A 72,089-nucleotide genomic window follows, 5' to 3' on the forward strand; every position below is an offset into this window, starting at 1 on the left:
TGCAATTTCCGTCTCTGATGTAACGTAAGGGACTAAAACGATACGCATTTTCCAGGATAGGGACTAAAATCGGTGGGAAAAAAAAGTTAGGGACCAAAGTGGGAATCATGTGAAAATGCAGGGACGAAGGGACGAAGGGTTTTATCCCTAAATATTTATGATAGATTTTGGGTATTAATTCCCATGGGCTTTAAATAACAACTTGTTTAGTTTCTCATACTTTTTACTATGGATTACTTTGTAAATGATATTTTCTTTTTGGTTTTTTAAAAAAATAACCTCCAATATTGTTCTTGAAAATAATATTTATCATGGGTTTTAAATAAATATGGTAACAACCACTATAATGGAATAATGTGATGTTCTCACGAGTTTCTCTATAGATAATCATAATGGACATGTAGGATGAATAATTACCATGAGTTTCGGTAATAAATATTATGAAGGTTGTGATGTAAGATAGATAGTGAACATGAGTTTATAATATGAAATAAATAAATGTCATGGGTCTAATAATCATAACTTTCCATGGGTTTTTATAAGATAATTGCTATGGGTTTTGAGAATAGATAATTCATAAATTTCATGAGCTTGTAATATTACAATAATATGTTTAAGAATCTAAAGTATTGTTCATTATTGGACTTTTAAGTGAAATAACTATGATATAGTATTTTGCCAAATATTAATAGCCTTGGACTTTTGATAAGATAGTGCCAAGTAGTTAGCTTGGGTTTTTAATAGTGCCAACATAAGTTAGACTTTTGATATTGCCAATGAGAATTGGGTTTTGATATTGCCAATGGGAATTGGGTTTTAAATATTACCAGCGAAAACTGGGCTTTGATATTGCCAATGAGAATTGGGCTTAGATGCTACCAATGAAAATTGGGTTTTAAATATTGTCAGCGAGAACTGGGCTTTTATATTGCCAATGAGAATTGGGTTTTGATGTTGCCAATGAAAATTGAGTTTTAAATATTGCCAGCGAGAACTGGGTTTTGATATTACCAATGAGAATTGAGCTTTGATGTTGCCAATGAAAATTGGGCTTTTCAAATATTGCCAAGCATAAGTATTCTTGGACTTTGATATTGTCAATGAGAATTGAGTTTTGGATAAATAAATTGCCATGAGTTTAAACCATAGGCTTTGATTATGGATTTGTGATAAAATTGTTTTGCCATAGATTTGAATCATGAGCTTTTCAAATATTGTCAAACATAAGTATTCTTGGGCTATAAATAGAATAGGATGTGTGTATTGGGTTCATAGGGCCAGTTTTGGGCTTAGCTAAATAATGATAATAGAATTGGATAAAATATGAGTTTTGGGCTTTTTGTGATAGTTTATATCATGACCCAATTTAGATAATGAAATATAAAAATATTTGTGATTGATATAATAATAGAGCAAAAAAATTTTTTTTTTCCAAAACCTAATAACTTATTAGTGGTATTTGAAAATAAATAGGTGGTACTCAAATAAATTTAAGTGTAAAAAAAAAGTACCCTAACAAATATAAATATATTAAAAAAACCTAAAAATTAGTATCAATGTAACTCCTTAAAGGCAAACAATGCTAATGACTAAACAACAATAGTAATTTACTGGGGTTTGTGTGAATTAATTGGCTTTATATAGGATAGGAAGAGCTGGTTATTTAAAAAAAATTATTAATTAATTATATGATATATATTAAATATATGGGTGGGTGGGGTCGGGTTTTGCGGGTTTGGAATTTTATGACCCAAACCCAACCCGACCCATTATCAAAAAAAATTTGGTAACCCAACCCAACCCACCAAGCCCTAAAAACCGACCTAACCCGGCAGGTTGGGTGGGGTTGGGTTGTCGGTTTTGGCGGGTTGGCAGGTTGGTTGCACACCCCTATTTGTTGTCATGATTAATGCAAGATAACAGACATAATAACCTGCACTATTTTACAAATAAAGAATTACTACGTTCACAATATTTTCACTACATTTTCACAACAAATCACAAATAGTAAATTGTTATTGTTTCTAATTTGAAAATATCACTGATATTAATTTTTTGTCCACTAATAACAATTTGTAATAACTTGTCATTTAAGATTTGTTATAAAAGTATTGTGACAATGTCGTGAACATAACATTTCTCTTCTAGGAATATGATTAATATATAAGTTGAATCGTATTTGGGTAAGCCCAAATGAGATCTTCCTCACTCCTTCTGAACTTTCTTGAGATAAGTTGTCTTGGATAGGCTAGAGACTTGAGTAGTTGCCATGAAGATAAGGTATGGCCAAACTGAGTAGGCGTTTGCTAAATTTGTGTTAGTTGTTATAAAGTTAAAAGACATTAAGATTAAATTTGTCTTTTTAAAAATATTAGTTGAATTTTATTAAATAATATTAATGTGTAAAATGGGAACAAGAAAAAACAGACACCAATTGTTTTGACCAGACAAATGCCTCTATCTTTGGCAAGACTTGTAACTTTTAACTTGTAAGAGCATCAGCAGTGGGCCTGCCAAATGTCAAATGTAAGGTACATTTGGCATTCAGGCCCAAAACATGCTCAGTAACTGGAAGGCCAAAACTGGGAAATGTCAAATTTTTTTAGCATAGTGCTACAATACCATTTTAAATGTGCGATGATACTGTAACGCTATGCCAAAATAGAATAGTATATTTTAATCATTTTATTTTTTCTCTCTCCTCTATGTCAGAATTTCTTTCTCAGCATCTCTCAGTATTTCATCTCCCTCTCTCTCTCTCTCTCTCTCTCTCTCTCTCTGTGACTTCTCTCGTCTCTCTTTCTTTATGCGGGTGCTTGAGGTAGAAGACCTTGGAGTTGCTGGCGGCGGCGGAGGGGATGAGTCTGGTGTCAAGGAGCTTGAGGATTTCGTCGCAGATGTTGGATAGCTCCGACTCGATCCGAGTCAAAAAGCGCCACCGAAGTGGGTTGCGATCTAGGTTGCGCTGCCGAAGTGGAGAGTTTGGTGTCAAAAAGCGCTGTTGAAGTGGGTTGCGATCCGATTCTTCTGGGTTGCAATTTGGGTTTTGTGTGTGTTTTTTTTTATTTTTTATGTTGTGACCAATGGCTAAAGGAAGAGGTGGGTATGGCTGAATTGGGTATGGGTTTGATATGGATGGTAGTTGAATTTTATCTCTGCTCTTTCTTTCTTTGTGAGTATGGCTGAATTGACAATGAAGAGAAAAAAAAAAATCAAGGCTTTTTTCAAGTTGCAGGCGTGTATTGGTGGGTGGTTGTTCTGGGTTTGGGTTGGTGGTGGGTGGATGAGAGAGGGAAAATAGAGAGACGAAGAACATAGATGAAGAGAGAAGAGAGAGAGATTTTTTATATTATTTTAATATGTAGTATGAAAAAATAAAATATGGGTTGTTACGTGTATTGTAAAATGGTATGGTATAATTGATAAAGTAGCTTTTTGAAATGGTAAAATAAGATGGGATGACATTTCCGATTGTGGATGTTCTAAGCGTTTGAACAAACATGAATTCAAGAAAGGAAATTTAAACCAAATTTGTGCTTTTAATGGGTTAAAGCCTGGAAAGAAATTTAACATTTTTTTTCAACTAATCACCCAAAAAGTAAATAAAAGAAATTTTTTTCTTCAGTACTTAAACTTTAAAATTGTTGTCAAGCTGGTCATTTTGTTAAGGGGCCAACAAAAAATGGGACTCACTGAACGAATGCAATGCCTCCGACCAAACTTGACATCCATATACAAATTATATATATAATATATAAATATGAAATATAAAAATATATGGAGTTGGGTTTAAGTTACACCTGGTGTAACTTTAAACAATATTACATACCTAATAACTTGTTATAAAATTCATATTTTGAAAATCTCACCGTTGAATTACATATTTTATATGTTCTTAACAATCATGCCAATTTTCATGTTAATTGAATATTATTTATCATTTGATGCATAAACTCATCTTTTATGTATTATTTTAAACTACAAAAACTTGAATTTAAAAAATTGATTGATGACATGGCTATTATCTTCGATCATCTTGAAATTTTGCAAGCAGGAAGAATATACGAAGATAATGTTATCTAATGGTAGATTTGTCAAAATTTGCATCCAATTAAAAAATATTGAGTAGTTACCGCTTTTCTGTCCAAAATATATATATATATATATATATATTGAATGGTGTAACATTGTTTGGAGTTACACTAAGTGCTACTTGAACCTAACCCAAATATATAATATATTATCCAATATATATTTATAGTACATTTGGGCTGGCCCAAATTAGCCCAAAACCAATAAAGAAAAGCCCAACCCGACATTGATTTAACTGACCCAACAACATCGTTAAAACCACATCAAACCAACTTGATCGTGGACCCTGTTAAGTGCAATGCAGTGAGGGAGATTTTAGAAAGTAGAAACCGCACATTGTGCATTTCGGTAGAAAAATAGGCCCAAAACAGCACCTGCACTGTACTGCAACTGTGTGCACCGGCAAAAATGGCCCATTACTATCAATTTTGGAAATAATTTGCTCAGAAACACTGTTTCCGAACTATATAGCAATTTACCACTTTTTCGGGCCTATAGCGGCGTTTTCCTGAAAAATTTTTTTATAAGTCCCATAACAGGTTTAAGGGGCCCTATAGTGGCGTTTTTAAGCCCTATAGTGACGTTTTTGGGCCTTATAGCGGCGTTTTCCTGCAAAATTTTTTTGTAAGTCCCATAACAGTTTCAAGGGGCCCTATAGTGGCGTTTTTAAGCCCTATAGTGACGTTTTTGGACCCTATAGCGGCGTTTTCCTGCAAAATTTTTTTTATAAGTCCCCATAACAGGTTCAAGGGGCCCTATAGTGGCATTTTTTTAAGCCCTATAGTGACGTTTTCGGGCCCTATAGCGGCGTTTTCGAAAAAAGTGGTATTTCCCTAATTATTTCCGAAACAGTGTTCTGTTGCTAAATATTTCAAAAATTAATGCTAATGGGCCATTTTTGCCGTGTGCACCCCCTAATTATGTCCATAACCATTTGAAATTTGCCACTCTTGACATATATGATATGATATCTTTTTACTAGATTAAACGGTAATTTTATAAACAATGATGGGCAAAATGACCAATATAAAAGATTTTTTTTTTTTTTTTTTTTTGGAGAAGGAATATAATAGAAAATTTATTAACATTTTCGATATTTAGTTAGCTACAAGCTAATTTTTTGCCGAAGATATCATATTGTTAATAACACCATAATTTAACTTTTACTCCTACAACTATATTTAAATTTTTTTATAAAAAAAATTTAAGAAAAATTCCGTTTAAGGACTCAATTATTAATTTTTTTTTTAATTATTCGTACCACTTAGATATCCTATTGAAGAACACAGGGTTAATTTGTTTAGCTCAGTACATGTCTAGCACTACCTAATGTTTCCTGATCAGATTCAACCCAACCTATCCTAGTGCTTAAGAATGGTTCCCCCAGAGTAGTCATTATGAGGATACCACATGAGAGGCTAGTACTTTTAGTCACATTGTTTTAATCAGCACTAATATTATTAGTTATCATCCTCAATCATGATCACCACCATCTTTTAAATCACATGACTGTGTTTTTGCCTTTTTAATAATAATTGAAACTTAACATTTCTGCACTCTTGGTTCTTGATCCTCAAAACTGAGTTATATATATATATAATTATATATATATGCTTCATCGGTTTTCCAACTTTGGCAAATAGTACATTTAGATACCAGAAATTTCTGGAACCTGAAGAAGACATTTCAGTCAAAACTTGTTGTAGCTCTTCCTGCCTTGTTAAAAGACATTTTGAATAAACATCACATATTTTCCGGATTAAGCGGGAAATTTGAGATTAAATTAAAAGCAACTTCTTTGGTTCATATAGAGAAAAAAGCAAAGACAAAATGCTTTACTTTAGTTCATCTAGGTGTCCCTGTCTGTCGGCTCTTTGGTTTACTCTTTTCTTTTTCTTCGTATTTTCATTCTCTCTTTTTTCCTATTCTTGATTAATTTATTGTAAGTTGTAGTTTTGCACATCTATGCTTTTGAGTCTACATCTTTTGGACTAAACCAAATAAAAGAGTCTTAAATCTTTAGGGTCTTGGTTGTCAGTTTATGCGTCGCACGTGTTTTGGACTTGTGTTTGTGCTTGACATACATTAAAAAAAAAAATCCAAATGATATGAGAATTCATTATCTCATACTAAAAAAGTAGCTGTTTTGCAACTCAATGTGTTTCCTGGACAGAAAGCTAGGTCGATCTCTTGCATTGCTGGGGTTTGTGAGGGATGTTTGATGCTAAAAGTTCATAATAATAAAGTGTGTGAATGTGCAATTCTTTCTTTATTAAATGAGGCTCTTGGCAAAGGGTATATGATTGAATCCAAAATTATTTGCATTGCTGATAGTACTTTGGACCACTAGGCTGATAAAAGCATCATAGTTTGAAACGTTTGCCTGTTTGTATTTTCAACTTTCATCAATGCACTATGCATCTTGCTCTCTGGAACCCTCTGGCTCTACAGTACCATAGATTCCCATCCCATGTATGATGTATCATTTCATGTTGTACATTGTGGTTACTTCAAATATTTTTTTTATAAATCTCTGAAATTATAAGCTGTATTTGTAATTTTATCATAAATCGAGTTGTATAAAAATCCAATCCAGTTTGATTAAACTCAATCTCATCAACAACCACATGCCTGTGTTGTGCCTACTTTTTAGTACATTACTACGAAATGAAAAATTATCCCCAATTTTTTACCCCTTAAGTCAAGTAAAAATAGTGATCGTTCTTGCAACAAATTAGTTGAAACTATGCAAAAGATGCAAACTTACATAAATGAATCCCATTTTAAGGCCTGACTGGGACTTCATTTTTATTGTTGAAGATATTAGATATTTTCTTTGTAATTTTATAGTAGTATTTTTTTTTTCTCCTTTACCCCGGGGCACTTAATTGCCTTGCGCATAATTTAGCTTATTGTGCTTCTTTTTGTATGTTTTAGGGATTCCAAGTCGTCAGTTGTATCCTTCTCTGAGCTTTTGTTGAAGCTGATGAGCCAGTTCCCCCAAATCCTCCATTTGCTAATTGCTAGTAGTCTTCAATAAAACTTACTATTACTTACCAAGAAAAAAAAATTAATGTGGAGTTCAATCATACATGCCTTTAGGGAGGCCATTAACAAGGCATGGTTACAATTAGTTAGCAAATTTTCTTTTATTTTCTAAACGTCCTTTTTTGATGTACTTTTTTGAGTTTTGTCATTGAATTTAGACAAGACAAGCATGTATTGTAAGATAGCTTCTACTCATTTGTAATTGCTACTTAGTTTCAATGAAATCCCTTATTTACGAAGGATCCCACTTTAGAAATAACGACACATTTCTTCCCAAAAGGTAAAGGCTTCACGTAGGAATTTTGTTGAAAGAACAAAGAAAAGAAAATAAAATGCAATGCAAAACAGTCAAAAAGTAAACAACATAGGCCATAGTCGTCATCATAAAGTTCATTCCCTCGTTTCTTTCTTTTTCTACTTTTCATCAACTCCACAAAGCCCCCCCCCCCTGTTCCTGATCATCTATACAAGAATATAACTCCATTCTTAAATCTTTCTTTTATCTTTTCCTCAAAAAAAAATTGTTATCGGTGTGAAAAGCATATATACGGCAGCTAATTTTGACCCTTTGCATTGCATTTATTTTAAAACACACGTTTAGGGAAGCTAATTTTATGAGCTCTGTGGGAGAACTTTCGTCTCGGCCTCCAATTAGGTATTGTCCTCTTTGGAAATAGCGTTGAGGCTTAGTCCTCAAGGATTTGTTCAATCCCACAATCGGGGAGAGACGCCTCCCACTCATGCATTATAAGCCTTTGGCCTAAGGATGAGTGTACCACTACTACACATGCGAAGTAGAGCAAGTCTCAAAAACTACCATATGCCTGTATGTAGTGCACTCGGGTGGCATTGGCCTCAAAGGTCTAGTCCCAGGGAAGGTGGGGGTTTCCCCTTAAACCCCAAAAGGCGCCTTTTTGTGGGAGGCGTCTCTCCTTAATGTGGGATTGAACAAATCCTTGAGAACTAAGACTCAATGTCATTTCCAAAGTGGACAATACCTAATTGGGGGTCGAGACGACAATCCTCCTATAAGCTCCATCTCCTTTATCCCTAATCTTCACTCTTTGATTAGAGATGGTCTTAGTTCCCGCAATTGTAGTTACTTGGGGGGGGGGGGGGGTTCTAATTTTTGGTATCAAAATTACTCCAAATAATCTAAGTGAGTAATAGCATAGAGATATTTGCTCATTTCCGAAACCTATTTGGGGGATATTGCTCAATTCCAAAGATTAAGAGGGAATTGTGAACTACCCCAAATATAGATAAGGAAAATCTTTTTTTTCCCTTAGTTATTTTATCTATGTTTTCTTTTTTCTCAGTGATAGTTTTTATTCTTTTTTCTTAAAAAAAAAAAATTGTCATGTGAAGGGCATTTGAACTCAGAATGTTGAAACATTATTGAGCTATTAAAGTATTCGCATCAGCTCGTGCAATTTTCTTTTGTCTATTTTAGCATAAATATCTATTTTTTCTATTTTTCATACTTACTTTTCAAAACACCATATATTAAATTATCTATTCTATTCTATATTCATTCAAATATAAAATTTTCTTCATTTTCTAAATTGTTTTTATTTCTTCACACACAACAACCACTATCTACTCTCTTCCTTTATTAAAAAGATATGTAAAGAAAGAATAAAAAATTAAATACAAAATAAATAGTGTCCGTTTAGACTTACATTGTTATTTTTACTATGTATTCTTATACAACTTTGCATGAACTGATGTGAGTGAATTTTAGATTTGGTTGGCTAAAATGTGGTAACTTTTCTAATATTCAAGTACTGATGTGAAAGCCTATTTTTTCTATTTTACACAACTACTTTTAAAAAACACTTACATCGGATTATCTATTTTATACTACATTTTATTAAAATATTATTTATTTATCTATTTTTATTACTCTCTCAATTCATCTATATCTCTCTTGTTGTGGATATGAATAAAGAAATATTAAAAAAATGGAATTACATGTGAATAGTAATGGTGTATATTTACATGGTTATTATGGCAACAATGTAAATCTACACACTTTTAAATTAATTAATGTGGGTAATTTTTAGAGTTTTATTTATTTATTTATTTATTTTATTTTTAGAGTTAAATGTGCAAAATTAAGACCTTATGCAATTTTACCCAAGAGTGCTCTTAGTAATGAAAAACAGGAACCAGATCAGTATGGCCCCTTCACTTTTGCGGTGGCTCAATGATCAGGGTTGGATCCCAGTAACTTCATCAAATAAAAGAAGTAGTGATAAAAAGAAAAGAAATAAAATAATTGAAGCATTCATATGATATGGAACTAAAATATATGCGCATCTAAATTTTATGCTTTGGATGGTAAAAGTGATGTGGGGTATGTGGCTGAAGTGAGACATTTGTAATTTTATGTCCATGGTACTATATGGAATCATAGAGATGCTATCTAAATCCAACTCCCTTCCCGAGTCACAAAATATTTCTTTTAACTTTACATTAACAATCGAATCCTGCCTTTTCAAACCCTAATTGGTGCTCAACAATTTTCAGCTGCGAAACTTAATTTGTACGAAAAGTCAGAAGTTTCACTGATTTTTCTTTTTTAGATTTCTCTAGTAATTCGAAAAATTAAAGAATGGGTGCCTATCATTCTGTTGCTTCAAATTAGTGATTGCTGATTACTTTTCCATTCAAATTTAACATGATTGTATGTACGAGCCAATTGATTTCGTCTCATACACAATTATCATTTGTTTGAAGAACCTTATATAAGTAATACTAGTAGTAGTTTTTTTTTAAGGGTTTGACGAGGTAATATGTTATTATTAATTTTCACATTAATCCACTACTAGCATTTAGGATTAAAATTTTCTCTTTCATTGAAAGTATTGAATTTCTCAAAAAAAAAAAAAAAAATTCACTAACATTAATTTATTATTTTCCATAGACAATCATATCCTTGATTTAACTTGTAATTTTCGCTTTATATTAAGGTCATATTCCTTTTTATGAATACTTTTTAAATTTAAATTTTATCTCCTATTGGGAATTGTTTTGGTTGTTAAGAAAAATATAATTTTAATTGAAAAAGTTTTTTAATAATGTTAGGTTTTTTTTTTTTTTTGGTTTTCCATGGGGTGTTCGGGTAAGCTTATGCGCATCTTGACTAATCCTCGCTCGCAATGGGAGTCTGCCGTTGGTCACAGGATGTTGCAACTATTGAGACTCAAACTGGAGAGTAAATCTAATCGAACTCCAGAGTCTTACCTAGTGGTGGACAAGCCACTGGGCCACACTTGGTGGTTTTTTATTATGTTAGGTTATTACTTTAAGAGATTGGATTTAATAGATTATTTTTTCTTGTCTATTTATTTGTAAAATAACTCATTTTTTTAGTTAGTAACAATATGCTATTAAGCTTGAACCTTGTCACCCTTAAACTTCTAAACACTTTTTACATAAAAAGATATCAATTGAGTTACAAAATTCTTGACATTTGTTAAAAAAACACATAAAAGTGATAAATAATACCCTTCATATCTATAATTTATAATTTATAATCTATAAAAAAACCAAAAACGTTTAACTTTTGGTTGATTTCGTGATAAAAGAGAAAAAAAAAATTTTATTGAAGTTTCCCATGCATTATAAATATTGCTAATAAACCCCAATTCCTATAAAAAAATAAAAATAAACCCCAATTAATTGTATTTATAAACCTAGACATACTTTGAAAAGAATTAATAATTCATTTAAAATAAACCAAATGCAAGAATTTCACATCTCCAGAAATCTGCACATACTTGCTGCAATCACAGATATCTTAAGTTTCAAACATGACCATTTTATTTTTTATAAATACAATAAAATTTTAGTTTTTGACATCTATTTTATTATAATAACATATATTTAGACGTTGCCATAAAAAAACATTGTAAATTTCATACGTGAAATTTTAAAATGATTCAAAGGTTAAAAAGTAAAAAAGAAATAAATTGTAATAAAAGAAATAAATTTTTGTGGTCTATGGGCCACCTGAAGAAGTACGTGGGACAAGCATCTAGCAGAACTCAGTTTTGCAGGTCCATTATGGAAGTTTCTTAATATTTTAATTAATTTTAATTTATGGGTTTTAATATTTAATTTTCATTTTAGATAAGATTCGTTGGCATTCTTTTTTTCTTTCTAAAAATTAATATAGGAGTAATTATAAAATTTTATTTTATTTTTTTAGTTTTTAATGCGACTGAGCGAGTGTCCTCATCGTCTCATGTCTGAGAAAAAATTGGAGGGAAATTTCAGAATGGGTCCCACTCCAGGAGTGCCTAGTAAGCGTGACAGAAGCATTTCTCAGATTAATTCACTTCGTCCACGCGCTTTCAAATGCGCGTGACACAAAAGCCCACTCTCTCAGGTCTCAGCTAATAAGCTTCTTACTATTTCAGTTCACGCGCCAGAAGGCGCGGTGGTGAGGATTGGTCTTCCCTTGTTTCTCATCGCCCTCCAAAAGGTAACCACTGCCAGAGAGACTCGATGAGCCTGTCTCTTTGATACCCGTTTCAAGCAACCTGAACGACACCGTTCCGAGTGGATTTCTTTTTACCAAGTAGTCAAATATTTATTTATTTATTCTATCTTTCCTCTAAAAAAAAAGGTTTTTATTTATTTACAAGAAAAGTTAATGGATGTTAACATGGATTTAAGAGATATTTTTGAAAGTTTTTTTTTTTTTTTTATAGGAAAAGAAAAAATAATTGATTTTATTTTACAATTTTATATATTTTCTATGAAAATAATATTAAAATATTTATAAAATGACTCGTTACAAATGTCGACACCCATTAACATTACTCTTTCTTTATTTATACAAGGAAGTGTTGTGTGGCATGATAGTCCATTTCTTATGCATGAGACATCAAAAAAATTCAATAGATTATGATAGACTTAACTTGTGAGTTGAGACTTTCAAGTAAGTTTATAACAATTACTTCAAGTTTATTGAGTTCATTAAATCTAAAAAAAGACTATTTTTAAGCAATATTGATCAATCTGATTACATACAGCCTATAATTTCACAACTTACTAACTTAAGCAATTGTGAGTAATCATAAAAAATGGTGATCCATATAATCAGTAATGGATAGATTGTGTCTATCACTTACTCTTCGCATCAGTTAACAAATTGTGAAATTAGATTTGTGCTTAGATTTTATACATGTCTCTATAATTATTCTTACTCATAATAATTAGAAAAAGAAAGCTAAAAAAGTTTTTTAAAAAAAAAAAAAAAAATTAAAAAAAGAAAAAGAAGTGGGGGTGAAGAAGATACAGAAAAAGGCACTCTGTGTTTTCACTTTTATCTGTGTCCGTGCCTGTCTATCTCTCTCTCTCTCTCTCTCTCTCTCTCATACACTCGCACAAACACATGGTTTCGACATTTTCAGGTTTTAATGGAAATTTCCTAATCTATTCAATTCCCAAGACTTTTTTTCACTCATAAACACTTCCTCTAATGTGTTAAGTTCCGCTAATCCAAACAAACCTCACGTTTTCTTGGCTTGCTCTTCCTAGGGTTTCCTATTTTGCTCATTCATTCCTTTTTTGCCTACTCTTCTTCTAGGGTTTTGGAAACCTAAATATATTAAACTTTAAAAAGAAAAAAAAATAATTTTGGAGCTCCCAATACTTTTTTTTTTTTTTTTTTTTCCTTACTGCAAGTGGTGTGGAATTGATGAAAATCGAGTTTACATAGATTTGGGAGCTGATTTTTTTTTCTTTAAATATTTGTTCCTTTGGGAGTGAAATGCGAGATCTCGTTCGGATTTCACGGTTCGTGTTGATTGTTATGAGATTTGATTAAACTTCAGCTTTTGCGAAGATCGAGCTGCTTCGAGTATGTTTAATTAATAATTTCTGAAAATAAGAGCAAGAATCGCGGTCTCAGAAAAAATGCATTTCGCAAAGCTCGACGACTCTCCTATGTTTCGCAAGCAGGTAATCTCTATGCATGTTCAGCTTAATCGTCTTGAACTGTATAGTTGATAAAGAGAAAAATTTCAATGCTCTGTTTGGTTGCTGGGGAAATTTAGGGAAAGAAACTAAACTTTAGGAGATTTTTAAAAAAAAAAAACTTAATTGACGGTTGGTTGAGCTGGCATCTTTTATTTTTCTCAGTGATTTTTTAGTTAATTAGTTATTTATATTTTGTGTTAGCCTTAAAAGTTTAGATTTAAGGAAAGTTTATTTAGCGAGCAGATATGAGTGTATGAGAATTATTGTCACTGTCTATTATATTTTCTAACTTGTTGGACAGTTTATGAAAAATTAGATTTTCACTTTTTTTTTTTTTTTTTTTTTCAGTTAATAAATACTTTAATGCTAACTTGTTTGTTTAGGATGACACTGGTACTTGTTTGAAGCTAAGAGTCTGTTTGAGTCATACAAATCGATTGGGATTTGGGACTGACTTATGTGTTAAGTGGGTCTTAGAAACCTCGGTGCCATCTTTAGGGGTTTGTATTGTTGCACACTAGAAGTCTGCTCATGAGCATGAGCATAAACTACTTAGCCCAACAAGGGTGAATGCCCCTGAATTACCGGGAAATTGGTTCTGGCGGGTGGGGTCAGTTGCTGTAGGTTTTACTTGCTAGAAGCGAGTCCAATGGGCTACTTTTATTAAAAAAAAAAAAAAAAAGAAAAACAAAATTGTTGCACACTAGAAGTTCATTGCTAAGGCGCCAAATTGGTAATTAAATGTCCCTGTTGAAATGATATCTGCCTATGGATAACATATGTATCTGCTGATTTGCTTTTTTCTGTGGTTGAAAGTTGGTGTGTTTCAATGCTATTGTACTCATGTTTGATAAGCTGCTTTGAATTATTGTGGCTTATTGATGAGTTCTTGGTAAACAGATACAAAGCTTGGAGGAAAGTGCTGAATCATTAAGGGAGAGAAGTCTGAGGTTTTACAAAGGATGTCGGAAATACACGTATGTCTACGCTCATGCGTTTCTAAGTTATTCCTTGACTATTAAATTCAAGATCTAATTCCACTCTGTGGAAAGTTCTGAGTATATAATTTGTAGCTATTACTGGTGTTTTTAATTACATTGTTGACAATGTAAATTAGAATTAAAACATTGATTTCATTTGGCACCACGAAAAAGAAGTAAAGCCATTTTTCCAATGACCACTCCTGGTGTTTATTGCTGCACAAAGTTGGTCTTTGTGGGGGATTCTAATTGCATGCGTTTTTCCTCTCACAGTGAAGGACTTGGCGAGGGGTATGATGGAGACATAGCATTTGCAAGTGCACTAGAAACTTTTGGTGGAGGACATAATGATCCCATTAGCGTGGCTTTTGGAGGTATGTCAATTGTTATGCTGGAAGTTATTTTATCTATGCTTCTTTGTGTCATTGGAGATTTTTAAGCATCTATTATCTCCTTTTTATTGTTCTACTGTTAATTACCTAGTATTATGTTTGTCAAACATAACTTTCTGGGGTGTCCTAATTACTTATTTATTCCCATTTACAAGGTTTGGATTTTAAACTTTATGACTGGGATATTCCTGGTATTAATGGCTTTCAAAATGCAGATAGTTTTCACTGAAATTTTTTTTATTGAGTTTCTACCTACTTCTACAGGCCCTGTTATGACCAAATTTACCATTGCCTTGAGAGAAATTGGAACATACAAGGAAGTTCTTCGGTCCCAGGTGAAAAATTTTGATTTATTATTTTCAGAACTTGTAATTCTTTGTTTTTTTTGGTTGCTTTATCCTAATGGTTTCTTCTTAAATCAAGCTAGTCTTGCTATGACTGCCATTGTGAGATTATGAATTGAATACTTTTTCTTTAAGAAACTTTAATACTAGCTCCTGCACGTGCTTCTTGATTATATTTCCAACTGGTCTGGCTCGCAGTGAACTAAATTTTAATCCTATCTCCTCAATAAATTTGAGCAATCTGGGAGAACTATTCCCCCCCCCAAAAAAATTTCATCTTATTTTTTGTTTCTCCTTCAATAGATTATTTGTTGCATATTCTTTTGGTTAGTGACAGGCTGTAATCTTGTTCACTTATTTTGTTTATTTCCCCCCCCCCCCCCCCCCCCTCAGGTTGAGCATATGCTAAACGACAGATTACTGCAGTTTGTCAATATTGATTTGCATGAGGTTAAGGTACTGTGAATTGCTTCATTTTTATTGCATATTATAAATAACCCTTTATGAACTATCGATTGGATATGGTTTTAGGTACAACAACAGAAGCTTTGGTGTTTAAAACTTTAAATGCAATCTTATTTTACTAATTGATTAATTCTTATTATAAGGGGCCTTGATCTATCCATTGCCTCCATCACTTATGGCATGAGTATTAGTGTTGTCACATCTACATGATTGTTGGCCACTTGGATAGCATTTTTCTCTCCATTCTAGGAGGTGGGAGGTATATTGTCTCCCACTGGCGAGGATGAAGAGATTTTTTCTTCCTTACATTTTTCTTCCATAAAGTAGTGGACATCACTAAAGTTGACTTGAAAATTTAGAGTTAATTCTATTCATTTATGAATAATCTTGAATGCAAGGGAAGCTGTTTAGTTATGCTGCGCACTTTATAGATACACGTGCACATATCCACACTTGAAAATCTATGGGTCTTACTTCACTTGGGAAGCCTGTCGTCCATGCTATCTTTGCATTGCTTTTGATATTTACTGTTACAAAACAGTTTTAAGGGATCTTCTCTTAGTGCAGGAAGCACGGAAGCGTTTTGACAAGGCTAGTATTACTTATGACCAGGTGCGTCCCTTGTTTGAAATTCTTAGTAATTTTGTTGCTTCTACCTGATGCCATTTGCATGCATCTCAGGAAAAGCTTGTCATGTTATCCATTCCTTTAATAGAATTATATATTTTCATGTAGCATAAGGTTGGCTAAAAGTGATTCCTAATTATTATCTGCTACAACCCTTGCAGCATTGCTTTTTCATTATCTATTTGTCTTCTAAAGAATGAAACTTATAAGTTGTGGTTTGCAATTATCTTTTTTCAATTTCATTCTTGTATCTCGGATTTGCAGCAGCTTGCCTAAAGTTCCTATATACTGATGAATGAATCTGGATTGTGTGTATTGATTCAGCAACAAAAGCCTAAAACAGCTGTCTTCTTTCAATTATCTGACCATGGTTTTGGATATTTTATGGCTGTTTTGAGATGAATAACCTATGTAGAACTGATATGGAAGTAATGTTTACTGTCTTATAATGCTTGTAATGCTACAGGCTCGTGAAAAGTTTCTGTCATTGAGAAAAGGCACAAAGAGTGATGTCGCAATTCTTTTGGAGGAGGTATCATGCAGTATTAATTCTTAGTTTTCTAATCTGCATATTCGTATCTGTAGAATTGTCATAGTACTGGAAAGCTTCTATTCTTTAAATTCTAATATGGTTTGGAGGAATTCCAGGAGCTTCATAATGCAAGGTCTACATTTGAGCAAGCTCGTTTCAATTTGGTAAGTAAATTTGATGGTCATCTTGTTCTACCAAAAAATGAATCTTTCCATGACCTTTAAAATTCAACTACTTGCTGATGTGATAGTGACACCTAGGTTTTTTTAATTTTGGTTTCTGTATCCAGGTAACTGCTCTTTCTACTGTTGAAGCGAAAAAGAGGTTTGAATTTTTGGAAGCAGTCAGTGGGACCATGGATGCACATCTTCGTTACTTCAAACAGGTAGATCATGGATCACATAGCAGGGAATTTCTGCGCTTTTCATATGCGATGACAGATCTGTGCTTATCTTTAATTTTTTCTTTTGTGGCTACATGTAGGGGTATGAGTTGTTGCACCAAATGGAGCCATACATTAATCAGGTTTGTTATTTGCTTTTGGAAGCAAATGTGTTAATATCAGTCTTGTTGTCTATTACAATATTCTGATTTGGTTATTTTTTCTAAGTTGTGCTTTAATAACTTATTTTTCTTGGATTTGAAAGTACATCTTTAATATATAGCTACTGCTGTATTAGCAAAATGGAATAAACATTTTTAGGAATTGCCTGTCAAAAATAAAAGAAAACTTATGTTGTTGAAGTGGAGATTGTTGACGTACCAGGCCTGTGTGAATATGGCTCTAGGAGGTGCAGAATGGGTAGGAAAATTTTATGTGGCCAACCCAAAATAGTGGGGAATGGACTGGGGTTGAATTTGAGAGAATTCTTACATTTCTCATCTTAAATATTGTCTAGTTGTAGTTTATTATTGAAATTCCTGATTAAATGTTGTTTTGCAGGTCTTGACTTATGCGCAACAGTCAAGAGAAAGGTCTAACTATGAGCAGGCAGCTCTTAATGAAAAGATGCAAGAGTACAAGAGACAGGTGGATCGCGAGAGTAAGTGGTCTTCCAATGGTACAAATGGATCTCCTAATGGAGATGGTATACAAGCCATTGGTAGAAGTTCACACAAGATGATTGAGGCAGTTATGCAGTCTGCTGCAAAGGGAAAGGTTTATATTTATTCATATATCAAGAAACTCTTATCTATTAGACTTTTTTTTTTTTTTTTTTTTTTTTCAAATTACATTTTTGCATCTTTGTAGTTTTCTCTTTTTACATGTAATCCTATAAGAAATATCTTAGGTTCAAACCATTCGACAAGGTTATCTCTCAAAGCGGTCCTCAAACTTAAGGGGTGACTGGAAAAGAAGATTTTTTGTTCTTGATAGCCGGGGAATGCTGTATTACTATCGCAAGCAGTGCAGCAAATCATCTGTAAGTATTTTGTTTATAATATAATTTGGGCTGCATAGGGGTTGAAGTCAGTGCTTGACACCAACTTTTACCTTCCATGATATCTTCAAGGGCTCTGGCAGTCAACTTTCTGGTCAGAGGAATAGTTCTGAGCTGGGTTCTGGACTGCTGAGTCGGTGGCTTTCTAATCATTATCATGGTGGAGTACACGATGAGAAATCTGTTGCTCATCACACAGTGAACCTGCTTACATCGACAATCAAAGTTGATGCTGACCAGTCAGATCTGAGGTTTTGCTTCAGGATTATTTCACCAACAAAGAACTACACTTTGCAGGTTTGAGTTGAGGGGTAGCATGTCCTTGTGGCTTTTTTAGGTTTTCTTTTATAGACTTTATAATCTCAGAAACAAACTTTTTGCTGGATGATTCTGCCAAAAGGATGAACTGTTGACGGTTTATGTTTGGTAAAAGATCCTCAATAACAATTATTTGTGCTTGTCAGTGCAGGCAGAGAGTGCACTGGATCAAATGGATTGGATTGAAAAGATCACTGGGGTTATAGCATCATTACTTAGTTCTCAAGCTCCTGAGAGGGTAATTTTTGATAATTTTTTTTTTTTAATGATTGAGGCTAATTATGTTTATCATTGTTTTGATGATGGAAGTCCCACTACATTTCAGTGTCTGCCAGCTAGTCCCATGGGAAGCAGTCATCATCGGTCTGCGAGTGAGAGTAGTTCATTTGAAAGTTCTGATTTTGATCACGCTGCAGCTGAAGACTACACATCTGAGAGGAGCCTTACTACCGCACATCTTGAACGCCAAATAAGACACATGCAACCACAACGTTCCTGTGTAAAAAGTGAGAAGCCAATTGAGGTATTGCGAAGAGTATGTGGAAATGATAAATGTGCTGATTGTGGTGCTCCTGAACCAGACTGGGCATCATTAAATCTTGGTGTTCTTGTTTGTATTGAATGTTCTGGTGTTCACAGAAATCTTGGGGTACACATATCAAAGGTAAATTGTATGAGCTTGACTACATGTCCTTTTTATGTGTTCTCTCTATCGGCCATGTTTGCGTTGTTGGACAAGCATTGTTCTGCTGGCCAAAATTGTTCTCTTTGTAAACTGTGTATAAGGGTGCTCAATGATAAACATACCCGTAAAAATATAAATGAATTAAAAGTTCTTTCAGATATCATTAAATTTTTATAGATAAATTTCTATGCAAGAGTTATAGTGAACAGAATTGGATGATCCTAAAAATAAATTTGTGGCATGCTGGTTCATCTATTTTTTATTTATTTATGCCAACTAAAGTATGTTATAAGGAGCTTTGATGAAGTGGACAGCCTATTGCATGTGGAAATCCAGGACTTTATAGTATTGTTTTATTGCAGAAATTGCATGTAGGATTGGGGCTCACGCAGAATACTAATGTGCTTGCCCAAAACTAATAGTCTGGCTTCTTTTGTCATATTATTCTCAAAAGTTATGGAGCATTATAAAATTTAGATACAGGGCCCATAGAATTACAGTTTCTGAACTTGGTTTATCATGCTTCCATGATATATATCAAGCCTTGATTGCAACTACTTGGGCCATAATTTATATTGCCTGTCACTAGAGAACAGGCTTGCTCTATTCATTACCTCCCTATCAGTTTTTCTCCAACCATCTCCTTCCCTCCTTCAGCCCCTCCAAACGTTGTGTTAGTTTTCTTAGTTTTCTACATTTCTTGTTTTTTTTACTTTGCATTGATGGGCTCAAGATTCCTAGGAGTTATATCTTAGGATTTTGTCTGGCTTCATGTTGTATTTTATTCTAATGATATTAGTAAGGAGAATTAATATTATAAAATTAACTTTTGAATTATTGTGGGAAGTATGAACTGTTCAATAGAAGAATAATTCTTCTTCCAACTGGAAAACTTTCTGGCCTTCAAATCTGCAGTTGTAGAAATCTGTATTAATGCGATAACACAGGCATGCATTATCCCACATTTGGGTAAATGGAGCATTAAAGAGAAAATTGAGTATGTCATTTGGCAGGAATTCTATAGTCTTATTTATTTATTTATTTGAATGGTTTTCATGATTAATATCTTTTGTTTACAGTTGGGTAAGTTTTCATTTGGGTTGTGATGCTTGTTCAGTATGCTCATTTGGAGCACCTTTTGTTCTTGTGTTGACTGCTATTGCAGGTGAGGTCTCTTACACTGGATGTCAAAGTGTGGGATCCTTCTGTTATAAGTTTGTTTCAGTCCCTGGGTAATACCTTTGCCAACTCAGTCTGGGAGGAACTATTGCAATCTAGAAATGCCTTTCAGGTTGATCTCGTCTCCACAGGGTAAAAAATCTCCATAATGATTGAAACATGATTTTCTTCAACCTCACAGAAGTGTGTTAATGTTTTTTTACTAGTTGTGGCTAACATTCACATTATTTCTGTTGGTGAAGTTTGTACAAATCCGATAAACCGCAGCTGTTTTTTCTCAGTAAACCTAGTCATGCTGATTCTATATCAGTGAAAGAAAAGTTCATCCATGCAAAGGTGTGACAATGTATCCTATTATGGACTTTTTGTTTAAAGTCATTCTCTTCCACCCAAAGATAGTTGCATGTGGTTGTGGCTTAATGTATATGAAATATGTGCAATAATGGTGAATTATTTTCCCATGAAAGTCAAATAATTACGTCTTAAGCGTATGTTGTTACTGATAATATTTGCATAGACTGTGTGCATGCCTAGATGTAAGTTGTTTTATCTATCATGGAATTCTTTATAGGGAAAATTACATTTTAAACTCTACGGTTTAGAGGGTGTAACAAATTAAACTTTTTAGTTTCAAAAGTAACAAATTAAACCTTGGGCCATTAAGTGGAATGGCATTCTGTTTGGGGTTCAGTATCAGCTGTGGGTTTGATTTATTACTTTTTGAAACGTCAGGGTTTAATTTGTTTCTTTTGAAACTACACTTTGATTTGTTACACCCCTAAATTATAGGGGTTAAAATAAAATTTTATTTATGTTTAGATTTAAAAGGATTACTGGTTAGTTTTTAAGCCATCAGCTCCAACCAATTGTTAATCTCATAGAACTGGAAAGATAAGAAAATAGTCAGATGTTTGATTCACTTTTAAGATGTTAATAAGAGTAGTATAACACTATGGTTCAGCTTGTATTTTTGGTTTCTACTTGATGATTTGTTTGAGATGAAATCATCCAAAATAAGTGCTGTAGATGTTTCAGAATTGCATAAATAATTCTGTCTCTTGATTCCATATAATCCAGGTGAGGTTCATCTGAGTTATTTAGTAGTTCAATGAATCAAGGACCTGACTACTTGTGACTTCTGTTTGTGGGTGGGTGGGGTGAGAGAGAGAGTTGAGCAACAACAGGGATTCGATTAGACTATTTGGGTTCTGTGCTGATGCCTTTGAAGGTTATTGATGTTTTTCTATTGGAAGGGTTTGTTTGGACAGGCATAGTAATGGACCAGTGTGGGATTCTTTTCCATGTATAATGTGGACTATTTGGAGGGAAAGGAACAATAGGACCTTAATTGTGTTGAGTCACACTTCAGCTTTGATCTTTTTCTTGAGATCATTGTATGAGTGATGCTTGCTTTGGTCTTCATCCAGTTTTATTTTTTCTTTTTAAATATATATATATATATATATATATTTACAGATTTTATACCCAAGATTAATTTTAAATGTATCCTTTTGGTGAACCTTTTATATACATTCTATGTACTTAAGGCATCTCCTCTTTTTTAAACATTTTTTTTTATTTACTTGTAAAAAGGGGGGAGTGGATTAGATTTTTCTCACTCTCTAGACAAAGTATAGAGTATAGATAATCAACTAGAGCAATCCTAAATAGGGCCAAAACAGGGGGGGGAGGGAGGGGGGGGGGGGTGGGGGGTTGGGACACCTCAGCCTGAGAAGTGATAACCCAGACAAAAGAAATTCAAAATACATATTGCATGCTGTTCTTTTATCTGAAAATCTCCCATCAGTCTCCAAGATGCAATATTGATATTGAAAATTCTCAAACGTATCCATTTGTTTGGATTACTAATCTCAGTTTCCATATGCTACTTGCTAAGTGTTTTTTATTTTTTTTATTTTTTTTTATTTTATAAAATAATAATAATAATTATTATTTTAATGTAAACAATGGCGTTACTTGCCAAGTTTTTCAGACTGCTGTGGAAATGTTGAAGTGACATGTTTTCTTTTGATCACAGTATGCAGAAAAGCTTTTTGTTCGGAGGCCAAAAGACAACCAATATCCTCATTTAGTGGCACAACAAATATGGGAGGGTGTGCGTGCTAATGACAAGAAAGCTGTATACCGTCACATTGTTAATTCTGAAGCAGATGTGAATGCTGTATATGAGCAAACATCTTGTGGATCTTCCTTAACCCTTGCCAAAGTAATGCTATTGCATGAGCAGGCAGGCCTTGATCACAGCTCTAGCTGCTTAATGGGGGATTCATTGGAAAGGTCCTCTACTAGTTCTACAAACCTGGCTGGTACGTGTGAAGGCCATACCTTGGAGGATCTGGATGGGTGCACACTGCTTCACCTCGCTTGTGAAACTGCAGACATAGGCATGATAGAACTCCTCCTACAGTATGGTGCAAATATAAATGCAACTGATTCAAGAAGTCAAACGCCACTCCACCGTTGCATTCTCAGAGGTAGAAATGCATATGTGAAATTGCTTCTAACAAGGTAACTTTATGATATTTGCTTTTAGGTCTTTTTTTTTTTGGGTGTGGGGGTGGGGTGTGATGTTGGTGGCTTAATAATCCATGCTACATCTTGGTTATAGTTGCAGTTTACTTTTTACAGGTTTTCTTAGATTCCCAATCTTTCTAAATTTGAATTTATGAATGGATGTTATTCATTTAGCTCATATGGATCTGATTCCATTTAGGGATTTTTCATTTCATTTTATTGTTTTAACTATTTTTCCACTATTAATAAAATGAAACTGAAGGGTTTCCAATGCATTTGTAGGGGAGCAGATCCACGAGCTATAAATGTGGAAGGTAAAAACCCTTATGAGGTAGCATTAGAGTCAAACTTTGACGATAATGAGATCCTTACTTTATTAGCAGACTCAAATGGATAAAATTCTCAAACAAGAAATACTGAAGGCCAAAAATACATTGAAGCTGGGTAGTCTAAGAGAAATATATGGTGGTATTGCATTTTGTATAATAATATTTCATAAATTTGATAGCTGGTTATCCATTGAAGAAAATGTCACTTGTGTTTTTTGAGGATTTAGAGGAGTGGTAGGTTGGTGTGCCTGCCCCATGGGCATATGTTTAAAATCAGTCCCCGGGTTTGTAATTTAAGATGGCGCCTTTGGTCTGAGTCAAGTCGAGCACCAGTAGCCCTCAGCCAAGGGCTTTGTAATGTCATGTTTTTGTTTATTAAGTTTGTTTGCTTCCTTTTTGGTGAAGCTGTGTTGATTTGACTTACCAAAAAAGAAGCTATGATGATTTAGTTTAGTGCATTGTGTATTTGTACATTGGTTTCGATTAGTGAAAGCTTTGTTATGGCTGTAACTCTTGGATCCAAATATTTTACTTTGTGCATAGGTCTTCGAAGTTGGTCAGCCTCTACACAAACGGTGTGTTGTATTAATGTAGACAATAGCAAAGTTCATTTTTATTGTCATGTTATGAACGAACTATGGGGATGTTTGGTTTGCTGTAACGTAATGAACATTACATCCATATTACCGTAATGTAAATATTATGGCGTTTGGTTCATTTATTTGCATGCTTCATTACGGTAATGTAAGATTACCAAAAATTTTCATTGCCATAAATTATGGTAATGTCATTACTTTATTAAATGGTGGTAATCTCATGTTACCTATTGATTGGAATGTAATAATTTATTCAATTGGAAAAATTGTCTATTCTAATCAATTTTAATTACAAAAATGTCCTAACTTGAAATTTCAAACCCTAAATTGCCCCTCTGTTCCTCTTGCCAAATTCAAACCCTTTCTCTCTAAGCAAATTCAATCCTAGTTTGGTGCTCAACTAGGCCCCCGTCGTCAACGTCAACTCTGACTAAATATTGGCGTGATCTTTGTATGGCTTTGACAAATGCTACTCCTTTACTTGGCTGGTCAAGAGCGCATTGAATCCAGTAGGAGATCTTGCCCTTCATCAAGTTGGGGCTTGTGCTTGTGTTTCTTCCCTTTGCACTCATCGTCATCATTGTTGTCATCGTCATAAATCTAGTCAGAGTGGGGGTTCTAGCGAGTGGAGTGATGGCTAGGGTTAGAGCTTAAATTGAAAGAATTAAGGTTTTGCTAGGGATAGAGCTTAAATTGAAAGAATTAGGGTTTATTTGTTGTTGTTGTGGTGGTTTGAGAGATCAGTTTTGGAGATCTAAGTGAGAAAGGTGTCCCTTTTTCTTCGTCTTGTTTTGTTGCTGCATCATCATTGTCGAAGACCAAAGTTCACTTAGGATATCTTTTAAGTTTACAGGCGACCACTTTCTCTCGACGGAAGACATCTCTATTGATACTCGGAGAAGCCCTTAGCGTAGGGGCAACTAGCGGGAACAATCCCACCCAAACACAAGGGTGAACACTACTGGTGGACATGAAACTACCTAAGGGAGGACTACAACAATGGACTAATACAAAATAACACAACTTAATGAAAGGTAAACCAAAAGGGGACCCTGTAGGATCTAGCATAACCAAACAATGAAAGGTAAGGATATTTGAAGGAAGAGGGACTCGCTAGAGTACTTCACTAGAGAAAGAAAGGTCATTGGAAAGGTGTGGGGAAGATTAACGACAAGATCTCTGAGATTTTGATAAAGGCTGCAATTTTGGTGAAGGTTGATAAGAAAGAATGAAGTTTCAAATCAAAATCCCACTAAAAAATCACTTGAAGGAGATCAACATTCACATTGTTTCACAAGCCCAATAAGAAAACTACACAACACCAAATATATGCTAAAACATCTCTTCACATGAATGGAATGGTTAAAAACATGAGGCAGCGTGTAATTACAAAAACATCTTTGATGATTGGCATTTCGTAGCCTAACATATAAAGAAAAGAAAATTTTAATGAATGCCTTAAGGAAATATTTTTAAAAACTTTTTATGAGAAAAAAAAAAAAATTTACTATCTTGGAGCACACGGGCTTGTTCACAACTAAGAGTACGCCACATCTAAGTTTATGCCACTGATTGGTACACGTTCCTGAAATCTCCACACATCTCTTTGATCGGACATGTTCTAATGTCCTTAATTATGTGATATGGTTAAAATCACGGGACACATTGTAAGTGCCCTATATATATGTTCACCCTTATGCATAACATGTTACAAGAAAACAAAACACATATATTGAAAAGCATTACCGCAATGAGAGCAGAATTAAACATTAAAGTATCATTAGCTGACACCCCATTGATGTCAATTTTAAGCAATCTTGTGTTCTTTTTGTTTTTGTAGGTATTTCAAAGCCTGAATGAGATGCGCGGTCACTAATTTTGTTAATACACCCTTTTATCTATTTGTAGCCAACTTCCGTTTGTGGCTATGGTGAATTGGTGCTGAATAAACTTTGTACCTATTTTGTAGCTTAATAATTTTTAGTTAAAAAAAAAAAAAAAAAAAAACCAGAAGTAGAGGAATGGGAATAATGAATGAGATAAGAGCAGGGAAGTTTGTAAAGCTCATTATGAGATGGGTCGTTCATGGGTGTGGAAGTGGGACCCCTCACGTAATGTGTGAAAACTGTGGAGAAGGTTAGGCAAGACAACCATGCCACGTGAGCCTCAAGGAAGATCCGTAGAGGTATAAAGGAAAACAGTAACACTGTAAAAAGCTCTACATTAACAATTTAACATTCCCTGGCTCAAATCAAAAGCCTCCACAAGTGCACAAGTGTTGGCCTTTCACTTGTACCAAACCAAACACTAGAGTCTAGACTAGACCAGACTAACCCAGTGTTTGGTCCAAACACGACACGACGACGCGCACAAAAAACATAAAAAAAAGAAAAAGAAAAAAGAGACTACTACTACAAAAATTCTTTCAAATAGTTTTTATTTTTTAATAATTTTATTTATTTTTAGCAATGAAGGGGAAAAAGGAAAAGCCATTATTCGATGGAAAAAGAGAAAAACTTTACTAATCCCTGCGATAAGACAGTGGCATTTCTATAATCACAAAAAGCCACATAGCACAAATTCCCGTGGTTCCAAACCAACGCTCCAGATCATTTTCCAAAGCGAAGCAACGGCTAGGATTAACCACATATTCCTTGTTGCACACAGTTCGATGTGCTTCTTTCGGCCTCGTGATAGAGACGCGAGGAATGCCTCCGCCAATGTGGCACATAGGACCCCACTTTGTACGAGTTCCTCTGAAAGGCGGGAACCCAGTTTTGTCCATTGAGAGAGAGAGAGAAAGAGAGAGACTCACTCACTCTCACTGGTCACAAGCGGAGAGTGTGTGTGACACTGTGTGCCTCTGTGCCATGTCTTCTCAGACTGAGATAAAAATAGAGAGAGAGAGAGAGAGAGAGTGAGGTCTGGTCAAGTTTGATTGGGAATTTTGTTTGTTTGTACTTCGAAATTTCAAGGACAATCATGGTGGTAGGTGGTGTTTGTGAAGATAAGAAGTCGCCTTGTTTGGTTTTTTTTTTTACCGACTAACTAATGTCTGACTGAGACTATCCGCAATCTCAGCTCTTCATTATTTTAACTTTGAAAAATAGAAAGCAAGAAATTTCTGGGTCTTCTTGTAGATAGTTTAAGAGTGCAATTTCATGGGGTACTGTAGATTTTTGCAGACTCACGTTGGGGGTCAGATTCGTTGAAAATAAATAAAATTTTTTAGAAGAAGGTGGAATCAGTGACGAAATGATTCTTCACGTCTTTCTTGTGAAGATTTTTGGGTCAAAATTCGATTAGCACTTTGAAGCTTCTCTGATGGGTTTCCAAGAAAAAAAACAGAAATAGAACTGAAGAGTTTGAAGGTGGGATTTTTCTGTTCTTTTAATTTCACGCAAGTTTTATTCTTTTTGAGCCTCATGTAAAAAAATGAGAGAGAGAGAGAGAGAAAACTTATGCTTGTTTGAGATTTTTAAAGCTTCTAGGAAGCTTCAAATAGCTTTTCTTCACTTTGAACATGTTGTTTGTTTCCAATTTATGTGAGGCATATATAGCTTAAAAGCTCTCTCTTTCTCTTGGTTCTGAGAGTTTTGTTTGTGGGTTGTTTAGTAGTACAGCTAAAATGGCGTACTACTTTTGCAACAAGAAAATCTTTACCTTTGTTTTGCTGTTCATAAAACTCTGCTTTCACTTCACCACTGTGTACTGCCAAGAGAGAAAAGTTTCAAGGCCACCTGAATTCCAAAACGGGCTTAGAAGAATCTTTCTCAGCATTGCTTTAGGAGTACTAACCGGTTTGATTGGTTCACTTCTCTTCGCTCTCGTAGTCCGAAGCTTTGTCAGATACCTTAACCGAACACCAATTCTCAAAGGCCCTGTGTTGTTCTCCCCAGAAATTGCTCCTAAGACACTTCAATCTGCTCTCTCCAATGAAAATCGCTTACTGGGTTCAAGCCCAAGTGGGAAATACTACCGAACTGTGCTCGATAATGGGCTTGCAATCGCGGTCAAGAGGCTAGAACCGTTTCAAACTGGTTCACCAGAGAGAAAGTCTCTCAAGAGAAAGATACAGAAGGAGCTAGAAACACTTGCTAGTCTGAGACATAGGAACTTGATGAGTTTGAGGGCTTATGTTAGGGAACCAGGTGGGTTTTCTTTGGTTTATGATTATGTCCCAACTGGGAGTCTTGAGGATGCTATGAATAGAGTGAGAGATAATCAGTTGCAGCTGAGTTGGGAAGTGCGGCTTCGGATTGCGGTTGGGGTTGTTAAGGGGCTTCAGTATCTTCACTTTGAGCGTGACCCTTCTATTCTGCACTATAATTTGAAGCCTACTAATGTGATGTTGGGTGCTGAGTTTGAACCCAGGTTGGCGGATTGTGGATTGGCTAAGCTCATGCCTAATTTGGATAGGACCACCTCAGGTTATAGTGCTCCTGAGTGCTTCCAAAATCGCAGGTAATGAATACACTTTCATAGTTCATGCATTTCAAATAAAATTTTATTTTATTTTCTTGGGTGTATCAGCAAATCTTTATGTTATTGTTGTGACAAGCAGTTCAAATAATTAGCCCCAGTTTTGATGTTAGTCCTTTCTCTATTAATAAGGTTAATTTTGCTATTGGGTTTTTAAAATTTTGTTTCTTTAAACTCTCTACACCTCGATTAGTACCTGCTTTGATGTTTACCATTGAAATTACCAATTTAGATTCTGATAAGTGATAACTACACTGAATTTGAACTTGTATTGAGATTTTTATGATTTGTCTTGGGAGTTTCAAATTTTCACTAAAATTTAGTTTATCTAGTGGAATTTTGGAGGCATTATTGGTATGTATGCTTAGTTGATGCTATGAGGTATTTAGAGTGAGAACCTGTAATAAGCCATTACCCTATATTTTGGTTGCAATTGAGAATTAGTACAAGTTAGTTTGTTTTATATCAAACACATAACATCACATTGATGGTGGATATATATTGATTTCAAACAGGTATACCGATAAGAGCGACGTTTTCAGTTTTGGTATGATATTGGGTGTTTTATTAACTGGAAGAGACCCTACTGATCCATTCTTTGGAGAACCGGCTAGTGGGGGCAGTTTGGGACAGTGGCTTAGGCATTTGCAGCAGGCAGGGGAGGCAAGGGAAGCACTAGATAAGAGTATTCTAGGGGAAGAAGGAGAGGAAGATGAGATGTTAATGGCAGTGAGAATAGCTGTTGTATGCCTATCAGATATGCCTGCAGACAGGCCTTCTAGTGATGAGCTTGTTCACCTGCTAACCCAGCTGCACAGTTTTTGAAGGAAATGTAAGTAAAGCCTATTGAATCTTCAGTCTCTGTAGATTTTGAAAATTGGAATATTGGGAATTTTTACTTTCAGGGATCTAGTCTGCAATCCATGTGGAGTAACCTCTTTTACAAACTGTAAAGTGATAATGGTGTTGTAGGTGTGATTGCTGCATTTTGTATTGTTTAGCTTCTTGGCCTTTTTTTTTCCTCCAAAACCGTATGATTTTCATATGGTAGTTTGGTAGTATACGGTGGTCTGTACATAACTGATATTGTTAGTGAAGAAGCAGATATTCAAGAAAATGTCTGAGCCAAGAGGATCACTGTTTGATCAGATAATAATGCTGGGACATTTGCATTATCATGCTTTTTCATTTTTAATGATGGTGGGGTGTAGTTGGCTCAGCTGTCTTTATTGGACACAACTTTTTTGGAATCACGGGTCCTTTTAACTTAAAATTGGGCAATTCTCTCTTTATTTGCTGCCTTTTACTTTATTGCACTGAATTAGGAATTTTGGACCAGCTTAAAGATGGAATATGCTTAGGCCTTATAGGCAGCATTGAAATCCGAATTTTTTTTTATATGGTGTCATCCAATTGAAGGTTTGGAACTCTTCTAAGTTATAGGTGACTATGGAAGCAATACCAGAACTAGGTGATTTCTTTAGAATGCATTTGGAATGCTAGTCCTGCATGTCAAAATTGTATCTTTATGGGTTTTATTTGGCTCCCACAGCAATTGGGTGGAGTGCGATATTTTGTTACAACTTTGTGACACCTTCTTGGATTTTGTGCAAGATTGTTCTAGCTTATGTTCAACAGATGACAAAACTGAGAACTGCCAACATTTATGTCCTTGAATTGTAGTGCAGGTTAGGGTTTTCTTCAGTACAGGAACAGGTAATAATACATGTCAATAAGTTTTGAATTCATGCTTTCTCAGTTATAGGCAGGGACCAATAGTACACAGAACAAGGATTGAAGGAGAGAATGTGGGACACAATGCTTGCCTTCTGATTTTTCCTTTTGTATTTTTTTTTTTTTGGTTGAGTTAGAATAGCAAGTATTAATTTAGTTTCTCTTGCCTAAAGTGCATGACAAAAATTCATCCTCATGCGGTGTACATGCCTAGGGAGCATGAAAAGTCTGGAAAAAGGTGTGGGTGGGGATGCTGACTAGTCTGAGAAGTCATGCATCCGGGACCAAAAGTAGCATGCTCCAAAAGATTGAGTTTAAAAAGCGTGGGGAGCAAAATCTACTGTCAGTTATCCCTTACAGCTGTGAATTTGATTGCCCACCTCACCTCAAATGCCATTGTATAGCTCTCACAGTCTCATAATAATCTAGATAATTCAACACTATTGTCAGTAACTCGATGCCCCTTCTAAGCTTTGCCATGGCAGCAATGAATTATTGTAGTAGATCAGGCGGAATGGGTAATGGGGGGAAAGATAGAGCTGAGAGCAAGTTTTTAATTTTTGATCTCAAGTTTTTAATTTTGTCAATCTATTCTCCCCTGAATTTATAAAATTGTTTCACTTTAATGTCCCTGAATTGTACTAGCAATGTAAATCATTCATTCTACAATGTAAACTAATAATTTTCCTAAAACTTTTGTCGATCTCTATTATTTATCATTGTTATTTTGGACAATAACGGAGTCAAGAAAAGTGGACAATTGTTGATGAAACTTTGCTTGTTTATAAACTAATTTGATTATAAATTAATTAGACAATCATTGAATGGAGGGAGTAGAACCTATTTTGAGAGAGCAAGCAAGCAGTGAGAATGTGAATTGAGTCTTGTATGCCAGGAAATTGAACTTGGTTATAGAGGTGAAATTCGAAGTTTTATCAACAGTTTCCTATTTTCTATCTTTCTTTATTGCCCAAAATAACGAAGATGGTTAGAAATAGTTTCATAAACTTAGACTTTAATTGAAGATGGTTAGAAAAGTTTCATAAACTTGAGACTTTAATTGAAGCAGTTTCGGAAGTTTGAAACTTTAATTGAAAAAATTGAAAACATGGTATAAAGTCTTGGTTCCATGTAATTTTCTAAAATTATAATTAATGAGTAATCCATTCAATTTTTAAATTTAACTAAAAAAAAAAATTAATTCTTAGAGTTTACCCTAAAAGGCATCATAGAGCTTTTGAAACTTAAGATCAATCCAAAAATATTTATTGTGAAAAAAAAACTAAATTTTTCTTAGGGGGAAAAATGGTAGCTCACATGGGTAAAACAAAAAAAATCCTAAATTGGCTCGTTATTGAAAGGCAATGCGGGTGGTGGCTAAGTTGAGGCCCTGCTCATCATTTTGAATTACGTTTTTTTTTTTATTTATTTTTATTTTTTTATTTTATTTTAATTTTTAATTATATATATATATATATATATATAAAATTTTTAAAATTTTAAAAAAAAAATCCAAAATCAGTTTGACCAAGATAATATGAGTAATTTATATCGGTCAAGAGATGGTCTTACCATAGGTATGCATACATAGGAACATCTTAATTACTTTTAATTGGTCCTCCAAAAGATTAATTCATATTAGTCCAAATAATGAAAAATAGAAGACATGCAAGCACAAGAAAATCCCAAGATGGTTTGCAATTTCTTGAATTAATTTAATAGCTGTTTTATCTTGTTAAACAATGTAATTTGTGGGGCTCAGGCCTATTTTTACATTGGGGCCTAAGGCCCGAGCCAAGGAGGGATATAGCCGAGAACGTATAATAAAAGTCCAAGTAATCTTGAGACATAGCCGAGGATGATTCTGTTCTCGACATTTCCAAGGTTCTCCTGAAAGAAAGGGCAAGAACGGTATAGGAACAGTTTTGGGAAAAACCTAAAATATCTATGTTGATAGAGAAAGGATCGCTGGACAGTATGCCGACCAAGGACAAAGGGAAAGTTGCCATTATTACCATTGAATACTCTGCACCTGACAGAACCATGCTCTTCAGCTTTTACAACCACCCCTAACCACTTTGGGTATGGGCTGATGGGACAAGTATCAGTCTTGGAAAGTCGAACCTACACATGGACGTTGGATAAGGGATACAAGCTAATATAAAAGGGGAAGCAAGCAATCCGGAAAAAGGAGGCTGGGAAAAAAGGCCCAGAACCAGAGCCTCCCAGACCGCCTCAAGGAGAAAGACTCCTCGAGTGAACACGGTTTAAATGTGTATAAACACTATGACCAACCACCGTCCGGTGACCAAGGCTTAGCCTTTCAAACCCACGCTCTACAAATGATATTGTTTGGGTCTTTTTACGTACGAACCTAATATCATTTTGGGGTCGTTATAAATTGAGTCCTTACAATTGGCGTCGTCTGTGGGAAAGGCTTGTGTGTTGGCATAGGCGGTGGGTCGAGAAAGTCGTCACTTCCAGTAGCCCGTCGTAGTGCTTTAACACGAAATTCCATTAGGGGCTACGCTTCGAAGTGTCAGTAGTGTGGATGGTTCTAGGGGCTTGGCCGAGGAGCTAATCCCCCTAAACCAATATCCCACGGCTTGGCCGAGGGGCTAATCCCCCCCACTTAAAAATCGAGTTTTGGACAGAACCAAGGTATTGCATGGTCCTCGGACTCAAACCTATGGGGAAACCAACTACTTAAAAAAGCTAAGTTTTGGACAGAACCAAGGTATTGCATGGTCCTCGGACTCAAACCTATGGGAAAACCAACTACTTAAAATCGAGTTTTGGACAGAACCAAGGTATTGCATGGTCCTCGGACTCAAACCTATGGGGAAACCAACTACTTAAAAAAGCTAAGTTTTGGACAGAACCAAGGTATTGCATGGTCCTCAGACTCAAACCTATGGGAAAACCAACTACTTAAAAAAGCTAAGTTTTGGACAGAACCAATGTATTGCATGGTCCTCGGACTCAAACTTATGGGGAAACCAATTACTTAAAAATCAAGTTTTAGACAGAATCAAGGTATTGCATGGTCCTCGGACTCAAACCTATGGAAAAACCAACCATTTAAGGAGAATTCTAAATTGCTCAGTCCTACAGGATGATTATCTACTAAAAATTGGATTACGTCCTAGACAGAATGAAGGTCCCAACATGTCCTCAAATTTTCAGTTCTAAGGGAACTGGTGAAAACGAGATCGCACCTCGGTCCTCAGACCGGATGCCAGAAAGGACTAGGGTTATGAAGGTTGTTAGGAAGGTGGCGAAGCACCCTAGTACTTGGCGACCTGCATGGGCGGTTCATTTTGGGTTACACATTCTCGGATGATTACCTCCTGCACAGCACCGAGCATTCAGCCATCATCTCGGTTAGTTCGGGGTATGCAACCCTTTTTCATGTCGGTATTATTGTGCCGAATAATTTCAATAAGCTCAGAAATAATATTTTTTTCTTAATAAGGGTTTATGCCCTATATATCATTTTTTCATCCTGGCATTATTGTGCCAAATAGTTTCAATAAGCTTAGAATAATATCTTTTTCTTAATATGGGTTTCTGCCCTAAGCATCGTTCAGAATATAAAAATAAAAGGAAATCATATGATAGAATACATTGGGGCCCAATAATTTGTGGCCCTGGCCCATTTTTACATTGGGGCCCAAGGCTTGAGACAAAGAGGGATATAGCCGAGGACGTATAATAAAAGTCCAAGTAATCTTGAGACATAGCCGAGGATGATTCTGTCCTCGGCATTCCCAAGCTCCTCCTGAAAGAAAGGGCAAGAACGGTATAGAAACAGTTTTGGGAAAAACCTAAAATATCTATGTTGATAGAGAAAGGACCGCTGGACAGTATGGCGACCAAGGACAAAGGGAAAGCTGCCATTACTGCCATTGAATACTCTGCACCTGACAGAATCATGCTTTTCAGTTTTTACAACCACCTCCAACCACTTTGGGTATGGGCTGATGGGACAAGTATCAGTCCTGGAAAGTCGAACCTACACGTGGACGTTGGATAAGGGATACAAGCTAATATAAAAGGGAAAGCAAGCAATCCGGAAAAAGGAGGCTGGGAAAAAAGGCCCAGAACCAGAGCCTCCCAGACCGCCTCAGGGAGAAATACTCCTCGAGCAAACACGGTTTAAATGTGTATAAACACTATGACCAACCACCGTCCGGTGACCAAGGCCCAGCCTTTCAAACCCACGCTCTACAAATGATATTGTTTGGGCCTTTTTACGTGTGAACCCAATATCATTTTGAGGTCGTTACAAATTGAGTCCTTACATAATTATCTTGATACTTTAAAATGATTTTTTTTTTTGAGAAAGAAAATATTTTTAATATGGGGTAACCTAATCAAGAAAGATTTCATGACAAGTTTTGAAATCTTGATTCATCTCATAAAAATAGAAAAATATCAAGGACTAGAAGGCTGATTGACTCTCCAGTTTTAGGTTCCCATATACTACCTATTTTTAATCTGATTTTATTTTTAATTTTTTATAAGGGATAAATTAAGGTTTTATCTCTGAATGCACGACCCCTATGTCCTAAAAACTATTGAAAAACACTTATTTTTAAACTTTAAATAAGGGAAGGTAGTTTTAGAGTTTTATAAATGCTAGCTTGGAAAACATTATATATTCCACCCTCAAGACCCACGAAATACCACCATGATAAGAGGACACCATGACGTCACCACCATAAAATTCATTCTTAATTCATCAATCATTATTAACACAAATTCAAGCCCTTTCTAGGTAGATTGATAGGTCATCATCACTACTCATCACCACACAGCCACTCCATTAAGGCTATAAGAAGAGTTCCTGAATTCAAATGCAGGAAAAAAAAAAAAAAATTGAGGGAATCCAATGAAGGAGAATGGTGACCAGGTTCGTGTTCATGGGATCATGTACGTGCAAGTTTGAAGATTTACCACTCAAGCAGGCTTATGAGGACTAGTGTGCATGCAAATATGGATTCTAACCTTTTTGATTAATTATTTTCATGATAGTATATGCTGATGCTGTTAGGGTTTCTTATTATTAATTAAGTTGATTTAGATGTATGTCATAATAGCATCTTCATCACATAATTCTATATGTTTCATGTATCTTGTTTTCCATATGTTAGATTAGGATTTGATATGTATACTTTTCAAAGACTTATGAGTTTAAATGCTTAGGATGAATATATTATTATTATTATTTTTTCCCATTGACATCTTGAAAGATTACCTTATTCATGCATCACTTTCGCTTAATGAATTCTAGCATGGTTCATTAATCTTGCATCATATCAAGTAATGAAAAAACCAAAAATAAAATTGGTTTTCTTGATTGCATATGATTAGCATGTCATATAGAGTAGGTTTATATGCTTTTCTTGCCTGAAACATGAGAGACTTTACGTAGAATAATTATTAAAAAAAAAAAAAAATGTTGAGATGTCAAATTTCTAGATATGATATTAAATCTGTATTTTTTTTGTATTTTTTAGAAATACATGTGTAATATTCTCAAGCATCGTGTAAGAAATTCATCTATGATGCACTTTCATCTTTTACATATCTATACATTTTCATACATTTCAATAATATCCATGGGTATCAAGAATTCAAGATAAGATGTGTTATTCATCGTTTCTTTGTGTTCATTCATTTTTTATGTGCTTTGGTAACTAACCTTATTGTTTCATTTCTTTGTTAGTTTTAGCTTTTACATATGCAAACAAAGAATGCAATAAATTCTAAATTTTTTTCCCGTTAATTGTATGATACTATGATAGAAATGTGAATTTATTTATATTCGTCATTGTATCATAGAAAACCGATCTTTAATGGATGAGGTGGGTATCTAACACATGGCTTATTGTACATGTTGTTGAGGGATTCAAATGAACCCATTGACTTGGAAAAAATAATTATGGCGGAAATCACATTTTCGTTCCTACATTTTCAGGCGATTCCCACTTTGGTTCTTAGATTTTTTTTTTTACTGCTTTTAATCCCTATCTTGAAAAACGCTTTTCGTTTTGGTCCTTGCCGTTACATCAAAAACGGAAAATGCACACATGGCAAACGGTAGAATTGAAAAAAATATTAAAAATATTTTATTTTATTTTAAAATAAAATAAAATTTTAGTTATCAATAATTTAAAAATAAAAATATTAAAAATTTTAGTTAAAAATAATTGTTCTTTATGTTCTTCCCCCAAGAACATGGTTGCCAAAAAAATAAGAAATTCAAGATTGTCTTCTCTTTTATTTCATTTTCTTAGCATCCAAACAAGTAAAAACATATACAAAACCATGATCAAACTCAGATACTCTAACACAATCAACTAACAAAATGAAATAAAAGAGTAAATAAAGCTCAGCCTCAGCCTCTTGCTCTCCTCCTAGAGAACCTGCCAATGGGTTTGTTATATTGCAGGAGTAGGAGGCCTGGGGCACCAACTCTCCTTTGCCAACTATGGTCATTGATATCGTTGACCAAATAAAGGTTCTGGAGATAGATATTGATGCCCACATGACCTTTGGTGGTAGCGGTGGCAAGCTCTAGGTCCTTCTTCAACTTTGTTTTGTTTTGTTTTGATTTTTATTTTTATAAATTTAATTTAATTCTTTGTTTGGTTTCTGGGAAAGCTAAGGAAAGAAGTACTCACGAATTCGAGCTGGGTGTTGGAGAACATTGACCATCACTTTTGTTTGTTGAAAAAAAACGAGGAAAAGAGAATAATAAATCTGTTGGGTTCATTTATTTATTTACTTATTAATTAACCACAAACATCAATTCAAAGGGGTCTAATTAATTGAGGTTGAAAATTGAGGTGGGTACCAGGAGAATAGAAGAATGGTGATGGTTTGATGCAATTTCTTTCAGCAATTTTCATCCTTAAAGTGTTTTGGGCAACCATGTTCTTGGGGGAAGAATATGAAGAACGATTATTTTTAACTAAAGTTTTTAATATTTTTATTTTAAAATTATTGATAACTAAAATTTTATTTTATTTTAAAATAAAATAAAATATTTTTAATATTTTTTTTAATTCTGCTGTTAGCCACATGTGCATTTTCCGTTTCTGATGTAACAACAAGGACAAAAACGGGAAGCGTTTTTCAGGATAGAGACTAAAAGCGGTAAAAATAAAATCTAGGGATCAAAGTGGGAATCGCCTGAAAATGTAGAGACGAAAATGTGATTTCCGCCAATAATTATATGTATAAAATATTTTTTTACTAGTTTAATTCATGTACACTAAAAAATATTTTTGCACACCTTGATCACATATCAGTTCAACCCAAAACCAAACAATAATATAGATCAACTCATTCCAAATCCAAACAACACAGATCACAAACTTCTCTCTCTCTCTCTCTCTCTCTCTCTCTCTCTCTCTCTCTCTCTCTCATATGATCTAATTCTCATGAATCTCATGTCATCTTTCTTCTCTATCTATCTATTTCGGAATCTCTGATTCTAAGAGTGACGAATGAGTGTTTGTGAGTGTGTTTGATATTGATTTTGTGAATTTATTATTATTATTATTATTATATTTTTGTTATAATGTTATTTGTGTGAATTGTAGTGTGTATGAATGTGTGCGTGTATGGTAAAAATATAATACAACTTTATATAATTTAATAATTAGAAAATATTGAGGGTTTGTTACATGTGTGTGTATTTTTATCATGTTATAATAACTTTTTGTTATAAAGTTAGTGATTTAAGGAAAAAAAGAGAGTAAAGATAGTGAATGTTCAAGTATTTGATTGTTTGAAAAGACACTAAGTGTACAGTACACCAGCCAAGGCATGGAAAGTATCGATGTGGTTGGATATGGGCCTTACACGTGGAATGGCTATGAGCAAAGGAAATGGAAATGTTGGCTGCAAGGTTCTATCCTTAGCTTGTGCCAAGGGGGTGACTGCCTTAGGAAGGAAGTAAGATATGCACCTGACATGGTACTTAAGCACTCACAAAAGGGAGATACTGACATTCTAAGGTTAGAAACTATAGAAACACCCTTTATTGGCTGAGTGCATGTTGGACCACTTTAGGGACATGTGTATCACCTACAACACTTCTAATGTCCCTCTCATGGCCCAAAAGTTGTTCCCCAGGTAGTGGCAAAGTCACCTACCTGCATGCCACAATGCTGATGTTGGCATATTCTTTCTCCTTCAGTCACCAAATAGTACCCTAGCTGTAGTAAGGTCCAAAATAGGAAAATGATGACTTGACACATGTCTTTGTACTCAGCCATATTCCTCAGATTATAAGAGGAATATGCAGTTGGAATTTTAGGGGAAGAACCCAAGTAGATCTTTTGAGAAGAGAGTAGAAAGTTGATAAGAACGTAAGGTAGAAAACAAGGCCTCTCTTTTAAGGAAGAACATCCTTATTGTACAAGGGTTACCACTTTTTCCAGACAATACAAAGTTGAACAGAGCAAGAATGATTCTTTCTTGCTCAAATCGTGGTTTTTCATTCCTTTTTTAGGGTTTTCCATGTACATCTTGTGTCCACTTTATATTCTTGCTATCACTTTCTTCTTCTCTAGACATTATGATGTCAAAGCTTGCATTTTTGTCACTCATGAGCTTTTTTATCGAGATGTATTGTTAGATAACTTATTCACTCTCCCATATAAGCTTAAATCTAACTTGTACGTACATTTTTGGCACTCCGCTGGGGAGAATCTCTGGTTATTCCCTTTTTGAGTGAGTTTTATATTGGTTTGCATATTTCCGTTTACTCTCATTTTCTTCATGCCTTCGAGGAAAAAAGTTACGAGAGTACTAGCTAGTTAGGGTGAAAACTAGCAAGCAGGGCCAAGTGTAGAGCATATATCCATGCACATTGAGGGCTTAGAGTCTTCTGGTGAGGTTAGTCAGCCCAAGAACAGGAATATTGTGATAGCCAATGAGGACCTTCAACGCTCTTAGGCTGCCATGTGGGTAGAATTCCAGGCTCCACGTCAGGAAACGTTCATACCTCAAGCCCTACAAGGTGGTCAAGGTCCTCGAGAATCTCCCTATCTGACTAAGGAAGATATTACTGCTATCTTGTTCGAAGCTAAGAAAGTAGGGAGTACTGTTTATATTGATTCTAGGCCTCCCTATTCTGAGGAAGTAGTTGGTAAGCCTTATCCTGCCAACTATACTCCTCCCATCTTCCCTAAGTATGATGGCATGGTAGGGAGCGCTAGGGAAGACATCAGGCGGTACGTAGATGCATTGATGGCTCATTCCTATGATCATGAGTTAAGGCTCAAGGAGTTTTCCTAGTCATTTGAAGGTCGTGCTTTTACTTGGTACACTAGCCTTGCACCAGGGTCAGTTTTGAGTTGGAATGATATGGCAACATAGTTCATGAAGAAGTTCTTTGGAAGAGTAGCTTACGTTGTTAGATCTACAATAGGAAAAGCAAAGGGTGTTTGAAGGGCTGTTGGAGTATATTCGCAGGTTCAGAGACCTCTCTTTGTTATGTTATGACCCTATGGAGGAGGAAAGGTTGATGGATGTTTGTATCTCTGGTATGCTATATGAATATCATCCTTATCTTGAAAATTTGTAGATTTCCAGCTTTACAAGGCTTGTGGAAGCTTCAAGAAGAACAAGTATGTCTATTAAAAAGCCTTCAAAGGGCTTGACTTCACAGATTACAAATGCACCCAAAAAGCCTTGGAGGAGAGAAGGCAAAAAGGTAGAAGTTGTTGTGGTGGAGGAGCCCAAGAAGGTAACCAAGGGTAAAAAGAAGTTGCCTAAATGCAAGCATGAACCCATAGATGAAGAAAAACGAGGTCCACTTTACTGCAGGTACCACAGGAGATGTGATCATCATACCATGGATTGTTATGCCTTGAGGAACATTTTCCATGACCGGATAGCCAAAGGTGATTTGGTTATCAAAGGTGGGAAGAGTGCAGACCTAAGGATGTGTAGGCTAGAGGTGGCAATGACCTTCTTCATGGGTCGTGAGGATCCCATGGAAGAAGAAGTCGAGGATATGGCTAGTAATAGCTTAACACCTATGCCTTTACAAGATGAAGAAATGGTTACAAGAATTCAGCAAGATGATAAGATACATTCCTTTCTTGAAGGAATAGGTCTTAGGCCATTGGCTAGGAGAGAAGCAGCCTAAGCTCTGACTAGGGTGATGGAAAGGAATCAAGAAGTGGAAACTTTTGAAGGAAGTTTGATGCAGGTGGTATATTAGGAAGCAAAGGACTCAATCTCCTTTCCAAATAGAGATTTGGCCAATTGAGTTGTTGATAGTGATAAACCTCTGTATCTTATTGCCTTTCTGGGAGCATCTCAAATCAAAAGGACCTTGGTAGACACTGGTGCATCCACCAACATCCTGCCTCTTCCAACATTTGATGCTAGGTATCTCAAGAGAAAGGATTATTCCAGAGCCACTTCAGGTAGCAGGGATAAGGTCTCTACAACAATATACCCTAGGTCATGTGTCTCTTGATCTTAGGGTTGAGCCAATTCGAGTACCTACTCTCATGCATGTAATGGAAGGGAATACTTCTTATCACATCATTTAGGCCGTTTGTGGCTGAAGGCGTATAAAGCTGTGGCTTCCACATATCATTAATGTGTGAAGGCTATTTGGAGGAATAGGCAGGTGGTCATTAAGGCCACTAGGATGCCCTTTGATATAGCAGACCTTCATTTTGTTGAGTTAGCCCTATATCAGGAGTATGAGCTCGAAGGAGAAAACAAAATTCTCCCTTTTAACCCCATTGCTTTACAAAGAGAGGAAGAAGATGATGGCAAGGTTGTAGAGCCAAAAAGGCCCTCCAAGATAAGCAGAATCACCAAGCTTGATGGCAAGGTGATATATGAGTTTTGACAGTTAGAAGAAGGGGATAAGGAGGATGGTGAGCCTAATCCCCCCAATCTGACTCAATAGCCAAAAGAGGTTCATATAACTGAGCAACCTGTGAAAGAAGCTTTTGGATACATGAATGATGTTGTTAAGAATGTGCAAGAGGAACTTGTTGAGATTGATCTGAACAATGGAGAAGGAGGAGAAAAGTTGGTCAAAATCAGCAAGGGATTGCCTGAAGAAGAAAGAAGAAAGCTGATAGCCTTGTTAAGGGAATATAAGGATTTTTTGCTTGGAGTTATCAAGAAATGCCAGGTTTGAGTTTGAACTTTGTAACGCATAAGTTAAAGGTGGATCCTAATGCTAAGCCTGTGAAGCAACCACCAATGAAATATCGTTTAGATGTGGAAGAAAAGATAAAAGTTGAAGTGAATAAGCTTTTGAAGGCGGGATTTATAGAAGAAATTGAATGTCCAAGTGTGGACACAATTGAAAGTGTCAGAGTCACCATCTAGTTATATGGTCTAGGAACCATGAATATAGCGTCCTTTCGAGGAAAGACCATTGATTTTACTACAGAGTATGGGTTCGGAGTTTAGGTATGTTTTTGGGAAGGTATTAGGCACCCAAGACCGCCCAACCCTAAATTTGACCTCCCATCATTGTGTCTTATATCTTAACCCTATTAAATGCATGTTCAATACTTGTATTCTACATCACACACACACACACACACACACACACACACACACACACTAGCATACATCTAAGCATACAAAATGGCATCATCATCCGAAAACACATATATATCCATCCATAAAGCATAAAAAACCAAACCCACACATATACAACCCTAGCATACATCTATCATGACATTTCATCAAACTAGCATACAATCTATGATGGCATTTCATCAATCTAGCATACATCTATCATGGCATCTCATATTGAAGCATAAACCCTAGCATGTTATCATCATACATATCATCCACCTAACATTCATCTAGCATCATATCATATATCTCATCCAAGGTAGCAACTTGTAAACATCAAAGGATCACATTGGGAACATAAAGATCATTAAGAACACATTGTTTGATTAAACACATTCATGCTTATCACCAAACCATGTTATCAAAAAATATGCATGTACATGTGAATGCATGACTTACCTTTACTTACCTCATTGCATCATAACACCTATGGCATCAATGAATGGACATGTGAATGAATGGCATGGCATTAAAACTAAGGAACAAAAAGATAAACCCTAATCTAGCATGCAATGACAAACAAACATGTGAACAACGAAAAAGAAACTTAAAAGCATATAAGAAGGTTAAAACAGAGGCATATTAGGTAAAACAAAACAAAGCAAAAGAAACAGGAAAATCAAAATTAGGGTTTCTGGGCATGAGTATGCGTGCACATACAAAAGTATGCGTACGCAAACACGCCTGAACCCTAACCCAGAAAACAGATAAGCATAAAAACATAGCAAGACTTGAAAGCTTAAATCTAACAGTCTAACATGCTTTAAAAAGAAAAAATAAAGAAATCATAAAAATAACCTAAACAAACATATATAAATATAAACTAAGCAAAGAAACAGATTAAAATATAACAAGAAGGCAGAAAAGAAAAGGAAAAGAAAAAGAAAGAGTTAAGCTCTATACCTCAAACAAGAAGTTTTTCAAGCTTGATTTTGACCGTTCCCCTCAGTCAATCTATTCACAAATCAATAGAAACGATTAGTAGTCTTAAACTCAAAGGATTAAGGCCAGAAAATGCCCTAATCAAATAAAATTGACTTGAGGATGTTTTGTGAAAAACTCCCTCTTTGATTCACTATTTTTAGTGAATCTTAGGTTTTCCCTTAGGATTTTTTGTTTCTTGAAAAGGTGCCATGTAAGGCTTTATATAGTTGAAAAATAGGGGGTTGAAACGGCTCCCAGACAATGTGGGATTCATTCCAAACCTCAATCTTTAATGCAGAAAACTTGCCTTTTTATGTCTTTAAAACCCTAGCTGTGTACGTAGACTTGTGCTTGTGTACGCAAACCGTGAGTTTTCTTTGGCCTTTATTTTCCAAAAATATATTTTTGCTCATTAAAAGTTATATTTTCCATTTTAACACCTCTCAAGTCAATTTAACATCTGATTAGACCCTAAACCAACCTTGGGCCTTGGAATTCGGGTATCATTGGGGAACGGGGGCCCGAGTCGTAAATGGTACAAAATGCGGTGTCTATACCAAGTTGGTTGGCTAACATAGTTCCTATAAAGAAGAAAGGCGGCTAGATAAGAATTTGTGTGAATTTTCGGGATCTTAATAAGGCTTGCCCTAAAGATTAGTTCCCACTCCCCGATGTTGATATTTTTGGTGGATGCAACTGCTGGTCATAAACGTTTTCCTTTCATGGATGGCTATAGTGACAAGGCTGTAAACGAGCCAAGCTCAATCGAGTAGTGCTTGTTTGAACTCGACTCGTTAGTAAAAATTAAATGCTCAAGCTTGGCTCAAGCTTGAGATAAGCCTAAATATAATGTTTGAACTCGTGCTCATGGGAAAACCCAAAAGCTTGAGCTCAGCTTGGCTTGGCTTGATAAATTAATCAAGCCAAGCTTGAGCTTAACATCAAGCTCAAACTCAAGCTCAAGTCAAGCTTTTTTGCTTGGGATCTAACAGAATTGCATTATCAAGTGCTTAAATCTCCAACAATCAAGTAAACAAAAATAAGAAAATAATATACTCATTTGTTCATGCTTCTAATTCCACTTGTGATTAGCAATTACTCAAATAAAAGCTTTACGTAATTAAATCTATCCATTCATACTTCCTTGTCTCTAGCTTTAATATTTGTTCAAAATACAAGTCTTAAATCCACATTTGTCATCTGTGCAGCTATAATCTTAAAAAAAAAAGACCCTCTTGACATGACATTTCAAAAGTATCCATATCACCATATGCTAAGTTATCATATGCTAAATACCATGCCATTAACAAAAAGAATATTTAGTTTTTTTTAAAACAAAAGACCATCTATCATTCACAAATCTAGGTCTTTATGCACCAGATCAGAAAATCAACAACCTTCATACAAAACAACCAAAAATAATAAAAAGACATTAGAAATTATAGGGGAAGATGATAATTATAGTCAATATTCAGTAAATTAAGAGAAAATCAACTTTACATTATTATTGTTGTATTATAAATATGCACCATATCAACATGACATGCCCTTTGCAAATATAAGAAAATCATAGATATAAAAGACCATTATCAAATAACAAAGCACATACCAATTACACCCTCTTGCAGACACAAAAAACTAACATCCACAACAAAAAATCCTTCAACTCATTATCCTTCCAATTGCATGTAAAAGCAAATATAAGCTTTCAAGAACATTATAAAAAATTAAAAAAAGAACTATAAAAAAACATTTAATGAAAAAAAAAAAGACACACACATACTAAACAATACACTTACGATAGCATCATTTTGGAAAAGGTATGGCTATCTTCGTGATGCTAGTAGACCCTGGTTCAACCTACAAAAAAAAAATTAGAAGCTTTAGATTTCAAGTCTTTGTTACAATAGACAAAAATTAAAAAAAAATTTAAGTTGTTTTTCGGAAAAGAATTAATAAATGTGATGAACACTTACTTTTGATTGTTTCTTAGTTTTGCAAAAGAGGTCGAACCCAATCACCACCACAAAGCAAAGCTTGTACAGTTTTTGTTGATAAAGAAGCTCGATACACATCAATTACTCTACCTCTTGTAGAGAATGCAGATTTTGAAGCTACTGTGGTGATGGGGATGGAAAGTATGTCAGATGCCATTTTGAGTGAATACAAAATTTAAGGTTGTTAGCCTTCCACCACTCCAAAGCATCAAAGTCTAAGTTTGAATCATTCGAGCATAAAAAGATACATTCTTCCAAGTACACATCCAAATCTAATTTTGCTGGTTGTGTAACAACCCCGCCCCAACTATGTAGATATTTTCCACTTTGGGGATTGTAGTGACCCAAAAAGGGGGGTCTTGCACATGGAATCACGCATCGCCTAGGGAAGCACATGAGAATGTGTTTATAAGGAATGACCTCCCTTCAATGTGTAGAGTCCTTTTCCTTAGTGCAACCTGGGGAAGAACAAAACCATGAGGGGTATGGGCCCCAAAGTGGACAATATCTACACAGTTGGGGCGGGGTCATTATAGATGGTATCAGAGCCATGCTCTAGCTGGAAGTGTGGGTCCCACACGCGAGGACACGTGTGCTTGTTAGGGGGGTGGATTGTAGTGACCCAAAAAGGGGGGTCTTGCATTCCATGGAATCCCACATCGCCTAGGGAAGCACATGGGAATGTGTTTATAAGGAATGATCTCCCTTCAATGTTTAGAGCCTTTTCCCCCACTGCTATGTGCTTTGGGAGAGAAAAAAACCTTGAGGTGTATGAGCCCCAAAGCGGACAATATCTACACAGTTGGGGCGAAGTCGTTACAGGTCTTGCATTCTATGGAATCCCACATCGCCTAGGAAAGCACATGAGAATGTATTTATAAGGAATGACATCCCTTCAATGTGTAGAGGCCTTTTCCCTAGCGCAACCTGGGGAAGAACAAAATCATGAGGGGTATGGGCCCCAAAGTGGACAATATCTATACAGTTGGTGTGGGGTCGTTAGAGGTTGTATGTTATCAGCATTTCTAACAAACTGATCAAACTCCATTCTACCTCTGGTTTTAAACTTTGAATTATTGTCACCAACACTACTACTACCTTTAGTGGATTTAGATGCACTTTGTCCAGCATTGCTTGAAGTATAGTGCGCAACATATTCATTATAAAGTTCATATAAGGAATCATGAACACAATTAATGTTTCTAGCTACTTCAAACCCTTGATAGATCTTTGGAAAAGAAAAGTTTATCAAAGTCATTTTGAACCGAGGATCTAACACAACAGCTATGGCCATTACAAAGTTGCATTCACCCCAATATTTGTCAAACTTTAACTTCATCTTACATGCCATAGCACTAATGTAATCATTTTCATCAAGTGACTTCTCATTTAAAGCTTCTTTTATCTTCCAAACCTCAAGAAGGAATATATTTGCAGTTGGATATTCACTTCCTGATATGACATTTGTGACTTCTTCAAAAACTGATAAAAAATTGCAGACATGTTCTGTCCTATCCCAATCTTCATTACTAGGCAGCCAATTATACCCCGCAACTCTATCTTTGTACCTAGGGAACACCTCTCTAAACTCCAAGGTAGTAGCCAACATTGCATATGTTGCATTCCAATGTGTGGGACAACCTAAGATCAACTTCTTGGACGGTAATTGCAATTGCTTTGCAATCTCACCAAACTTTATAAGACAAGCTTCTAATGCAAGTAGATACTTCACACTTTCACGGATATTTTCAATCATCATTTCAATCTCACTCAACCCATCTTGTACATGAAAGATCTTGCCACCCAACATAAGCTTCCTTTTGATAGCATCTTTCAAAATTCTTACAGTTGCATCATTATTGTTAGCATTGTTCAAGGTTATTGTACACACCTTGTTTTCAAGCCCCCAATCAAGAAAAGACTTAAAGATAGCATCAAAAATTACAATTCCGGAATGTTTAGGTGGTACATTACAAAAATTTATAATTCGCTTTTGTAATTTCCAACTAGAGTCAACAAAATGACAAGTGAGACATATATACCTAATTTTTTGTCCAGATTTCCAAAAATCTGTAGTAAGGCTACTCTATTTACACTACCAAGCATAGTCTTCAATTTTTTCTTCTCCAACTCAAAAGTAGAAATGCAATCGTTCCTTGCAGTATTGCGTGAAATTTTCTGGTAATAAGGAGTAGCAATTTTCATAAAAACATTAAAAACCTCATGCTCCATCGTATTAAAAGGGTATTCATGCACAAGGATCATATGTGAAGCCTTTTCCTTGACCTTGGCATGGTCATACTTAAAGTTTGCTATTGCCACCTCACTTTCCACCCCACCTTCATTTACAGCTAACTGTTTTTGTTTCTTATTAGCTAGTTTACGACTTAGACAACCTTTCAAGTGCCTATGGTATTGTGTTGTTTCACCATTATTACTATAGGCAAGTCTTTTAAGGCAGTGAATACATTGAACCTTTTTTGTTTCATCAGGAAGAATAATTTCATTAAAGTCATTCCAAATCATAGAAGTCCTTTTCCTTTTCTTTTGTTTAAATGGATTTTCTTCAAGTTTGACATCATTATTTTTTATAGATTCTTCATTCTCATCAATATTAATTACTGCATCTAGATTTTCAGTAGTAGGAGCATCCATTTGTTGACTCTCCACTTCACAAATCTAAATGAATTAACATTCCAAAACATATATGAATAAACAAGAAATCAAATTTGATATCCAAAAACACATAGCACATAGCACAAAACAAAGCTAAGTACAAAGAAACTATAACATTTTTAGTAGCTAACCACAGAGGACTCTGCACCTTAGGAAAAGAAAAGCACAGACCCATTCCAAACTACATACCAGACTCCACAACCACAATCCACTAATTACAAAGTTAAGTTATTATCAAATGAATTCAACCAACAAGATTTTTCTAAGTTATATAGAAATTTCATAAACAACCATAACTTGGAAATCAAAATGATTTTGCAATATCAAACAAACTATAATGCAAACAACTATAAAAATATATAGAAAATTTTTAAACATGAAAATTTACCTATGGTGAGAGAAGGCTATGAACGACTTGGAGGATGGAGGTAGAGAGCGAAGATGGTAGTGATGCCAAATATTACACCGGATCTAGAGCTGTTGTCGGAGCTCTTTGCACACCCACTAGAACCCTTAAATTACATGGTGATTCGGTAAACACTGGACTCTAAATCCTCTTTGCTAGCATCTAACTCTTCCAAATCTAGGACTTGTTCATTTGTTGCAAAGAGATATAGGGCAGATTTGGTGGAATTTCTTGGACTCACGAGAGAGAGAGAGAGAGAGAGAGAGAGAGAGAGAGAGAGAGAGCTAATCAATTCTTTGTGAAAATTTGGGGAAAATAAAGAAACTGATGATAAAAGAGAGAGAGAGAGAGAGATTGAAGCTTCTCAAAGAAGCTTCGGTCTTTCCAAGAGAGCCTAAGAGTTTTAGGCTACAAACTACATAGGATAGACATGGACTCATTCAGTGACAGCCGAGAATTTCAGTTTGAATAAAACTGAATTGGGTTTTTTTTTTGGTTCAATGATAGAACTAAATTGTGAAGTTTTGGTAAAGAGAAGAAACTAATCTGTATTAAGAAATAGTGTATTCAAATGGAAAGGATACTTAGTAAATGACTAAACTAGTAAACTGTTACACATGAAAATGATAAGAAAAGACAACAAAGGGACACCTGAGATGGTGAAGTCCAGCTGTATGCATAAAGTACTACTCTACTAGAGAACTCTAGAATTGAAATTTTAAAGTCTAGAAATATTTAGTAAAATATGGTGAAGTCCACCTGTATGTATGAAGTGCTACTGTACTAGAGAACTCTAGAAGTGGAAATTTTAAAGTCTAGAAAATATTTAGTAAAATATGGTGAAGTCCAGTTGTATGCATGTGGGAAATTTTATTATTAAAATATGTGTAATGTAAAAATATTTAGTTTATTTAGCAAATATATATCAAGCCTTTTATCAAGCTATACACGAGCTTAAGCTTGGCTTGTGTTGTATCGAGCCCAATTGTTCATGAGCTTGTGCACGAACAAATTTTTTTGCTTAGGCTTGACTTGTTTATCAAACAAGCCGAAAACTAAGACTTAAGCTTGGCTTATTTATAAACAAACAAATATGAACGAGCTTTTTATCGAGCTGAGCCCGAGTTGTTCATGATCGGCTTGGTTCGTTTACAGCCCTAAGTGAGTACAATTAGATCTTTATGGAGCCAGTAGATGCCCAGAAAATCGCCTTCAGAACACATTTTAGGAATTCCTTCTATAAGGTGATGCCTTTTGGGTTAAAGAATGCATGTGCTACTTACCAAAAAACTATGACTTTGATCTTTGGTGATATGCTACATAAACAAGTAGAAGATTATGTTGATGATCTTGTGGTGAAGGCAAAAACCCATTTAAGCACTTATTGCACTTAAGGCAAGTCTTTAAAAGATGCAGAAAGCATAATTTGAGGATGAAGCCTTCTAAATGTGCTTTTGGGCTATCCTCAGGGAAGTTCTTGGGTTTTCTTGTCCATCATAGGGGGATTGATCTGGACCCTACAAAGACCAAGGCAATAGTTGCACTCAGCCCCCCTACAACTTTGAAAGAGCTGAGCAGCTTTGTGGGAAAAGTTTCTTACTTAAGACGATTTATTCTAGGTTTAGCTAAAATTCTAAAGCCTTTGGTGGAGCAGACTAAGAAGGGAGTGGCCTTCATATGGTGTGATCAATGCCAAAAGGCATTCAAGAAGGTTCAGACAATATTGGCGGATTCCCATACAATGGTGGCCCATTTACCTGGTAGACCTCTTTTGTTATATATAGCCAACACAGAGCAATCTTTGGGAGCATTGTTAGCTCAAGATCAAGAAGGGGTGGAAAAGCCAGTGTACTATATTAGCAGGCTTACGAAGGGACCAGAGTTAACATACTCAACTGCTAAGAAGATATGTTTGTCTTTAGCTTTTGCTATGTTCAATCATTACTTCTTAGGGCATCATGTACAGTTGGTGACCAAGAGTAATCCTGTGAAATATCTCTTAACCCGCCCTCAATTGTTAGGGAGAATGGCGCAATGGTCCATCCTGATATCGTGCCTTGATATTGAGTACATAAGACCAACTACCATCAGAGGCTAGGCAGTAGCTGACTTGCTAGATAACTTTCCTGGGACAAGTGATTTCTCATTTCCCCAATAGGAGGTTTTGGGGACAGAGGAACAAGAATGGTCAATGCATTTTGATGGCTCGTCCACATCTTAAGGGGGAGGAATAGGAGTGGTATTGAAGTCACTAGGGAAGGAACATACGTTTTCTTACAGGCTACATTTCCCTTAGTCTAATAATGAAGCAAAGTATGAAGCCTTGTTAGTAGGACTGAAGGCTGCCAAAAGACTTGGCATAAAGAAGCTGAAGGTTTTGGGGGATTCCAAGTTAGTCATTAAGTTGGTTAGGGGAACCTATGGAGTAAATAATTCTAGCCTAGCTGCTTACAGAGCTACGGTCCAGGAGCTTATGTTTCTCCATAGAATGCAAAGTGATTAACATGAAGGAAAACAAGTTGGCTGATTTGCTGGTTACCCTAGCCACTAAGTTTGTGCTAAAGAAAAAAAAGATGACGCCTTAAGTGGAGAAACAACCTGGTCTAGTCCATGATGAAACTGTGCCTCCCTCAAGATTGGCGAGAACCCTTGTTGAAGGCAATGACCATCAAATATGAAGGATTTCCTCAAGATCAATGGGGATTTGTTTTACAGAGGAGCAGAAGGGTTGCTAATGAAGTGTGTCTTAAGACAAGAAGGGCTGACACAGTTGCATAGGTTACACTACGATATTTGTAGGGTAAACCTTGATGTTGGCTTGTACAAAAGATTGTAAAGGCTGGGGGTCTTTTAGCCATAAATGGTCAATGATTCCTAGGAAAAGCAAAGGAGTTGCAAGACTTGTTCCATTGTTCCACCAGATCAAGCAAAAATGCTTAATGGTGGGATACTAGAGGAAAATTGGCAGGGTCCGTACTTGAGATACCTTTTACAAGGTATACTACTTGGTAATCTATTGAAGAGAAAAAATTGAAAAGATATGTGACAAGATTCAAAGTAGTGGAGGGAAATTATTTAAAAGAAGCTTCCAAGGAAGGTGGATGATATGTATTCCCACTAAAGAGACCAATGGCGTTCTCTCAATTTTGCATGAAGGAGAGCCAGCAGGACACCCAGGTGGGAAAGGCTATGGCAAATGGCTTTACACCAGGGATACTACTGTCTTATAATGTAGAAAGATGTCCAAGACTTCGCCAAGAAATGTCAAGAATGCCAAAGGTGAGGGGATGAGATACACACCAGCCATCAGAGTTTCCATCCAACTGTGGCTCTATATCCTTTCCATAGTTGGGGGCTGAATTTCATAGGTCCTTTAAATCCCCCTTCTGAGGGATGTATATGGATATTGGTAGCTACTGAGCTATTTACTAAATTGGTGGAAGCTGTGGCCATGAAGAAAGCAATAGGTAGCTCAGTGGCTAATTTATTGAGGGAGAATATAGTATGTCATTTTGGGGTATCAAGCAAAATTATTTCTGACAATGGCACACCATTCTTGAATAAGGATGTACGTCAATTAACAGAATGGTACTCCATTTCTCACATGACATCAACACCTTATTATCCCAAAGGAAATGGTCAAGCTAAGGCCTCCAACAAAAGATTGCTAAAAATATTGGGAAAAATGACTAAGGAGAATGGAAAGGGATGGAAAGAGGAGCTTCCTACAGCTCTGTGGGCTCATAGGACACAAGCTACATGAGCTTCACCCTTTTCTCTAGTCTATGGCATGGAGGCTGTCATCCTAATAGATTTGGTAAGGCTAGCAGTGAAGCTAGCAAAGATTTCAGGAGTACCTAGAAAAGCTGCTTTGGAAATTGTTGAAGAAAAGCGCAATAATGCTGCCTCTCATAACCGCCTTTACCGGGCCAACATGAAGGCTAGGTATGAAGGCCAAGTTAAAGAAATAAGATTTCAAGTGGGGGAACTTGTTTGGAAAACTACTTCTCATGTATGAGGAGTGGCTGGAGCTGTCAAATACAAGTTTTCTTCAAAGTGGGAAGGACCTTACATAGTGGAAGAAGCACATCAAACTGGACATTATTGGCTGAAAGATAAGGTAGGTATAAAGGTGTATAGCCCCATTAGTGGAGGTCACCTTAAGAAATACTATGCTTAGTCTTGTAAAAATATCTTTTAGTTTCCATGATGTCAGACTAATGTTATGTTCCACAATACGTATATATCATTATAAACAAAGTCTTTCTATTCAGTTACTTCATATTCTACTATTCATGAAATGCATGCAAAGTTTAATGTCCTAATTGAATAAAGCATAGTAAAGTTTATAATACAATCATGTGGCCTTTCAAGACCATAAAATATTACAACTTGAAAATTAAATAATATTTATGAGAGAATTAATGTTTTCAAAAGAGAAGTCTGGGTGACTCAGAGCTCCTAGCTTGCCTTCCAACTTTTCAATTTTTTTCCTCAAAGAACTGTGTTCCGCTATGACACCTTCTAACTGAGCCTGAAAGGCAAAACTGACTTCTTGCTTGGATGTCAATTCCACTTGATGTCTATTAATAGATTCCTGGAGTTGAGTGATTGAAGTGCCATGTACCTCTAAAGTTGACTTTGTCTCCTTCACTTTGTTGACATAAGAGCTTTCTTTAGCCCTCAACTCATGGAGTGAAGACAAGGAAGCATGAATAGAGGGTCCTGCCCTCTTTAAGTCCCTCGATGCAATGACACGACTCTTTAGCCAATTGACTTTGACACGTAAGCCCTCAACCTCGCTCAGTGTGGAAAAGAAGTCATTAAGGGGAAGAGCCAGAAAATCCTTTTTGCCTTTTGACTGTAGTTGGGACACTATAGACCTAATTTGCCCCAAAAGAAAGCCCCTAAGAGACGGTGTCCACTTGTCAGTATCCTTCATTATCTCAGGATATTTTGAGAGCAGTTGAGAATATGTTGCTCTCAGATCAGGAGAAAGCAATGACAATAGTGGATCAGAGTTTGTCTTGGTGCTTTCACTTTCTTGGTTCTTGGAAGTAGCTTATGTAAAGTATTCTTTCTCCTGAGGATTTTTGGCATACACTTCATTTGAATCCCCCCTTTCAGCATTGGGTTCTGTTTCCTCATCAGAAGTCATTTCTTGCACAGAAACCTCTTGGGTTGAAAGAATGACTTTTGTTTTGGTTTGAGCCTGAGGAACAGATTTTGTAACCTGTCAAAGGTTAAAAGGGAGAAAGGAAGAAAAGGTTACTTATAACATTGATTAAGATATGATATTACAAAAGCAAAGTCATCATGGAAAAGAAAGTGTGTACCTTAGGTTTCTTTACAAAAGAAATTTTTGCACTCTTATTCCTCCTAGTGCCTGAAAGTTTGGCTTTGGTAGGGAGCTTCAAAGTCAAATCACCTTGAAAGATAGATGGGACATCTACCCGTTGGGCCCCACTCTCTTTCTCCAAAATTCCTAACATGCTCCCTAATATCAGACCACCATGACTTGAACCTGGATAAAAGTAGTCCAGCTTTAGTGGGGGAGGTAAAAGGGATTTCGGGACTTGATACCAATATCTTGATGAGGTTTTCCCTTTTAAAGCCTAAGAAGGCCACTATAGCGGGCAAGACTAAAGTAGAGAAATGCCCCAATACACCTTGGTCAAAACCAAATTGGCGGGCAAACCTATGGGGATTATAAACTTGGGTTTCATATTCTTCTTGAAAACGTGCTTGAAGGTGAGAAGGAAAGGCATAGGCAACAAAGAAAGCTCTTCTTCCGCCCAAGGAGTATCCCTGTAACAAGAAATAGGGACACTATCTAGAGAAGTGAATAGTGGGGGAAGCCCACCCTTCAAGGCAGAGTAGGGTCTGGCTATCCAATCAGTAGGGTCATCCAACACTTTGCTAAGGAAACTGTTTGAAGACACCACCAACTTATTCCAATGCCAAGAGCGTGGCAACCCTTGGGGTGATGGCAGATTAGTTTTATAAGAGCTTAAAACTCTAGGGACAAGGGCATAATTCCTAAAATGTTCCCACAACCATATTTGTAAAAATGCAACAGATATAAAGGTTTCTACTTGAAATCTACCCCATGAGCATTGCAAGTCAAGAGTAAAATGATTTAGATGAGAATACAGAGTTCCTAAAAAGTAGGGAGCAAGGGGAAATGAATGTCCTTTGGCTAATTTAACAGCTAGAGAGAAATGCTTACTTAAAATCTTCTCATGAGGATATCCCTCAAATAGATGGTGAGATAATAAGAAAGAAATAAAGCTTCAAGTTCATAAGGGCTTAAGTTACCTTCTCCTACAACAAAGTTAGTGCCCTCCTTGAAAGAATCTGTATTGGCTTCCTTATCCATGCCATCAGCGTACTCCCTCTAAAAGTATCTGATCCATCCCCAAAAGTTGGCTCTAGGGCCTTTTTCCCCACCAACACTGGTGTCTTCTTGTACTTTCTCATTGGGGGTTTTCCATTTTCTTACCGCCTTAAGAACTGGTTTCTTCAAGGTCTTCTTCATTGCATCTTCAAGGAATTTCACGGCCTTAGCTTCATTAGGAGACAAAGAAATATTGACCACTTCACCATCTCCAATATGGGAAGTCTCAATATCTCATAGACATCTTCTAGAGAGGGAGATATTTCTTGACACCCTGTGAAGAAGGTGTGAGTAATGGAGTTCCACCAATACAAGAGAGAGAGAGAGAGAAAAGGCTTTCACTGTCCTTGCTGATGTCCAAGCCAGAAAATACAAGTACTGTGTGCTCAAGATGTACCCTTTGCAGAATCTCCATGAAGGGAGGATCAGCCAACACTCTTCGACACCAACTTCTCTAACCTCTAGAAACAAATGTGGGATTTGAAGACCACACCTATGGTAGGAGCAAAATCTCCTTTGCAAGTGTTAGGGCTGTAAACGAGCCGAGCTTTGTCGAGTGGTGAATGTTCAAGCTCGGCTTGAGCTTGATACGAGCCTACAAATAATGTTCAAGCTTGAGCTCGTTATAAAGTATAAAAGCTTGAGCTCGGCTTGGCTTGGCTTGATTCATTAGTCAACCCAAGCTCGAGCTCAATATCAAGCCCACACTCAAGCTCGATATCATGCTTTTGAGCTTGAGATCCAACATAAGTATATTATCAAGCCTATATCAAGTTTATTATCTAGCCTATTTGGTTTGGATGAGTGGTCTCAACTTATAATTAATTAAAGTTTTAGAAAGATATGAGTTTACTTGTTAAGCTCATATCAATTTTATTACCAAACTCATAAATAAGCCTAGGCTTAACTTGTTTTATTACTTTTGTATTGAGCCTTGGTGTTCACGAGCTTGTTCATGAACAATATTTTTTACTCGGGCTTGGCTCGTTTATTAAACAAGCTTAAAACTAAAGCTTAAGCTTGGCTTGTTTATAAACAAAAAAACATGAACGAGCTTTTTATTGAATCAAACCCGAGCTATTTATGAACGGCTTGGTTCATTTACAGCCCTAAGTGCTAAGTTTGGGAATATGCTTCAAATCCAGATCCATTGTTAGGAGATCATTAAGCTCTCCACATGCTGTGTAGGGAGGATCTTCAGAACAAGGAGTCGAGTCCCAATCGATACTTTTGTCAAATAGATAATCTTCAAAGAAGGGAGAAATAATCCATTGCTCCTCTGTGGAAGGATTTTCATCCCCCCTAGCAGAGGCCTAGTGATTTTTGAGGGTGAAGGTTCTGAAAATTTTACAAAGCTGGATCTTAGACCACGTTTCAGACCCATGGTTTTGTGTTTGGGAAGGATTCTGGGTTTCAGGTTGAAGAAGAAGAAGAAGATAAGGAAAGAATGAGAGAAATAAGGGAAGAAATATTTCTTTCCTTTTATACTTTGGGAAGTTATTCTTTTCCCTCTAAAAAGAGATCATTCAAAAAACGGGGTGTCTTTTTAAAATTGACATGTGTCAGCAAAGGGAAAAAACTGAATCACTAACAAGAGAGTAGTTAATGGTGAGAAAATCAAGGAAACCGCCTTCACAGACAAAGTGGAAAGGTGTAACTCCTCACCAATAGGTTCAATTTCACTTTGTTTCATTTGTTTGACTAACATGTTTACATTTTATGCCTTTGTGCAGGGATATTATATATATAATAAAAAAAAACATGAGGCATAAAATAAATGTAAACATATGCTCTATAACCCATGATGAAAACAAATTACTTTTCGTATATGTTTTGTGTTTAAATATTACAAAATTGGAAAGGGAGATTTACATGATTTGGCCCTTAGGGCCTATCACCCCTTCCCTATACAAAAACACAAATACAAATAAAACAAAATAACAACTGTTTTAAAAGAAAAACTAAAAATCCTACAACCTAGGCCAATAATATGGCTTACATATAAAATAAAAGACAAAAAAAGAAAAGAAAGGAAAGCTGCAGGATTAATGACGAGTAGATCAATGAGACCAAGGCGCATAAGCATCCGAGTCATCCCCAATTTCCTCTAGATACTCCATCTCCTCCTCATCCTCTTCATCCTCCTCTGCCTCACCTTCATCATCCCCTAAATCAGAGCTATCAGAGGAGTTTAACTTCTCCGAGTCAGAGGGGTCCGAAGCACTAGACTCAGAGCCTGACTGAGAAGGCCTGCGCCTTCTCTTGTGCCTAGAGAGAGACGCTATGAAGGCATTGTACTCTGCCTCTTTAGCTTCTTCTTCAGCCTGTAGCGAAGTTTTTCAGAGTCTTCACCTTTATCCTCACTTAAGTCAAAAGGATGAACCTCCTCCAAAATGAAGACTTGGGGAGGTAGAGGGAGTATTGGGAAAGGGAGAGGAAGATGTGCAGGACTTGGTGGTGGTGAGGGAATGTTGTTGTCTGGGGAGCCCGAAGCATCCTCAAAGGAACTCGAGGTGTGTTTTGGGGAGTTAGAACTAGTGGAAGAAAGGTATAATTTTTTTCGGATTGAGGTTTTTTCTAAGAAAGATATGAAGATACAGAAGGAATGAAGAATGAAGAGATCTTTCTTATTTAAATCACTAATTGCAGTTAAGTGAAGAGACATGACATTTATAAGGAGTAATGTCTATCTGCCAAAACGCGGGAAACAAAGAGACGCTAAAATGGCTAGAAAAACCCCTGCAGGCCATGTGTCCATGTTCAAACGTCACAAGGTATGATTGCTTAAGTGTTAATGCCTAAAATGATGTCACTGTCAAAGGCCTTAGCCATTAAACACCATTGGCACTCAGGGGGCTAACAGTACACTAGCCAAGGCATGGGAGAGTGTTGATGTGGCTGGATTTGGGCCTTACACATGGAATGGCTATGAGCAAAGGAAGGGGGAAGGTTGGCTGCAAGGTTTTATCATTAGCTTATTCCAAGGGCGTGACTGCCTTAGGAAGGAAGTAATATATGCACTTGACATGGTACTCAAGCATTCACAAAAGGGAGATAGTGATATTCTAAGGTTAGCAATTATAAAAACACCCCTTATTGGCTGAGTGCATGTTGGACCACTTTAGGGACACGTGTATCACTTACAGTATTTCTAATGTCCCTCTCATCGCCTAAAAGTTGTTCCCCGTGCAATGGCGAAGTCATTTACCTGCATGCCACAATGCTGATGTTGGCGTATTATATCTCCTCTAGTCACCAAATAGTACCCCAACTATAGTAAGGTCCAAAATAGGAAAATGATAACTTGACACTTGTCTTTGTACTCAACCATATTCCTTAAATTATAAGAGGAACATGTAGCTGGACTTTTAGGAGAAGAACCCAAGTAGATCTTTGAGAAGAAAGTAGAAAGTTGATAAGAACGTAAGGTAGAAAACAAGGTCTCTCTTTTAAGGAAGAACATCCTTATTGTACAAGGTGGTATCTTTTTCCATACAATACAAAGCTAAACAGAGCAAGAATGATTTTTTCTTACTCAAACAGTGGTTTTTCATCCCTTTCCTAGGGTTTTCCATGTACATCTTGTGTCCACTTTATATTCTTGCTATCACTTTCTTCTTCTCTAGACATTATGATGTCAAAGCTTGCATTTTTGTCACTCTTGAGTTTCTCATCGAGATGTACTATTAGATAACTTATTTACTCTTCCATATAAACTCAAATCTAACTTGCACGTACACTAAGTGAACAACATAGGTAATAACAACTGTATAAAAATAAAAAGTCATATAAATTTAACAAGATAAAATGGTCACACCTACCTACAAAATAAAATCCTATATATTTTTATTAGATTGTACCTAGGCTATGTGGGTTTTAGTTAGCTCAATTGGTAAAGTCTCTGATGGTTAAATAAGAGATCTGAGATTCAATCCCAACCTACACCAAAAACTAAATAGTGTCTTGGTCTGATGATAAAAAACTATCATCAGAAGCGAACGTCATAAGTTGAAACTCTCTAAAAAAAAAAAAAATGTACCTAGGCCAAAGCCATGTAATTTATATTCTTTTTTGGTTATTTCATGTGATTTTTTTTTTTCAATTTTTAATGAAGTTCATTTTGAGATTTTCTTAATTTTCCCTTTATAATTAATTGAGTGGAGAAAGGAGAATACATGTAAATCCCATAAGATAAGGAAATAATATCCATTGTTAAATTAATCTCCACCTTGAAAGTTGAAATTCGTTAGCGAGGGATTTTATTTTTTTTTTCCATTAAAAAAGAATGTCGATCCCTTTGGGTCATGTTCTCACAATGTGTGAAAATAAAAGCACTTTAATGTAAATAACAATTAAAAAAAAAAACTACAAATTAGACCGCATTTGTTGTAGAGGAAACTATTTAAAAAAAAAAAAAAGACTTTCTCAAAGGAATGAACAACCAAGATTTGGATTTAGATTTAGAGAGTTTGAGTAACCATAGGACCATGAGGGAGAGGATTATAGACACCTCATTTTACCATTGAAATTTTGCTCACCAATCAGGGATAAAAGATAGTAATTTGAGTTATAGAAGGGTAAAAGTTTTGTTTGAACCAGTGTTGTTGATACCGTACCGTACCGGCCGGTACGGCCGGAATATACCGTACCGGCCGGTGATCCGGTACGGTTAACCCCTACGTTTCGTACCGGTAAAAATACCGGCCAATACCGGGCAATACTGGCCGGTACTGGGCGTACCGGCCGGTACAGATTTTTTTTTTTTTTTTTAAGTTTTGTAATTTTTGAATTTTTGTTAGGAAAGAATGGTAACTTATTTGCATTAACTTATTAGTATTATTTGTTTTTTTAGTATGCAATGGTAACTTTTAAACTTTCTATTTTATTTTTTTTCCCTTTTAATTGATACTAAAGTTTAAAACCATGAATAATTAGTTTTGAATTGAGGAAATGTTTTATGGTAAACTTTTATATTTATTATAATATATATATATATATATATATACAAACACATACATACATACATATATATATATATATATATATTTATAAATATAAAAAATAGCGGTAAACCCGAAACGGTACACCGGTATTGACCGGTATCCGAAATATATCATACCGGTAGCCAAACCGGTACGGTATTGACATCCTTGGTTTGAACCGTCAGATGAGCAAGAACTTTATTCCAAAATACATAAGAGCTTATAACAATCATTTTTTTTTTTTTTTTTTTGAGAATCGAGCTTATAACAATCTAAACAACACGTTGAATGCATAAATCGGACTACTAAATTGAAAGATAATGCCAAGTCAAATTGAAACGGTTAAGAGGCATTCTTGTGAATTCAGATTTTATCCTTGTGATTATGTTAATTAGTGTTGATTGGTTTTTTTAAAAGAATTAATTTAAATTAATTGGTTCTTACAAAATCATGATTAAATCATCACTGTTTAATTAAATGTGATGAGGATGAATCAAAGAATATCTCCTTGTTAGTGAAATGCAATTCCTAGGACGTGTAGGCTAAGTTTATGGGATACGGATCGTAGGCCATGAATTTACAACACCCCTAGAGACAGACCCTACGATCTTGCCTATGAATGCATGACAAGCATACCTCTTGTCTTTAATCATCGAAAATTCGAAATTGTCTAGATGGCAGGGTAGATCAAGTAGGCCTAGGATCAATATAATTTGCTAACTCTGAAACATAGCTATAAATAAGCCGAGCTTTTTCGAGCAATGAATATTCAAATTTGGCTCAACAATAAAATTAAAATGTTCAAACTCTAATTGAGCTTGAACCAAGCCTGCTAACAATCTTCAAGCTCAATAACTTGATTCATTGGTCAAACTCAAGTTCTTAAGTTCGAGATCATAACATAAGTATATTAGCAAGCCCATATTAAGCTTATTACAAAGCCTATCTAGTTTAAACAAGTGGTTACAACTACCAATTAATTAAAAGCTTAATAAGATATGAGTTGATTTGTCAAGCCCATATCAAGCTTATTACCTAACACATAAGCAATCCTAAAATTAGCTTTTTTTTTTAATCGAGCACTATTGTTCATGGAAAATTCTTAGATACTCCCAGAACATGGATAAATGGTGCTCCATTCTCTCACATTCATAATGGGTCTCACCATGAATTTAATGAGTGGACCCCATTATGAATGTGAGAGGAGGGAATAACATTTTTCATGCTTCGAGAATACCTAAGTATTACTCATTGTTCATGAGCCTATTCATGAATAATTAATTTGCTTGAGCTCCACTTGTATATTAAACAACCCTAAAACTAAGACTTGAGCTTGACCTATTTTTAATCGAGCACTATTGTTCATGGAAAATTCTTAGGTACTCCCATAACATGGATAAATGGTGCTCTCTTCTCTCACATTCATAATGACTCCACCATGAATTTAATGAGTGGACCTTACTATGAATGTGAACGGAGGGAACATCATTCTTTGTGCTTCGGGAATACCTAAGTATTACTCATTGTTCATGAGCCTATTCATGAATAATTTAATTTGTTTGAGCTCCACTTGTATATTAAACAATCCTAAAACTAAGACTTGAGCTTAACCTATTTATAAAGAAACAAATATAAATGAACTTTATTGAGTCAATCCCGAACATTTTATAAACAATTTGGTTTATTTACAACCCTACTTTAAGACCATGAGGTATGAGGAAAAAAAAAAAAAAAACTCTAAAACCTACATCTTTGTAGTGAGAAAAACACGAAGTAGGTTGTCATTCATAGGGCTGTCCACAAGTTGGTTTGGGTTAGGTTTGTACTCAACTTGGACTTGACCTGCTCACATTGGGTGGCAGAAGGAGAGACCCGACACCAACCTCCACTAACCACGAGTCAAGTCAGTTCTGGTTTAGTGGACGGTGGTCGAATTCAGTCGAAATCAATGAAAGAATGACAGTGAGGCAAGTCTTCAGATTTGGTCAAGATCTAGATGGATTTAAGAGAGAGAGAGAGAGAGAGAGAGAGAGAGAGAGAGGACGACAATTGAGGGAGAACAATGGTTTCTAGCGAGCTTTATGCTATTGGGCCAGTCGGTTTGGTTTCAATCGGGTTTCAAACCCGAAACCCACCACTTGACCTACTCATATAAGTGCTAGGTCATATGGTTTCGTTAGGTGGCCAATTGGTCTAAACATCCCTGGTCATTCGGACATGGGATGGACACTAATCACTTGTTTCTTTCATCATTAAAAGGAGTTAACTAAAAGGAACTCCAAAATCTAAATCCACAAGTGTCTTGACTCTAGAAATTCGTATATTACGTCATAATTATTTATTTACTTATCTATTTGTATATTTTCCAAGCAAAAATTAAAACTTAAAAGGTCTTGGATTTCATCAACACAAACTAGGCCTAAGACTGGAGTTGGATATTTTAGGGCCCGTTTGGTAATGTTGTTCTAGTAATGTTGTTTGTATTTTTTAAAAATACGTGTAGGTGAAAAAATATGTGGAAATATGTGAAATGTTGTTTAAACGCTGAAAACTGTTATTCAAAATACACTACCAAACAGCCTCTTAAGATCGATGTAGTTCTTTTACGTCCACCCAAAAAAAAAAAAAAAAAAATCTAAATATGTAACTTAGAGTAGACACACGTCTTGCTTTCAATAGTTCTATCAACCCTGTCTTCTTGTTACATTCACACCTTATCCACTCACAAAAAATCTAGCGACCTTATCTCTTAAGGTCGCTAGCCAAGTATATTTGCACAACTCTGCAACCTACTATTCTCTCACATTAGAACCAAATTAAACATAACCCATCAAAATGCAGGCATCGTCGTATCTTGCACCACCATTACCCTTGCCTCCTATCACAAGCACCAAATTTTTGGCCTTGCCATGTAGGCCCATGCGAAGACTACAGACTTCTCGATGTACCGCTATCAGAGCAACTGGGGACCCTTCAGCAGTTGATTACAGCTCCACAACCTCGTAAGCCTGTCAAACTTTAACTTCTGGATTCAGCTTCGAATGTCTTAATTAAGCAGCTCGTGATCGTGAATTAACATTTACTTGTTTTCTGTATAATTCCGAAGTGTTTTTCCAGCTGAGGCTTGTGAGACAGTTGGGGGAGAAGCTTGTGATGCTGAAATATACCCTGAAGTGAAGATCAAACCAGAGGCTAAAAGCAACACAGCCAGGACTTCTTCAGAGGCTGTTGAACGAGAGTATTTTGAGTACAACGAGCCAAAGACGTAAGATCTCAGGAATTTAAGAATTTTAATTTGTAATGACATATTTGAACAAACATGGGTAATTAAAATAGTATTTTATGTTAATGATTGCTCTACAGGGTGTTCCCAGCAGAGGCTTGTGATGATCTTGGAGGAGAGTTTTGTGAACCTGATTATCAAAAAGGAGTTTACTAAAAAAATCCGATTCACAACTACACATAAACAAAGGGAAGTATGTGATGCGGATATATAAGGGTCATCTTCTATTTTCCTTTCTTGGTTTTGTTGTTGATGTTCTTGTTTTGTTTATCTTGTGAATAATTGTAACTTGGCAGTGTATGTAACTATGAATAATGATGCACTCGACTTGGAAGCTAATTATGTAACTTTCTTTCAGCAGAATAATATCATGGATGAGTCAAATGAACATTTTGGTGAGTCAGTGGCAATGGGGAATCTAGTTATAGATTGTTATTATGCATTAAAAAGATTAGCCTATTCCTGCCTATTATGATATACATGAATTTTCAGTTTTAAGTTTTAGATATTAACTGCCATAAAGTTCTGGTCATATGATGCAATTTCGCTTGCTTGCGAAGGCAACATACCATAGAAATTAAAGCTTCCTATATCCAGAATTTGATGCAAATTGAAATTTTGAGTCAGTTCTGAAATTTTCTTGATGTTGTGAAAATTTGAAGAAAGCCCCCATGATACTGTCTTTGACAAATAGAAACTAAACTGTTAGTTTCCGGTAGTAAACCTTGAATCCACAAAAGGATCCTTGAATCTATAAGGTGATAAACTGGAATCCACCAAAGAAAGAAATTGATAAAACGTTTGTATTTTATTGATAAAAATCTGATTTTCCTTTGGAGGCTACAAAATATTTAATTACTGAGAAAGTAAAACCTTAGGATGATTAAGAAATGTTTGAAACATGATTCGCGCTAATTACAATATTTGGTGGCAAAATACCGAATTTTACCAAAAATAGTAAAATTGTGTTAAATGCAAAATTATAAATTACTGACCTTAAGGGTTGTCCCAAAACAAGCGGGGGACGTTATTCTGACTTTTTGAGTAAAAAGTTATTAAGGAAACAAAAATTACTAAAAACGGCAAAATCACTGTTTTCGAGGGCTAAACAGAGTTATTCGCTAAAATTAGGGGGTAACTCATGGCAAAGTGACGACTATTGCTTAGAAGACCATTTCCCTTTAGCCTGCCAAATTTCATGCAATTCTGACTCCGTCACCCAAATGATTTCTATTAGTATCTTTTTGCCTTGCACGATTTCAGGCACAATTGAGAGTCTAGGAAGGCCATGTCGGTCCGTTCTACTTCATTTTCATTATCTTACATTGAAAAAATTGTGCAAATTCTAGTCAAAGGAGAGCAAGATCAAAGAAGTAATAACCTAATTCCTACTATTTCTTTCTTAGGGTAACCCAATTCATCTGCATAATCAATACGTGATCCATGATTATGACAAAAAAATGGAGTTGATTGTTAGAAAACCCTTGCTTATTAGAAATTTGAAATAGTGAGATTCAAATCATATGCCAGAAGATATACATACTAGAAAGTTTAATTATTTCCATTAGAATTAGAAGTTACATTGTGACAGAAAAGCTCCAAAAATGACAGTGACAGAGTAAAACTCAGACACTTCAGTTCATTCAAAAGAGAGTAATTTAATTGCTATATTTTCATAGACTGAATCTACAAACAATGTTACTGTTCATTGTCTTCGGTTATCCCCTCCAAAATCAGATACTGTAAAGCAATGGAGTACTTGTAGTTCTGATCCTCACTGAGCTGCCTTTACTTGAATTGCTGTTGCTTTTCAGAATAAACGATGCTGAGCCACCACCTAGAGCACAACATCCCAATACTAAATCATGTAATTTACAATAAGATTCAACAAACAACACTATTGTGCACATAATCAGAGGGAAATAAACAATCAGGCAATCAACTTTCATGACCAAAAATGGTCATGAAAAACCAACCTTTAATCGTAAAAATAGTGGAAAGTGGGACCCCCCATAGAAGTTGATAGGCCAAGAATGTATTGACCCTTTATGATAAATTAAACAATTAATTAGCCAAGTGAATTAATTAAGTCAATTAACATGCAATAAGATTGGTAGCACAAATAAATCACCAACTAAATGCAGTGAAAAATAAATTTTACACAGGTGATTTGTTTACGAATGGGGAAAACCTCCGAGGCAAAATCTCATCGAGTGAATTTAAGGTTACCACTCTCGAGAATCCATTATTATCAAAATAAGCGGTTACAAGTAAAGGAATCCCAATACCTTAAACTAACCTACAGCTGAACTTTTACCCCAATACACGATTGGACTCATAATGTAATGACAATCTCTCATTTTAATGCATGGATCCAAGTATGTGACTATCCAATCGATGCACGGATCCCAATACGTGACTAACACAGCAACTCGAGAAAGATGTTGGCTGCAAAGTTCTTCAGTTCATCCATACGATGAAGATCAAGAAACTCCTTAGTCACAAAACCCTACAGCGTACAAACGCAGCAGCTTCTTCAAGAGAAAGATAAACTAGGGCATATGTCTTCGGTCACAATATGCTTGCATAAAACCTTTGCATCAAGTGAGAAGGCCATTAAAATAATCCTTATATATGTTTAGGGTTGCGAGAAAAGAAAACCTAAACACATAACTTGGATATGCGTGAAAAACAGATTTGGAAATTTGAATTTTGTAATTCTCGATAGATAGGGTATCTATCAAGCAGTTGTCGAGCATCGGGCTGATATTGCCTTTTAAACCTCGATAGATACAATCTGTTGAGCTATCTATCAAGATTTAAAATACAACACTTCTTCACTTTATTCTTGGATAGATTTGCACGATTTCAATACTTGGACTTGAACTCTTATTCCTTGAAGTATTAAACACATCCTAGATCTACCCAATTATAAGTAAAATGCATTTTGTTAAAGGATTAGCCAATTCTAAATGACATATGTTCTTAACATGATTCACATATATCCTAACAATCTCCCCCTTTGGCAATCCGTGACAAAACCACAAAAAACAAATGAAATATGAGAGAAGTCATAAATCACTCAATTCATACTTGTTGAATATAACAAAATCTAGCCTAACAAAAATTGTTGAAAAACTTTGCAAGAAGAGAGTTCATGACATGGAAGATTTTGACAACCTATATTTTTGAAACATTTTAAATAAAACTTATTAAGGCATCTTAGTGTGAAACAGAAATAAAAGATTGCATATAATAAATAAGAAGTATGTGTATAAAGAGAGAAAAGAAACAACACATGGAGAGATAGGTGAAAAATGTAAATAACAACCTCATCAAATATATATAGATCAAATGAATACAAGGTTTGCTATCACTAAGTGGTCACAAGATCAATGTATAAAAAAATATATCTAAAGGAGAAAGAAAAGAAAAGATACATAAAGTCCTCACTACATCCCTCATACAAAAACACTCCCTCTAACAAAAATGTTCTATGCTAACTCTCCCCCTAAGTATATGACTACTCTTATACTCAAAACTACTCCCCTTTTTTGTCACAAATGACAAAGGACAAGTCACTGAGAAGCAAACATCTCTTCATCACTGGAAGAGCTAGCACCATCATCCTCATCAGCATCATCATCACTGAAGCCATCATTATTGCCCTCCTCCTCTGAAGCTTGTGGAGATGGAGATGGAGACATGGTGATACCACCCATGACAGCTTGTTGTCGTGTGATACGACCAACAAGGGTGTTCACCCGACACAACTCATCATTGAGAGTGTCAAGGCGAGCATCCATGCGCTTAAGCTATGCCATGATGGCCTTGAGAGTCACACCACTCGCGGAAGAAAGAGCGAAGGTGGATGGAGCGGAAAAGGCTGGAGGAGTCACCGTATTAGTCCATGGCTACTTTGGTCGAAGTTGGGCTTCACTCCGTCTAACGGATGCACTGCAAATGGCACCCATGATGGTAAAGTGAGTAGACTCTAGATAGGACATAAAGGCATAGGGAATGATCCTTGTGATAGCAGAAGGAAAAATAAACTTATCACGGGTCACCGTATCCTTATAGACATCTATAAGGGAGAGAGTATGAAGTGAAAGTAAAAGTCAATGGTAAGGTCCCTAATGATGGATAGCAAAAATTGAGCACGAGACTTAGTAATAGAATTATAGTGAGGCAAGGGATGTAAAACAAATGTCATTACTATATTTAGGAACACCTTTTGCAAAGCCCAAGTAAGGGGTGTTTTGACAATCACCCCAAGATGAAGGTGTCTCATAAAAGAGAGACATGAGTTCATCTTTGGACACAGTCTGCAAACAAGGATAGCCTGGATAATCAGGATGCAATACCCTCGGGACATGTAGTACATCGGAGATAAGCTCTGGTGTGACTAAAATATGTATACCTCAAACATAAGTGAGAAAATGAGGTATGGAATAATCAAATCCGTGCATATTGGAGTAAAACTCCTGTATGATCACAGAGGGACAACTGACCAGGATATCACAAAGGGATTCCCAACCCCTACTGTTAATGACAGTGGGTAGATCAGTGTCAGAGAAATCCGAAAGGATAACCTGGCGTTTCGAATGAATGCCATGTTTAGAAAAGTTCTCCGAAAAGTCCTGACGGACTTTGTCATTATGGAACTTGACATGAGAGGGTGTAGGATCAGAAGAAGAAGATGCCTCATAACGAAGAAGGTTTCAGGACAGAGTGGATTTGCGCTTGCGTGCCATGTGTAGACTATCCGAAAGAAAGAGAGAGAGAGAAAAAGACAAGTAGAAAAGTACCAATCAACAATAATCTCAAAAATAAAGAAAAGAATGGTACGTATGCATGAAAAATGCATGACCATGTGACATGCAACAATAAAAACATCATGGGCTCAGTCCAATCCAAACCTACCAGCACACAAGGTTTCAACATAGAAATCACACATCTATAATCCATGAAACATTGTGAAAATGCAAATGTGATGCAATGCATGAGCATATAGGATCATTTAAACATAACCCAACCCAAAAATTTCACAAATAACTCAACAATTTTGAAAAACCCCAAAAATTTTTTAAAACCCAAAAACCTAGGTCTAAATGTATGAAATGAATGATAAAAGAGAGAGAAGAGATCATACCAGAGGAAGAAATCAAGATTTGGGCCGAAAAAAAAATGGGGAAGGTGAAGGGGTTGAGGGAAAACTGTTTGGGAGAGAAATGAGAGAGTTTCTGTCAAGAGAGATCAAAGAGAAATGAGAAAAAAATTGCGCTGAAGCAATATATAGAAAGACGAATCTTGATGGATCAAGGAGTTGTCGAGAGCTATCGAGCATTAATTCTTGACAGATATATCTGTTGAGGTGCTGTCAAGCATCTGTTGAACGCAAAGAAACCTCGATGGATCGAACAGCTATCGAGCAGACAGAAACTTTCTCGATGGATCGAGAATCTGTCGAGAAGCTATTGAGACAAATTCCAGAAATTTTCGATGGATCGAAAATGCAATAAGATCTATCGAGAAAAAGCAGTCCAAGGGTCTCGATAGATAGCTATCTGTCAAGATCTTTTGAGAAGTTGTTGAGCTTGATAAAAAACAGTTTTTCAAAGAAAAGAAAAACATAGAAATGAATGCAATCAAGCAAACTACTCAACCAAAGATCCAAACAAAATTTTAAGCTCTCAAAAACATCTCTCAATAAAAAAAAAAAAATGTAAAACATTTAGATCCAAAATACACACATACACTAAACAAGTCTAACCAATTTTAATATTTCAAAAACAAGTCAAGACAGTTTAGTGAGCATACATTAACACGTGTTCCTTGTGATGGCCAAATCACATTGTACTTGCACATGTATCAAAAGTAGTAAAGAATTTTGCATGTTGTGTGTGAAAAACATTGCAAGATTGTATAAGTGTCTACATGTTATGACGATTTGAGATATGAGAAAATCAATTTAACTCACACACAATCATAACTATTTGATGGGGACTATCACCTTAAGGTACATCCTATAACTCTTACATCTCCTAAACACATGCTTGCAACCATATTTAAAGCACTTTGTTTCTTTTTGCTTTTATTTTTCTTTACGTATTTTTCTTTTGAGCGTATTATGCATGGGCATATAAGAGAGAGAAAAGAAAATACCCAATTATGTTAAGTTTTGGACATTGCATTTTTGCCATGCTGAAGCATAAATATGTCATTTCATGATTGGCGGGCAATAGTGGTGAGATGATTATTTATGTCTTTTTCTTAGGATTTTCTAGTCTTTCCCGTCAAAAAGAGTGATACGAGTGTTAAGTACAAGAGATTACTTAATCTTACTCATCACAAACACGAGTCACAAAGCTTACTTACTTAGTTGTGCATAGAGATGCTCATCTAAGCTACAAAATATAAGTTTAGAAAACTTTATTTCAATGGTCATCCAAGGTACACAAGTACCAATGTACACAAAACATATACTGTTTTTGTATTTTTCTGATTTTTTTTTTCAATTTTTATTTTTATTTTTATGTAAAACAAAAAAAAGCAAAACTAAAAACAAAAAAACAAACAAAAACATGTTAAACAAAGCATAGCATAAAACTAGATACAAATGCATGAGAAAGGAGGAGAAGGAGAGGAAATCAATCCATGGAGATAACACCAATGTTTTGATGAAGGAATTCAAAACATTTGCTATCAAGAGGTTTGGTGAACAAATCAACCTTTTGATCATTAGTGTGAATGAACTCAAGAGTGAGGGTACCATCTTCGACAAACTCCCGATTGAAGTGATGTCGAATCTCTATATGTTTTGTTTGAGAATGTTGAACAAGATTCTTAGAGATATCAATGGCATTGGTATTGTCACAAAAGATGGTAAGATGTTCTTGATGAATATCATAATCAAAGAGGAGTTTTTGCATCCAAAGAAGTTAGGTGCAACAGTTATCGGCAACGATGTATTCAACCTCTGCAGTGGATAATGAGATGAAATTATGCTTTTTGCTCATCCAGGAGACAAGATTATTACCCACATAAAAACAACCCCCCCCCTCCCGAAGTACTCTTTCTATCATTAGCATTCCCAGTTCAGTTTGCATTGGAATACCCAACTAAGACATCATTGGTGTCCTTTCTATACCACACACCGAAATCGGTAGTGGTTTTGACATACTTTATGATTCTTTTCAAAGCAATCATATGAGACTCTTCGGGATTAGCCTGATATCTAGTACACACTCCCACACTGTAACTAATGTCAGGTTTACTAACTGTAAGGTAAAGAAGACTACCTATCATGCTTCTATAGAGAGAAGAATCAACACTTTTTTCCGAACAAATCAACAGTGAGTTTAACATTTGGGCTCATGGGGGTTCTAACAGAACTAGCAGATTTCAAACCAAACTTTTTCACAAGTTTTTTAGCATATTTAGATTGAGATAGGAATATACCTGACTCTTGCTGATAGATTTGTAACCCAAGGAAGTGATTCAACTCTCCAATTATGCTCATCTCGAACTTAGCTTGCATAAGTTTGGAGAAATTATGAGCAAGTTCATCCTTTGTAGACCCAAAGATGATATCATCAACATAGACTTGAGCAACTATCAACTCGTCATCTTCCCTCTTGATGAAGAGTGTTTGATCAGCCTTGCCTCTTGTGAAACCATGTGAGACCAAGTATTGTGTAAGCCGATCATACCAAGCTCTGAGTGCTTGCTTTAACCCATAGAGTGCCTTCTTGAGGTACAACACATTATCTGGAAAATGTGGATCAATGAATTCTTTAGGTTGAGCCACATAGACATCTTCTTTAAGGAACCCATTCAAGAACACAGTCTTTACATCCATTTGGTAAAGCTTGAACTTGAAGTGACATGCCAAGGCTAGGAGAATCTTGATGGACTCCATACTAACTGCAGGAGCAAATGTCTCATCATAGTCTACTTCTTCCATTTAAGAGTATCCTTGAGCCACAAGATGAGCCTTATTGCAGATCATATTTCCATCCTCATCAGTCTTATTGTGGAATATCCACTTTGTTCCAATGATGTGCTCACCTTTCGATCTAGGCACTAGGATCCAGACATCATTCTTTTGAAACTGAAGCAGTTCATCATGTATTGCCTGAACTTAGCTTTCATCTTGGAGAGCTTCCTCAACCTTGGTGGGTTTAACCTGCAACAAATAGCAAGAATAAGACACAAAGTTAGTAACACATTTATCAACTATACGCTTTCTTAGTGTAAGTTCATTCATATTTTAGACAATAACTTAAAGAGGATGATTTAATTTGATCCTTGAGGAAGGTCATTTCTTTCCATGAGATTCAGAATTAGGTGAAGTAGGTATGTCTGCTAAACCTTCTACAACACTTGGAGTACTTAGAGATGCAGGCTCTTGATCAACTATTTCTTAAACACCCCTAGGCTCAGGAGGAAGAATTTCCTTAGGTATCTCCTCACTAATTTTCTCAGAACCAGAGTCTGAAGCTTCATCAATAACAACATTGACTGTTTCCATAACCCTTTTTGTTCTCTTGTTGTATACTTGATAAGCCTTGCTAGTGGAGGAGTATCCAAAAAATATTCCTTCATTTTTTTGGGAATCAAATTTTTCCACATTCTTTCTATCCTTGAGGATGAAACAAGTACTTCCAAAGATTCTGAAATACTTTACGTTTGGCTTTCTTCCTCTCCACAATTCATAGAGAGTCTTCTTAGTACCGAGTCTGAAATACACCCTATTAATCATATGACAAGCAATGTCTTCTCCCAATAAATTTCTAACCACATCTTTGTTGTGCAACATAGCTCTAACCATTTCCTGAATAACTTGGTTCTTTCTTTCTACTACATCATTCTGCTGAGGAGTAATAGGAGTAGAGAATTCCTAAGATATATCTGATCTAGTGCAAAAGGATTCCATGTATGAGTTCTCGAATTCTTTACCATGATCACTTTGAATTCGATCAATCTTTAAGCTCTTCTCATTTTGTAGTCTTGTGCACAAGGCTTCAATGTGCTCAGGAGCATCTAACTTAGATCTCAAAAGAATGACTCAAGTGTACCCAGTGAAGTCATCTACCACAACCATGATGTATCTCTTTCCTCCAAGAAACTCGGTTCTAGTTGGACCTATAAGATGCAGATGTAGTAGCTCTAAAGGTCTAGATACAGCTGATGTCTGAGTACCCGGATGTTTAGCTTTTTTCTGTTTCCCAAATTGACACGATCCGCACTCAACATTGTTCACTCTGCTGAGCTTAGGTATCCCCGAAACTAATTAATGCATTAATGCTTAGATACAATTAAGAGATGCTTGTAACTAGCATTTCTCATCCTTTGGTGCCATAGGTCTTCATTTGGCAAGAGAATGCTATTGCGAACATTCAATACAAGGCATTTTCCTTTTGAGAATAGCACCATGAAGTCTTGATCGCATATCTGACTTATACTCAACAAGTTCACCCTCAGACCTTCTACATATAGCACATTTGCAATGTCTGACAGTCTAAGTAAAGAGATAGTTCCCTTCCCTTTTATCTATGATTTGCTCTCATCACCAAATGTGACATTTCCACCTTTCTTGGACTCGAAAACCTTAAAGAGAGAGCGGTCTTCAGTCATGTGTTGTGAGCATCCACTGTCAAGGTACCACAAACATGTATCATTACCTTGAATGCAGACTTCATCATAAAGCACACCTCATGCTTAGATGACAAATCTGTAGGAATTGTGTTTTCTCTCATCTGCCATTTATGAACACAGCCTTTATGAACACTCTTCTTAGATGAACTCCTTTGCACATTTTCATTCTAAGACAGTCTAGTTTCTTCTTTGTCACAATAAGATCTTTTTCAATAATCATCATGATAGCTTTCAAATATTTTTTAGACTTGCATTTTCTGAGACACTCAATCAAATAGAGATTAGAAAAACAAGACGTATTTGAAACAAAATATCTTTTCTTGCCGATTACAGCCATGACAACAGGGGTT

At 35.8% G+C, this 72,089-nt stretch overlaps 4 protein-coding genes across 4 annotated transcripts; 3 read left to right on the forward strand and 1 right to left on the reverse strand.

Moving 5' to 3' along the window:
- Nucleotides 1-12,463: 12,463 nt before the first annotated feature.
- LOC115982053 (ADP-ribosylation factor GTPase-activating protein AGD3) lies at nt 12,464-23,683 on the forward strand. Its single transcript, XM_031104543.1, has 19 exons — nt 12,464-13,116; nt 14,035-14,111; nt 14,388-14,488; nt 14,771-14,841; nt 15,244-15,306; nt 15,883-15,927; nt 16,409-16,474; nt 16,591-16,638; nt 16,764-16,859; nt 16,958-16,999; nt 17,418-17,633; nt 17,767-17,898; nt 17,989-18,213; nt 18,386-18,472; nt 18,560-18,898; nt 20,085-20,230; nt 20,341-20,434; nt 22,137-22,627; nt 22,916-23,683. The coding sequence occupies exons 1-19, from the start codon at nt 13,072-13,074 to the stop codon at nt 23,028-23,030; spliced, it is 2,499 nt and encodes an 832-aa protein (XP_030960403.1). The 5' UTR covers nt 12,464-13,071; the 3' UTR covers nt 23,031-23,683.
- Nucleotides 23,684-26,109: 2,426 nt separating this feature from the next.
- On the forward strand, nt 26,110-29,188 carry LOC115982054 (inactive leucine-rich repeat receptor-like protein kinase CORYNE). The gene is made up of 2 exons (XM_031104544.1): nt 26,110-28,022; nt 28,556-29,188. The coding sequence occupies exons 1-2, from the start codon at nt 27,187-27,189 to the stop codon at nt 28,863-28,865; spliced, it is 1,146 nt and encodes a 381-aa protein (XP_030960404.1). The 5' UTR covers nt 26,110-27,186; the 3' UTR covers nt 28,866-29,188.
- A 15,979-nt stretch (nt 29,189-45,167) lies between these two features.
- Nucleotides 45,168-52,359, reverse strand: LOC115981009 (zinc finger BED domain-containing protein RICESLEEPER 1-like). Its single transcript, XM_031103201.1, has 4 exons — nt 52,045-52,359; nt 46,430-47,014; nt 45,319-46,256; nt 45,168-45,186 (listed from the first exon to the last, which is right to left on the reverse strand). The coding sequence occupies exons 1-4, from the start codon at nt 52,357-52,359 to the stop codon at nt 45,168-45,170; spliced, it is 1,857 nt and encodes a 618-aa protein (XP_030959061.1).
- Nucleotides 52,360-61,436: 9,077 nt separating this feature from the next.
- LOC115979182 (light-regulated protein 1, chloroplastic-like) lies at nt 61,437-62,482 on the forward strand. Its single transcript, XM_031101153.1, has 3 exons — nt 61,437-61,798; nt 61,903-62,061; nt 62,160-62,482. Exons 1-3 carry the CDS (start codon nt 61,632-61,634, stop codon nt 62,233-62,235), a joined length of 402 nt encoding a protein of 133 aa, XP_030957013.1. The 5' UTR covers nt 61,437-61,631; the 3' UTR covers nt 62,236-62,482.
- The last annotated feature ends 9,607 nt before the right edge of the window (nt 62,483-72,089 follow it).

This window comes from Quercus lobata, chromosome 3, assembly GCF_001633185.2.
Source record: "Quercus lobata isolate SW786 chromosome 3, ValleyOak3.0 Primary Assembly, whole genome shotgun sequence".
NCBI lineage: Eukaryota > Viridiplantae > Streptophyta > Magnoliopsida > Fagales > Fagaceae > Quercus > Quercus lobata.

What these genes read in the sequence shown, in the direction of transcription:
- LOC115982053 (XM_031104543.1), top strand. Translation starts at nt 13,072, where the DNA reads ATGCATTTCGCAAAGCTCGACGACTCTCCTATGTTTCGCAAGCAG. An exon ending in AGCAGTGCAGCAAATCATCT is followed by an intron (nt 17,899 to 17,988) that starts GTAAGTATTTTG and finishes GATATCTTCAAG; the next exon opens with GGCTCTGGCAGTCAACTTTC. An exon ending in CAAAGAACTACACTTTGCAG is followed by an intron (nt 18,214 to 18,385) that starts GTTTGAGTTGAG and finishes TTGTCAGTGCAG; the next exon opens with GCAGAGAGTGCACTGGATCA.
- LOC115982054 (XM_031104544.1), top strand. Translation starts at nt 27,187, where the DNA reads ATGGCGTACTACTTTTGCAACAAGAAAATCTTTACCTTTGTTTTGCTG. An exon ending in GAGTGCTTCCAAAATCGCAG is followed by an intron (nt 28,023 to 28,555) that starts GTAATGAATACA and finishes GATTTCAAACAG; the next exon opens with GTATACCGATAAGAGCGACG.
- LOC115981009 (XM_031103201.1), bottom strand. Translation starts at nt 52,359, where the DNA reads ATGAAGGATACTGACAAGTGGACACCGTCTCTTAGGGGCTTTCTTTTG. An exon ending in AGACAAAGTCAACTTTAGAG is followed by an intron (nt 47,015 to 52,044) that starts GTACATGGCACT and finishes TAATTCATTTAG; the next exon opens with ATTTGTGAAGTGGAGAGTCA. An exon ending in TGAAGACTATGCTTGGTAGT is followed by an intron (nt 46,257 to 46,429) that starts GTAAATAGAGTA and finishes GCTATCTTTAAG; the next exon opens with TCTTTTCTTGATTGGGGGCT.
- LOC115979182 (XM_031101153.1), top strand. Translation starts at nt 61,632, where the DNA reads ATGCAGGCATCGTCGTATCTTGCACCACCATTACCCTTGCCTCCTATC. An exon ending in GATTACAGCTCCACAACCTC is followed by an intron (nt 61,799 to 61,902) that starts GTAAGCCTGTCA and finishes ATAATTCCGAAG; the next exon opens with TGTTTTTCCAGCTGAGGCTT. An exon ending in GAGTACAACGAGCCAAAGAC is followed by an intron (nt 62,062 to 62,159) that starts GTAAGATCTCAG and finishes ATTGCTCTACAG; the next exon opens with GGTGTTCCCAGCAGAGGCTT.